The 72,089-nt window shown below is 44.0% G+C and overlaps 9 non-coding genes across 9 annotated transcripts; all 9 read left to right on the top strand.

Annotated features, from left to right (window-relative positions):
* The first annotated feature begins 9,528 nt into the window (after positions 1 to 9,528).
* Positions 9,529 to 9,601, top strand: trnav-aac (transfer RNA valine (anticodon AAC)). Its single transcript has one exon. It is a non-coding gene; the product is annotated as a tRNA-Val (tRNA).
* A 3,348-nt stretch (positions 9,602 to 12,949) lies between these two features.
* Positions 12,950 to 13,022, top strand: trnav-cac (transfer RNA valine (anticodon CAC)). Its single transcript has one exon. It is a non-coding gene; the product is annotated as a tRNA-Val (tRNA).
* A 6,605-nt stretch (positions 13,023 to 19,627) lies between these two features.
* Positions 19,628 to 19,700, top strand: trnav-aac (transfer RNA valine (anticodon AAC)). The gene has a single exon. It is a non-coding gene; the product is annotated as a tRNA-Val (tRNA).
* A 569-nt stretch (positions 19,701 to 20,269) lies between these two features.
* On the top strand, positions 20,270 to 20,343 carry trnav-cac (transfer RNA valine (anticodon CAC)). Its single transcript has one exon. It is a non-coding gene; the product is annotated as a tRNA-Val (tRNA).
* Positions 20,344 to 21,237: 894 nt separating this feature from the next.
* Positions 21,238 to 21,311, top strand: trnav-cac (transfer RNA valine (anticodon CAC)). The gene has a single exon. It is a non-coding gene; the product is annotated as a tRNA-Val (tRNA).
* An 895-nt stretch (positions 21,312 to 22,206) lies between these two features.
* Positions 22,207 to 22,279, top strand: trnav-cac (transfer RNA valine (anticodon CAC)). The gene has a single exon. It is a non-coding gene; the product is annotated as a tRNA-Val (tRNA).
* Positions 22,280 to 23,151: 872 nt separating this feature from the next.
* On the top strand, positions 23,152 to 23,224 carry trnav-aac (transfer RNA valine (anticodon AAC)). The gene has a single exon. It is a non-coding gene; the product is annotated as a tRNA-Val (tRNA).
* Positions 23,225 to 39,072: 15,848 nt separating this feature from the next.
* On the top strand, positions 39,073 to 39,145 carry trnav-cac (transfer RNA valine (anticodon CAC)). The gene has a single exon. It is a non-coding gene; the product is annotated as a tRNA-Val (tRNA).
* A 17,895-nt stretch (positions 39,146 to 57,040) lies between these two features.
* Positions 57,041 to 57,113, top strand: trnav-cac (transfer RNA valine (anticodon CAC)). The gene has a single exon. It is a non-coding gene; the product is annotated as a tRNA-Val (tRNA).
* Positions 57,114 to 72,089: the final 14,976 nt, after the last annotated feature.

Here is a 72,089-nt window from a genome sequence, read left to right on the forward strand (position 1 = left end):
ATTTGGGGGTCGTACCAATGCCCTCTGTTTACATTATGAGGTAAAGGAGGGTGAGAGAGTAGATTACTATGATTTCACCAGTCTGTACCCTTATGTCAACAAGACCAAAATGTACCCGATGGGGCGTCCAACCATTGTTTATCGTGACTTTCTCGAAATCGGACATTACTTTGGTTTGATCAAAGTCACCATGTACCCTCCTCGCGAGCTGTTCTTACCCGTGTTGCCTTACAGGTGTTCGGGAAAATTGATGTTCCCTCTGTGTAGAACGTGTGTGGAAACTGAAAATCAAACTACCTCTTGTCTGCACAGTGATGAAGAGAGAGCGCTGACGGGTGTCTGGTGTAGCATTGAGCTTGACAAGGCGGTGGAGAAAGGTTACAGAGTCGGTAAGGTGTATGAGGTTTGGCATTTTTCTGAAAAACCTGATACTCTTTTTGCTGATTACATTATGACCCATCTGAAAGGGAAACAGGAGGCATCGGGCTATCCCTCATGGTGTGTTGACTCCGCGGCCAAAGAGCAATACGTTCAGCAATATTTTGAAAAGGAAGGGATCCGTCTAGAGCCGGGGAACATAACTGTAAACCCCGCCAAGAGACAAATGTCCAAACTGATTTTAAACAGTCTGTGGGGTAAGTTTGGGGAAAGAAATTACCGTCTAAACACAACCTTGATTAAAACCCCTGAACAGTTTATAGAATTTATGTTTTCCAAACAACATGCAGTATCACACTTTCAATTCTTAAATGACCACGTGGCACAGGTCCAGTGGAGGGCCCCTAAAGATTTCCCCACCAAACAGGGGAACGTTAATGTTTTCATAGCGGTTTTTACCACGGCTTACGCCCGGCTTGAACTGTACAACTTAATGGATCAGTTGCAGGAACGCACACTCTATCATGATTCTGACTCTGTAATCTTTGTCACCAGGCCAGGGGATTGGGTCCCTCCCCTCGGGGACTACCTTGGGGAGTTAACGAGCGAACTAGATCCTCAGGACCACATAGTGGAGTTTGTTTCAGGGGGTCCTAAGACGCATACAGAACGGCTGCGGGTAAGACCTGTATGAAAGTTAAGGGTTTCACTCTGAACCATTGTAACAACAAGCTCATTAACATCAAGTCTCTGACGACCCTGGTAGAAAGTTTTGTAACCGAGAAAGACGCGCCTCCTCGTGAGATTATTACAGCCGGAAATCAGATCTATCGCAATAAAAAGGAGTACACGTTGGAAAATAGATCACTAAACAAACGGTTCAGGGTGGTGTACAATAAAGGAGTGTTGAAGACTGATTATACCACTCTGCCTTATGGATATTAGCGGTGGTTTTGATAACAGACTTCAACACCCTTTCTCCTGTATTATAGCTGGTCCCTCCAATTCGGGGAAGAGCTATCTTATAAGGAACATCATAGAAGATGTGGACGCAACCGTGTCCCAAGCTCTTGACAACATAGTGTGGTGTTACTCTTGCTGGCAACCTCTCTACGATGATTTGGCTTCGAAAAAAAATAATCTGAAATTTGTGCAAGGTCTCCCCGCCTCGTTGTAAGACGATGACTTGTTCCCGCCCGGTCAAACTAACCTAGTGATCCTTGATGACCTGATGGAGCAGGCCGGTGACAACAGTGAAGTGGAAAAAGCTTTCACAAAGTACACTCATCATAGGAATTTAAGTATTCTTTATTTAGTTCAAAATCTATTTTTTCAAGGTAAAAAAAGCCGCACTATTAATTTAAATGCCAATTATATAATTCTTTTTAAAAACCCCAGAGATAAACTACAGGTCACCGTCTTGGCTCGTCAAATGTACCCTAACCAGACCAAGTTCTTTTTGGAGGCATTTGAGGATGCCACCAAAAAACCCTACGGGTACTTGATTGCGGACTTAAAAGCACAAACCCCAGAAGACTTTCGCCTCAGAACAGGTTTGTGCCCGCCCGATTGGCCGGCAGTGTATGTGCTAAAGAAAAGGAAATAAATAAGAATGTCTGTTCGGATTAAAAGAAATCTGCCACTTTTGCAAATGTTATTTGAGGGGAGCCTGCGCCATAGGAAAGCTGTGCTGGCAGGGGCCCCCTCGGATTTGATCGAGACCATGTGTGAAATAGCTTTTAACATCTTACACGGTAATATACCCCTAACCCCTTCTTAACATTCTAAACTCAAAAAACAAAAAGCGGTTATCAAGATCATCGCTAATAAGAAGTATTCTATTAAAAGAAAAAGAAAGAAGATTAATCAAACCAGGGGTTTTATAGGACCGCTGTTGAGCATAGCCGTGCCTTTCCTAACCAGTCTTCTAGCTTCCAGAGTGGGTTAATAATGGAATATGCTCAGAAAATGTTTTTGATCCCTCAGGAGCAGCTTGAGAAACTGAGAAAAAATGTTGTCGGGCAAGAGCCCATTAGACAAACGGCCGAAAACAACCTGGACTCTGAAATGAAAGCTATACAGGCCAGGGCCGATTTAAATCAGTATTCCAAAGCCCAGTTGTATACCAACACGTTACAGCGTTACCTCCGTCTGGTTAGACAGGGTGAAAAAGATCAAAACATTTTAACTTTAACCATGGCCTCTCAAGAAAATGGTTCTGGGGCTGATGCGGGGGGTACGGTTGATAAAGATGTTGCGGTGACCGAACCTGTTGAGAGTTCAGAGGGAGATGTTGTAACGGATGTTTTGAGAAACATGCCGGCCAGAAGCAGGAGACATGCAGAATATATCCTGCGCAAAATGGTTCAGAAACCGCGGGTAACGGCTTGGAATGAACAGGGTGAATTTGTTTTTAAAGGACAACTGATCAAAGGTTCACACATGTTTGATTTGTTGAAGAGTGTCAATAGCACTAATAAGGTACCCGAGAGTCGCCGACCTGTAGGCTGGAATGCTTTCCTACAGGCGATGGCCTGTCTGAACATGCCCCAATCCACAGTTCCTAACCAGGAAACGCGACAAAAAATCCATCTGTGTAAAGAGGTGTAGCCTGATCTGACTCCGATATCTCATTACTCTGACCGTGCTTAGCGACCATCCTCAGGATCTATCCATCGTTGGGAAGCTTATTAATCTCATGTTTTTATTTGTCTCCCCTGTAAATAATGACCCGACAAACAATTTTTTATTTATTTTTTTTTATTTTCAAATGTTGTACATTTATTTATAACATAACCCCTGCTTTGTATAAGAATTGTTTTGAATAAAAACAAAACTAATGATTCAAAGGCTGTTTTCATTATTTTTTCACCTTAACACGCATGACATCTTTTAAAATCCTCACAAGAACACCCCATCTGTATACATGACTGGCTAGGGTCGTAAGTCATTGTGTTATAAGGGGGGTCCACAGTGTACTGACAAACTCTGCCACTTTTTTATCATTTTGGCCTAAATCCTCACTGTACAAGGCCATAATATCGGGGTATGACCTTCCTTTAGATCTATGATATAAGAAAAACACACAGTGCTGACCACAAGTGAAGGTCTGAAGACTTTGTACTTGACGACCGCTGTAAATGGTTTCTTGACAGTTGTTGAGCAGAAAGTTATTGATCTTCCGAGGGAAAGGTCTGAAATCCGGGGGGTTTCCATAGGAATCAAAAAATTCACCACGGTGGTCCTCCCTTAGATAAATAGCCAGCCAATGTTCTCCGGGCATATTTTTAGGGTGTGTGTTGATTATGTACATTGCAGGTAAATTCTTGATCTTAAATTTAGGTAGCTGATCGCAGGCGTAGACTCCTTGAAACAGTTTCCGTGAGCCGGCCAGGGCATTCATGATGTGGTTGAGCTCTCTGGTGTTCATTTTAATAATAATCATACAGAACGTTTCTCCTCCGATTCACCTCAATAATGTTGTCAAACACAGCATACACGACCATATTTACAGTGCGTGGTAGAGGCTGCTTGAAACGCATCTCCAAACGCATATTGCCCGTCTTCATCAGTGAAAAATGTTGTCCACACTCTTCGTCAGGGGTCAGGTTGAAACCGTACAGGGTGTAACCGCTGCAGTATTCCCGGCGATCGATCAGCAGAGTTTGATCCTTGAGATGGCGACCCGTAGCCAGTACTACACTGTAATATTCACGAACCGCATTGCCGTTTTCAAAGTCAGGTTGAAAAGGTCTGGATGGAACCTGCACACCATCGACGTACAACGCTATAAATTCCGCGTTATAATGTTTAAAGTTAAAAAGGTTCTTGTTGTAAACCCCGGTAAATGCATCATTATCCACGAGACCAATAATAACCTGTTTTGGGAGCTGTCCTAGAAACAGATTTTCCTGGTTCATCACCCGTGTCCCTGCAGGGATACTGTGGACTTTCATATAGACTCTTTCGATCGGGTACTCGGCGTTTGCCGTCATTAACGCCTGCGCGTGTCCTAGTTTAACCGCCGGGGAGACGGACACTTTTTTCACAAACAGCGAGGCCGATAATATGGTCAGTTTATATTTTTCCGTATCAGGGGTCATCAGACAAAAAGCATTTTTACTACGGATCATTTTAATTTTAATGTCTACCCCGTTGAGCATGAGTTTTTCTTGGAAAAATATGTCTGCATGGATATGCCCCATTAGCTCAAAGGTCCTCCCTTCTGTTGAAGAGGCCGTTCTTTTTTGCAAACCCTTATTGAGTCCCTCTGGATCCTTGTCGTCCATAGCTTCCGAGATGTCTTTGAAGAAAAGGCCGGGGCTGAACTGTTTGCTTAGGGTCTCCTCACTATAATTAAGTTTACACTCCATCATGGCTCTATAGGGGTAAGTATTGCTGCTTTGACTAATGAGCCGATCTCCCAGGGTCACATCCACCTGTGAAAACATGGTGGCCACCGGGTAATTGATGACCCCAGCGATGGCCGTATTCTCGATTGCATCGCCATCCTAATCAGTCACTTTACAGTTCATTAAAATAAATGTGTTATTCAAATCAATATAATCCTCGCCATTGCCAGCTATAAAAAACTCCAGAGGGGCCGTGTTTGAAATTGCAGATAGAGGGGGAATCTCTACATATATGATCTTATCTATACTCGTTTGAGTGTATGGAACTGTAAACAGATCCAGTTCTGATTTGACGCATACTTCCGATAGACTGTGGAAAAAAGACATGTTTAAAAGATGTATCCTGAGGCTCTATTTTTCTTTCTTTGAGACTTTCTTTTTGCAGGTTTTTTCTTGTGCTGCTTCCTTCTCCGAGTGTTTCCACGATATGTTGGAGAATGAGAGATTCTTCGTTTTTTGTTAGCCACGGATCTTCGTCGCCCTGGTGGACACATGCTGTTTCTTCTTTTACCCCCCCTCCTCGCCATTACCATGAGACCCGAACCCTCCTGATGCTCATGGCTAGCTGCCCGGTTCATAACATTGGTGAACACGTCACTAACAATATTTTTAGCCGCTGATTTCAAGTGGGGTCTGGCTATAGCAAAGCCTCTCTTAAGCAGGGGTACGGCCATTCTAAAGAGACCATGAAAGAGTCCTCCTAGACCGGCGCCATACATTGTGGGGGCTCCTACAAAACCGGGCAAGCCGTTCCATCTTGCATCTTGTAATAATCCACATAGGCGCTAGGATCTACATAACCCCTCGAGGTAGCCATTTTAATAATGTACACACTGTTTCAGGGGTCGAAAATGTAGTTTGACATTAACTTTACCGAAGCGGAAGGGTACGTTGATATTCTGATCCGATTTTACTTCGATCGTGATGTTGTCAAAGTGGGTCATTGAGACTGGTACGTAGTGTGGTTTGTCATAAGTAATTGTGACCATGTCATTGCTTTTACCTTTAATAAGTACATTTCTCAAAAGGGGGACATAACTATCCCAGACCCTCTGGTGGGTTATGATATCCGTATACACATAAAGAGTGTAAAAGCCGCCACACCACTTCTGAGAACCTGCTCTCTGTGTCCGAATAGAACCCTAATATACGCCCCAGTTGGCCGCTGGTTTGAATGCTAATACCTGGTTTTGACACCTTGTACACTCTGTTTTTAATAGGGTTGTAATATAGCTTGATGTTGGGGGTGCCTTCTGAGAACTGTTTATGCATCTCATCTAATATTTTATCCACATTGTCATAATAACCTCCTTGTATCGTGAATGTCCATTGACTCTTTTTAACATCATCAAAAATGGCGAAAGTGGCATCCTTATCTTGTAAAACAGCCCAAGTGTAAGGATACTGTATTTCCGCCAACCCCACTTCCCACGACCCCCTTAGATCTATAGATTTTCCAAATTCCAAATATTTCATTTTTAGGGTATATATCGAGAGAGGCGTTACTGGGTAGAGTCACGTAGAAGCCTCCTGATTCGATCTTGAGTATCGAAAGTAATGCCCCCAACACACCCGCGGGCAAGTTGTTATAAGGATTGAATATCGCAAACCTGTTGTTCCGGGACCCAACTATTGAACTTTTCAGGCCATCCAAGCCATTTCATCAACACATATTTTTTCCGGTTCTGGGTTTTTTCAGCTAATATCTTTTCAACTCTGTATACACTGTCTTTACCCACAATAATTTTTTGTAACTCGGCTTCGTAAAACGTTCCTTCTATATTCTCCCCGTCATAGTCTTTTAACCGGTACACGGGGGGGTCTCTAGCCAACTGTTTGGTAACTGTAAAAGTACTCCTTAGCTTTGAAACGCGAACCACATCACAGATGTTGAACTTATAAGTAGTTTTTCCCTTCTTAATAAATGGTCCGTATAATTTTTTATAGACCTTAAAAGAATTACTTTGATCCACATCTAAAGGCTTCATTTTAATACTGGTGTGATACCCTTGGTTGTAAGTATCGATAAAATCCTGAACTTTATCAAAATACTTGAACGTGTTGACCGCTGTAAAATATCTCCACATTTTGGTCTTTATGGTGCGGTTAAACCTCTCCACTACCGATGCCTTAAGCTCATTACCGGTGGTGAAATGATGTATTTTGTGTCTCTTCAGTAGATTCTGAAATTCTCTGTTGAGAAACTCTTTTCCTTTATCAGTCTGCAGTTTTTTAGGACATCGACCCTGGGACAATATATCCTCAAAGGCCCTTGTCACCGCCCGACCTGTTTTATTATGTAGAATGCGAGCCCAGGCATATTTTGATAACACATCGATACACATCAACATCAATTTGTGACCATTGTTATGTTTTGATAAATTTGACATATCGACTAGATCCATTTGCCATTGTGAGTCTATGTCAGTTGCATATACGCGGTTTCTTTTAAAGTTAATCCTGAGAGGTTTATGTAAGGTATAGGCGTCTTGTTCCCGTAACCATTCTGAAACAACCACATCATTAACCTTCACTCCGGCCTCAGCGAGTCCTCTTTGAAAACCCTTCTTACCCGCCAAACCCCCAATCTTGGCTGGGTTGTAGTATAGTTCCTGCATTTGGGGAGCTTGCCGAGTCATTCTGTCAAATAACCACACAGACCCACACTATGCGCAAAGTTTTTATACAAGGTTTTTTATTCAACTTCAGGAGAGCAGATACCCCTTTTTAGACATTTGAGAAAAGTATAACATACACAACAATTTTTTCTACGGTCCAGACAAAAAGAAATCAGATGATTGGTTACTTGATCTATATCAACAAATATACCTGTTTCTTTATCTTGTAGGCACACACCTCAGTTACATATGTAAATAAAACAACAATATGACCTATTTTAAAAGTAAACAGAGGTGTATTAAACATGCTCAGTAAAAGGTCATACAGATGTTGATGAAATGGCCTAATATCATTCTTGGCCCCCTTGAGCGCTTCATCCCAGTGTTCGTACCCCCCGGTCTTTGTTACAGCAGCCATTAACTTTTCCAGGTTTGAAAGTTGATCCTCATCGATGGTTAAATCTGTAGAGAAAAGGCTCGCGTTGGCTACTTTTCTGTCAAGCACATGGTGTAATAGCGCTCTCAGGTTAGCTGCAGAGTGTTGATGACAGAACCAGTTGCAGAAGCAGTCCAGGGTCTGAGGTCTTGGAGAGTAACCGCAGTCAAAGGGTTCCAGAGTGTATACAAAATCTGGGGAATAGAACCAGGGGTGATCCCGGGTTTGAAGAGGCCTGTAGAGCCTGTCGACGTCCGCAGCTTTCAGGTAAGACATTCTCTTTAATTTTAAACCATGATTGAATTGTTGCGCCTTTTATCCTATCTCTTCACTACGTCACGACACACCGCCCTCTTAGAAGAGAGTAGCCCCTGAGCCGTCAGACCCCCCTCCAAAACCCCACACGTCGTCTGTTTTATCATCGTCGTCGTCATTCAAGGGGGATATATAATCCATAATCCAGCATATTCTCCTTCTAACCAAATCCAGTTGCGAACATTTGGTCAAGATGTCAAAACCATCATTTATACAGTTTATGACCTCTTTCAAGAACGGCCAGTCCACGGCGTCAAACATAATTTCAGTAACCTGTTTTTCTGGATCCTCCACACCCCCTTCAATAGGGTTTGTAATCAGGGTACTGCTAAACAAAACCTTACGATCTGTAGTTAGAGATAGACTCTTCACCACTCTACCGTAGTTCTGCAAGCTTTCCCATTCACACCTTTCAAAACCCTGAGTCGGAGACTCCATTTCGCATTCTCTTGGACCCTCTTGCAAGCCTTCTAGAGTCTTATCCACAAGCCCCAGATCTCTCCAGGCCATCACCTTCAACCAGTCCTCATAAGAGTATTCAATTACCGTCTCAAAAGGTTCCAACGTACCCTCCTTCTCTCCCAAAGCAAAAAGCTCCACTCCAACATAGCTGGGATCCCTTTTAAAGCGGTAACCCCGTCGAGCCCCCCAGAACAACACCCAGGAGCGTTCAATCTTCAAATTGGTGAGTACAGGAACCCTTGCCCGGGATTGTTTCTTGCGGGGTTTCATGTTGATGTCGCTGGACATGTTGAAGAAGCGGGATGTTTCTGATGCTGAGAATTAAAGAGGTATTGCCTAAAAGCAGCGCGGGTTCTTAAATAGAGAGGAGAGTTTCGGGGCGTTGCCTTCAGAGGGGTGGGGGTATTTATGGGTGGCCTTGATGTTCAGGGTTTTATGGGTGTACACTTTCTGACGGATATGATGTAGGAATAATTAAGGAAATAACTCTACCTAAAATCACGCCCCCCAATTATGACGTAGGAATATTAATAAGCTTAGGGCATACGTCATAACAAAATAGGCCGCGCCCAAAAAACCCTACTATCTACTCTTATGTAGTTGAAGGCGCAGTATAGCTCTGATAGTCTGGTGGTGACGGAAGACCACCAGCCGTTTGAACAAGCCATTCAGCATCACCTTGTTGGGCTAAGTGCAGGCACTGTCAGAGCGCAGGGCGTCCTGCCTTTGAAAGAGTTTCCGAAGTGTCCTGATGTGCCCTTTAGCAATGCCAAACAGGTCTGTGAAAATGGCATCCTTTCGCGGCACTTCAGACGCCATCTCACAGTCTAGCCGACCTGAAATGCCTGAGCCCGTTTTACCAGCAGGCTTCAACGGTAACCGTTTGAAGCAAGACGTGGCGGTGTCAGTTTCCGTAGTGTAGCGGTTATCACGTTCGCCTAACACGCGAAAGGTCCCCGGTTCGAAACCGGGCGGAAACAGCCTGCTGTGGGCCGGCCCTTTTCGTCCTGTTTGCCCTCGTGGTTCCCCGGAGGCGGTGGGTAGCTTTTCTTCATTGGAGTGCCCGAAATCGGTGCTCTCAGAGCGTCCGTCCGTCGACAGGTTGAAATTGTAAACGCTGGTGTAGCCACTTTTAATTAAAATCTGATGATGATGATGATGATGATGTTGTTGTTGTTGTTCTTGTTGTCATCGTGGTCGCCGTCATTATTATTGTTAAAGTAAAGCAGTAGTTAGATTTGTTGCTACCGTAAGGTGTAGAAGGCACAATAGCTCTGTGATTGTCTGATGGTGGCACAAGACGAGCAGCAGCTGTTTGAACAAGCCATTGAGCATCACCTTGTTGGGGTAAGTGTAAGTCTTGTCATAGCTCAGGGCATTCTTCCTTTAAAAGAGTTTCCAAAGTGTCCTGATGTGCCCTTGAGCAATGCAATATAGGTCAGTGAAAATAGAAACCTTTATCTCACAGGCAGGCCCACGGGAAACGCCTGTGCGCGTTTTACCAGCCTGCTTCGATGGGAGCCAATCGAAACCCCAGGACAGGTTGGTTTCTGTAGTGTAGTGGCTATCATGTTCGCCTCACACGCGAGAAGTCCCTGGTTCGAAACTGGGCGGAAACAACCCGCGGTGCACGCGTGCCAGTGCCGTGTTACCCGTCCTCATCTCTCTGCCCCATGGCCGGCCGTCGTTTTCTCTTCCTCGGAGTGGCAAGAAATCCTGACCTTGAGAACAAATGATCGCAGAAGGGTAGCTTTGCGAGGCGCTGGAACTGACACTTTTAAAATCGATACATGTCGTTGCTGTTGCAATACGACCGTAGCAGGATCGGTGACATTGCTGTTACTCTTATGTAGTTGAAGGCGCAAAATAGCTCTGATAGTCTGGTGGTGACGGAAGACCACCAGCCGTTTGAACAAGCCATTCAGCATCACCTTGTTGGGCTAAGTGCAGGCACTGTCTGATCGCAGGGCGTCCTGCCTTTGAAAGAGTTTCCGAAGTATCCCGAAATCGGTGCACTCAGAGCGTCCGTCCGTCGACAGGTTGAAATTGTAAACGCTGGTGTAGCCACTTTTAATTAAAATCTGATGATGATGATGATGATGTTGTTGTTGTTCTTGTTGATGTTGTTGTTGTTGTTGTTGTTCTTGTTGTCGTCGTAGTCGCCGTCATTATTAATGTTAAAGTAAAGCAGTAGTTAGATTTGTTGCTACCGTAAGGTGCAGAAGGCACAATAGCTCTGTGATTGTCTGATGGTGGCACAAGACGAGCAGCAGCTGTTTGAACAAGCCATTGAGCATCACCTTGTTGGGGTAAGTGTAAGTCTTGTCATTGCTCAGGGCGTTCTTCCTTTGAAAGAGTTTCCAAAGTGTCCTGATGTGCCCTTGAGCAATGCAAAATAGGTCAGTGAAAATAGAAACCTTTATCTCACAGGCTGGCCCACGGGAAACGCCTGTGTGCGTTTTACCAGCCGGCTTCGATAGGAGTTATTCGAAACACCAGGACGGGTTGGTTTCCGTAGTGTAGTGGCTATCACGTTCGCCTAATGCACAAAAGGTCCCCGGTTTGAAACCGGGCGGAAAGAGCCTGCTGTGGGCCGGCCCTTTTCGTCCTGCTTGCCCTCGTGGTTCCCCAGAGGCGGTAGGTGGCTTTTCTTCATTGGAGTTCCCGAAATTGTTGGACTCAGAGCGTCCGTCCGTCGACAGGTTGAAATTGTAAACGCTGGTGTAGCCACTTTTAATTAAAATCTGATGATGATGTTATTGTTCTTGTTGTTGTTGTTGTTGTTCTTGTTTTTCTTTTTGTCGTCGTGGTCGCCGTCATTATTATTGTTAAAGTAAAGCTACCGTAAGGTGTAGAAGGCACAATAGCTCTGTGATTGTCTGATGGTGGCACAAGACGAGCAGCAGCTGTTTGAACAAGCCATTGAGCATCACCTTGTTGGGGTAAGTGTAAGTCTTGTCATAGCTCAGGGCGTTCTTCCTTTGAAAGAGTTTCCAAAGTGTCCTGATGTGTCCTTGAGCAATGCAAAATAGGTCAGTGAAAATACACTCACCTAAAGGATTATTAGGAACACCATACTAATACTATGTTTGACACCCTTTCGCCTTCAGAACTGACTTAATTCTACGTGGCATTGATTCAACAAGGTGCTGAAAGCATTCTTTAGAAATGTTGGCCCATATTGATAGGATAGCATCTTGCAGTTGATGGAGATTTGTGGGATGCACATCCAGGGCACGAAGCTCCCGTTCCACCACATCCCAAAGATGCTCTATTGGGTTGAGATCTGGTGACTGTGGGGGCCAGTTTAGTACAGTGAACTCATTGTCATGTTCAAGAAACCAATTTGAAATGATTCAACCTTTGTGACATGGTGCATTATCCTGCTGGAAGTAGCCATCAGAGGATGGGTACATGGTGGTCATAAAGGGATGGACATGGTCAGAAACAATGCTCAGGTAGGCCGTGGCATTTAAACGATGCCCAATTGGCACTAAGGAGCCTAAAGTGTGCCAAGAAAACATCCCCCACACCATTACACCACCACCACCAGCCTGCACAGTGGTAACAAGGCATGATGGATCCATGTTCTCATTCTGTTTACGTCAAATTCTGACTCTACCATCTGAATGTCTCAACAGAAATCGAGACTCATCAGACCAGGCAACAACTGTCCAATTTTGGTGAGTTTGTGCAAATTGTAGCCTCTTTTTCCTATTTGTAGTGGAGATGAGTGGTACCCGGTGGGGTCTTCTGCTGTTGTAGCCCATCCGCCTCAAGGTTGTACGTGTTGTGGCTTCACAAATGCTTTGCTGCATACCTCGGTTGTAACGAGTGGTTATTTCAGTCAAAGTTGCTCTTCTATCAGCTTGAATCAGTCGGCCCATTCTCCTCTGACCTCTAGCATCAACAAGGCATTTTCGCCCACAGGACTGCCGCATACTGGATGTTTTTCCCTTTTCACACCATTCTTTGTAAACCCTAGAAATGGTTGTGCGTGAAAATCCCAGTAACTGAGCAGATTGTGAAATACTCAGACCAGCCCGTCTGGCACCAACAACCATGCCACGCTCAAAATTGCTTAAATCACCTTTCTTTCCCATTCAGACTTTCAGTTTGGAGTTCAGGAGATTGTCTTGACCAGGACCACACCCCTAAATGCATTGAAGCAACTGCCATATGATTGGTTGGTTATTGAACAGGTGTTCCTAATAATCCTTTAGGTGAGTGTAGAAACCTTTATCTCACAGGCTGGCCCACGGGAAACGCCTGTGCGCGTTTTACCAGCCGGCTTCGATGGGAGCCATTCGAAACACCAGGACAGGTCGGTTTCCGTAGTGTAGTGGCTATCACGTTCGCCTCACACGCGAAAGGTCCCTGGTTCGAAACCGGGCGGAAACAACCCGCGGTGCATGCGTGCTAGTGCACACAGTGCTGACCACAAGTGAAGGTCTGAAGACTTTGTACTTGACGACCGCTGTAAATGGTTTCTTGACAGTTGTTGAGCAGAAAGTTATTGATCTTCCGAGGGAAAGGTCTGAAATCCGGGGGGTTTGCATAGGAATCAAAAAATTCACCACGATGGTCCTCCCTTAGATAAATAGCCAGCCAATGTTCTCCGGGCATATTTTTAGGGTGTGTGTTGATTATGTACATTGCAGGTAAATTCTTGATCTTAAATTTAGGCAGCTGATCGCAGGCGTTGACTCCTTGAAACAGTTTCCGTGAGCCGGCCAGGGCATTCATGATGTGGTTGAGCTCTCTGGTGTTCATTTTAATAATAATCATACGGAACGTTTCTCCTCTGATTCACCTCAATAATGTTGTCAAACACAGCATACACGACCATATTTACAGTGTGTGGTAGAGGCTGCTTGAAACGCATCTCCAAACGCATATTGCCCGTCTTCATCAGTGAAATATGTTGTCCACACTCTTCGTCAGGGGTCAGGTTGAAACCGTACAGGGTGTAACCGCTGCAGTATTCCCGGCGATCGATCAGCAGAGTTTGATCCTTGAGATGGCGACCCGTAGCCAGTACTAGACTGTAATATTCACGAACCGCATTGCCGTTTTCAAAGTCAGGTTGAAAAGGTCTGGATGGAACCTGCACACCATCGACGTACAATGCTATAAATTCCGCGTTATAATGTTTAAAGTTAAAGGTGTTCTTGTTGTAAACCCCGGTAAATGCATCATTATCCACGAGACCTATAATAACCTGTTTTGGGAGCTGTCCTAGAAACAGATTTTCCTGGTTCATCACCCGTGTCCCTGCGGGGATACTGTGGACTTTCATATAGACTCTTTCGATCGGGTACTTGGCGTTTGCCGTCACTAACGCCAGCGCGTGTCCTAGTTTAACCGCCGGGGAGACGGACACTTATTTCACAAACAGCGAGGCCGATAATATGGTCAGTTTATATTTTTCCGTATCAGGGGTCATCAGACAAAAAGCACTTTTACTACGGATCATTTTAATTTTAATGTCTACCCCGTTGAGCATGAGTTTTTCTTGGAAAAATATGTCTGCATGGATATGCCCCATTAGCTCAAAGGTCCTCCCTTCTGTTGAAGAGGCCGATCTTTTTTGCAAACCCTTATTGAGTCCCTCTGGATCCTTGTCGTCCATAGCTTCCGGGATGTCTTTGAAGAGAAGGCCGGGGCTGAACTGTTTGCTTAGGGTCTCCTCACTATAATTAAGGATACACTCCATCATGACTCTATAGGGGTAAGTATTGCTGCTTTGACTAATGAGCCGATCTCCCAGGGTCACATCCACCTGTGAAAACATGGTGGCCACCGGGTAATTGATTAATTGATGACCCCAGCGTTGGCCGTCTTCTCGATTGCATCGCCATCCTAATCAGTCACTTTACAGTTCATTAAAATAAATGTGTTATTCAAATCAATATAATCCTCGCCATTGCCAGCTATAAAAAACTCCAGAGGGGCCGTGTCTGAAATTGCAGAAAGAGGGGGAATCTCTACATATATGATCTTATCTATACTCGTTTGAGTGTATGGAACTGTAAACAGATCCAGTTCTGATTTGACGCATTCTTCCGATAGACTGTTGACAAAAGACATGTTTAAAAGATGTATCCTGAGGCTCTATTTTTCTTTCTTTGAGACTTTCTTTTTGCAGGTTTTTTCTTGTGCTGCTTCCTTCTCCGAGTGTTTCCACGATATGTTGGAGAATGAGAGATTCTTCGTTTTTTGTTAGCCACGGATCTTCGTCGCCCTGGTGGACACATGCTGTTTCTTCTTTTACCCCCCCTCCTCGCCATTACCATGAGACCCGAACCCTCCTGATGCTCATGGCTAGCTGCCCGGTTCATAACATTGGTGAACACGTCACTAACAATATTTTTAGCCGCTGATTTCAAGTGGGGTCTGGCTATAGCAAAGCCTCTCTTAAGCAGGGGTACGGCCATTCTAAAGAGACCATGAAAGAGTCCTCCTAGACCGGCGCCATACATTGTGGGGGCTCCTACAAAACCGGGCAAGCCGTTCCCGGCTTGCATCTTGTAATAATCCACATAGGCGCTAGGATCTACATAACCCCTCGAGGTAGCCATTTTAATAATGTACAAACTGTTTCAGGGGTCGAAAATGTAGTTTGACAATAACTTTACTGAAGCGGAAGGGTACGTTGATATTCTGATCCGATTTTACTTCGATCGTGATGTTGTCAAATTGGGTCTTTGAGACTGGTACGTAGTGTGGCTTGTCATAAGTTATTGTGACCATGTCATTGCTTTTACCTTTAATAAGTACATTTCTCAAAAGGGGGACATAACTATCCCCGACCCTCTGGTGGGTTATGATATCCGTATACACATAAAGAGTGTAAAAGCCGCCCCACCACTTCTGAGAACCTGCTCTCTGTGTCAGAATAGATCCCAAATATACGCCCCAGTTGGCCGCTGGTTTGAATGCTAATACCTGGTTTTGACACCTTGTACACTCTGTTTTTAATAGGGTTGTAATATAGCTTGATGTTGGGGGTGCCTTCTGAGAACTGTTTATGCATCTCATCTAATATTTTATCCACATTGTCATAATAACCTCCTTGTATCGTGAATGTCCATTGACTCTTTTTAACATCATCAAAAATGGCGAAGGTGGCATCCTTATCTTGTAAAACAGCCCAAGTGTAAGGATACTGTATTTCCGCCAACCCCACTTCCCACGACCCCCTTAGATCTATAGATTTTCCAAATTGTACCGTGTAACTGGATATTTCATTTTTAGGGTATATATCGAGAGAGGCGTTACTGGGTAGAGTCACGTAGAAGCCTCCTGATTCCATCTTGAGTATCGAAAGTAATGCCCACAACACACCCGCGGGCAAGTTGTTATAAGGATTGAATATCGCAAACCTGTTGTTCCGGGACCCAACTATTGAACTTTTCAGGCCATCCAAGCCATTTCATCAACACATATTTTTTCCGGTTCTGGGTTTTTTCAGCTAATATCTTTTCAACTCTGTATACACTGTCTTTACCCACAATAATTTTTTGTAACTCGGCTTCGTAAAACGTTCCTTCTATATCCTCCCCGTCATAGTCTTTTAACCGGTACACGGGTGGGTCTCTAGCCAACTGTTCGGTAACTGTAAAATATTCGTCAGAAAATGTTTCTTCATAACCTTTGGCAAAAGTACTCCTTAGCTTTGAAACGCGAACCACATCACCGATGTTGAACTTATAAGTAGTTTTTCCCTTCTTAATAAATGGTCCGTATAATTTTTTATAGACCTTAAAAGAATTACTTTGATCAACATCTTTAGGCTTCATTTTAATACTGGTGTGATACCCTTGGTTGTAAGCATCGATAAAATCCTGAACTTTATCAAAATACTTGAACGTGTTGACCGCTGTAAAATATCTCCACATTTTGGTCTTTATGGTGCGGTTAAACCTCTCCACTACCGATGCCCTAAGCTCATTACCGGTGGTGAAATGATGTATTTTGTGTCTCTTCAGTAGATTCTGAAATTCTCTGTTGAGAAACTCTTTTCCTTTATCAGTCTGCAGTTTTTTAGGACATCGACCCTGGGACAATATATCCTCAAAGGCCCTTGTCACCGCCCGACCTGTTTTATTATGTAGAATGCGAGCCCAGGCATATTTTGATAACACATCGATACACATCAACATCAATTTGTGACCATTGTTATGTTTTGATAAATTTGACATATCGACTAGATCCATTTGCCATTGTGAGTCTATGTCAGTTGCATATACGCGGTTTCTTTTAAAGTTAATCCTGAGAGGTTTATGTAAGGTATAGGCGTCTTGTTCCCGTAACCATTCTGAAACAACCACATCATTAACCTTCACTCCGGCCTCAGCGAGTCCTCTTTGAAAACCCTTCTTACCCGCCAAACCCCCAATCTTGGCTGGGTTGTAGTATAGTTCCTGCATTTGGGGAGCTTGCCGAGTCATTCTGCCAAATAACCACACAGACCCACACTATGCGCAAAGTTTTTATACAAGGTTTTTTATTCAACTTCAGGAGAGCAGATACCCCTTTTTAGACATTTGAGAAAAGTATAACATACACAACAATTTTTTCTACGGTCCAGACAAAAAGAAATCAGATGATTGGTTACTTGATCTATATCAACAAATATACCTGTTTCTTTATCTTGTAGGCACACACCTCAGTTACATATGTAAATAAAACAACAATATGACCTATTTTAAAAGTAAACAGAGGTGTATTAAACATGCTCAGTAAAAGGTCATACAGATGTTGATGAAATGGCCTAATATCATTCTTGGCCCCCTTGAGCGCTTCATCCCAGTGTTCGTACCCCCCGGTCTTTGTTACAGCAGCCATTCACTTTTCCAGGTTTGAAAGTTGATCCTCATCGATGGTTAAATCTGTAGAGAAAAGGCTCGCGTTGGCTACTTTTCTGTCAAGCACATGGTGTAATAGCGCTCTCAGGTTAGCTGCAGAGTGTTGATGACAGAACCAGTTGCAGAAGCAGTCCAGAACATTCCCCATGTTCAAAGTCCCTTAGTTCAGGTCAGAGTCTGAATCAGTGGCGTAGATGTCGAATTCTTCGTCGCTGCCCCCAGCTTTAACTTCTTTACGGAAGAAATAAGCTTTTAGCTTGCCAGCGGTTTTTCTACTCGGCTCATCCAGGTCATTGAGCAGCTGCCCAAGTTTCTCTATTATAAACGGCTCCTTTTTCAGCTCCAGCAAAATCTCATCTATGATTTTCTGGACTTGTCCCACAGTGACATGTATGTGGGAGTAAGAGAGCGCCTTGATTAGTGCCGGTTTCAGCCACGGTTTGTTCAGTCTTCTGTAAAACACATTGAAATAGAACAGGAAATAGTAACGGTCTGGTTCAAACAAACAACTGTGTCTCAACTGACTGGGGTGATTCACTTCACACCCCCGACAGACTTCTTTCAGAGCTCGGTCGATGAGAGCACTCAGAATATACACCAGGGTGCTTTTAACCACTCTGCTTACTTGGTCACATACCCCGGGCATAAATCCTGCGTCTTCATCACGCCCCCGGGACAGTCCGATGCTCATTGGGTCGCCTGGTGGTTTGTGGGGTGTTTCTCCATCCATTGGACTGACCCCCTCCTGAGACGCACAGACGGTAGACAGTTCGGCAAAATCGAGGCCCTCCATGAGCTCCAGAGGCTGGGGATCCCCGAGACTCATTTGGACATCCATCGCACCGCATGTTGTTTCGTCCTGAGGGACCGGGGTCTGAGGTCTTGGAGAGTAACCACAGTCAAAGGGTTCCAGAGTGTATACAAAATCTGGGGAATAGAACCAGGGGTGATCCCGGGTTTGAAGAGGCCTGTAGAGCCTGTCGACGTCCGCAGCTTTCGGGTAAGACATTCTCTTTAATTTTAAACCATGAATGAATTGTTGCACCTTTTATCCTATCTCTTCACTACGTCACGACACACCGCCCTCTTAGAAGAGAGTAGCCCCTGAGCCGTCAGACCCCCCTCCAAAACCCCACACGTCGTCTGTCGTAGTTCTGCAAGCTTTCCCATTCACACCTTTCAAAACCCTGAGTCGGAGACTCCATTTCGCATTCTCTTGGACCCTCTTGCAAGCCTTCTAGAGTCTTATCCACAAGCCCCAGATCTCTCCAGGCCATCACCTTCAACCAGTCCTCATAAGAGTATTCAATTACCGTCTCAAAAGGTTCCAACGTACCCTCCTTCTCTCCCAAAGCAAGAAGCTCCACTCCAACATAGCTGGGATCCCTTTTAAAGCGGTAACCCCGTCGAGCCCCCCAGAACAACACCCAGGAGCGTTCAATCTTCAAATTGGTGAGTACAGGAACCCTTGCCCGGGATTGTTTCTTGCGGGGTTTCATGTTGATGTCGCTGGACATGTTGAAGAAGCGGGATGTTTCAGAAGCTGAGAATTGAAGAGGTATTGCCTAAAAGAAGCGCGGGTTCTTAAATAGAGAGGAGAGTTTCGGGGCGTTGCCTTCAGAGGGGTGGGGGTATTTATGGGTGGCCTTGTTGTTCAGGGTTTTATGGGTGTACACTTTCTGACGGATATGACGTAGGAATAATTAAGGAAATAACTCTACCTAAAATCACGCCCCCCAATTATGACGTAGGAATATTAATAAGCTTAGGGCATACGTCATAACAAAATAGGCCGCGCCCAAAAAACCCTACTATCTACTCTTATGTAGTTGAAGGCGCAGTATAGCTCTCATAGTCTGGTGGTGACGGAAGACCACCAGCCGTTTGAACAAGCCATTCAGCATCACCTTGTTGGGTTAAGTGCAGGCACTGTCAGAGCGCAGGGCGTCCTGCCTTTGAAAGAGTTTCCGAAGTGTCCTGATGTGCCCTTTAGCAATGCCAAACAGGTCTGTGAAAATGGCATCATTTCGCGGCACTTCAGACGCCATCTCACAGTCTAGCCGACCTGAAACGCCTGAGCCCGTTTTACCAGCAGGCTCCTACGGTAACCGTTTGAAGCAAGAGGTGGCGTTGTCAGTTTCCGTAGTGTAGCGGTTATCACATTCGCCTAACGCGCGAAAGGTCCCCGGTTCGAAACCGGGCGGAAACAGCCTGCTTTGGGCCGGCCCTTTTCGTCCTGCTTGCCCTCGTGGTTCCCCGCAGGCGGTGGGTGGCTTTTCTTCATTGGAGTGCCCGAAATCGGTGCTCTCAGAGCATCCGTCCGTCGACAGGTTGAAATTGTAAACGCTGGTGTAGCCACTTTTAATTAAAATCTGATGATGATGATGATGATGTTGTTGTTGTTGTTGTTCTTGTTGTTCTTGTTGTCGTCGTAGTCGCCGTCATTATTATTGTTAAAGTAAAGCAGTAGTTAGATTTGTTGCTACCGTAAGGTGTAGAAGGCACAATAGCTCTGATAGTCTGGTGGTGAAGGAAGACCACCAGCCGTTTGAACAAGCCATTCAGCATCACCTTGTTGGGCTAAGTGCAGGCACTGTCAGAGCGCAGGGCGTCCTGCCTTTGAAAGAGTTTCCAAAGTGTCCTGATGTGCCCTTTAGCAATGCAAAATAGGTCAGTGAAAATAGAAACCTTTATCTCACAGGCTGGCCCACGGGAAACGCCTGTGCGCGTTTTATCAGCCTGGTTCGATGGAAGCCATTCGAAACACCAGGACGAGTTGTTTTCCGTAGTGTAGTGGCTATCACGTTTGCCTCACACGCGAAAGGTCCCCGGTTCGAAACCGGGCGGAAACAACCCGCGGTGCACGCGTGCCAGTGCCATGTTACCCGTCGCCTTCTCTCTGCCCCAAGGCCGGCCGTCGTTTTCTCTTCCTCGGAGTGGCAAGAAATCCTGACCTTAAAAACAAACGATCGCAGAAGGGTAGCTTTGCGAGGCGCTGGAACTCACACTTTTAAAATCGATACATGTTGTAGCTGTTACAATACGACCGTAGCAGGATCAGCGACATTGCTGTTACTCTTATGTAGTCGAAGGCGCAGTATAGCTCTGATAGTCTGGTGGTGACGGAAGACCTCCAGCCGTTTGAACAAGCCATTCAGCATCACCTTGTTGGGCTAAGTGCAGGCACTGTCAGAGCGCAGGGCGACCTGCCTTTGATAGAGTTTCCTAAGTGTCCCGAAATCGGTGCACTCAGAGCGTCCGTCCGTCGACAGGTTGAAATTGTAAACGCTGGTGTAGCCACTTTTAATTAAAATATGATGATGATGATGATGATGTTGTTGTTCTTGTTCTTGTTCTTGTTGTTGTTGTTGTTCTTGTTTTTCTTGTTGTCGTCGTGGTCGCCGTCATTATTATTGTTAAAGTAAAGCAGTAGTTAGATTTGTAGCTACCGTAAGGTGTAGAAGGCACAATAGCTCTGTGATTGTCTGATGGTGGCACAAGACGAGCAGCAGCTGTTTGAACAAGCCATTGAGCATCACCTTGTTGGGGTAAGTGCAGGCACTGTCAGAGCGCAGGGCGTCCTGCCTTTGAAAGAGTTTCCAAAGTGTCCTGATGTGCCCTTTAGCAATGCAAAATAGGTCAGTGAAAATAGAAACCTTTATCTCACAGGCTGGCCCACGGGAAACGCCTGTGCGCGTTTTATCAGCCTGCTTCGATGGAAGCCATTCGAAACACCAGGACGGGTCGTTTTCCGTAGTGTAGTGGCTATCACGTTTGCCTCACACGCGAAAGGTCCCCGGTTCGAAACCGGGCGGAAACAACCCGCGGTGCACGCGTGCCAGTGCCATGTTACCCGTCGCCTTCTCTCTGCCCCAAGGCCGGCCGTCGTTTTCTCTTCCTTGGAGTGGCAAGAAATCCTGACCTTTAAAACAAACGATCGCAGAAGGGTAGCTTTGCGAGGCGCTGGAACTCACACTTTTAAAATCGATACATGTTGTAGCTGTTACAATACGACCGTAGCAGGATCAGCGACATTGCTGTTACTCTTATGTAGTCGAAGGCGCAGTATAGCTCTGATAGTCTGGTGGTGACGGAAGACCTCCAGCCGTTTGAACAAGCCATTCAGCATCACCTTGTTGGGCTAAGTGCAGGCACTGTCAGAGCGCAGGGCGACCTGCCTTTGATAGAGTTTCCTAAGTGTCCCGAAATCGGTGCACTCAGAGCGTCCGTCCGTCGACAGGTTGAAATTGTAAACGCTGGTGTAGCCACTTTTAATTAAAATATGATGATGATGATGATGATGTTGTTGTTCTTGTTCTTGTTCTTGTTGTTGTTGTTGTTCTTGTTTTTCTTGTTGTCGTCGTGGTCGCCGTCATTATTATTGTTAAAGTAAAGCAGTAGTTAGATTTGTAGCTACCGTAAGGTGTAGAAGGCACAATAGCTCTGTGATTGTCTGATGGTGGCACAAGACGAGCAGCAGCTGTTTGAACAAGCCATTGAGCATCACCTTGTTGGGGTAAGTGTAAGTCTTGTCATAGCTCAGGGCGTTCTTCCTTTGAAAGAGTTTCCAAAGTGTCCTGATGTGCCCTTGAGCAATGCAAAATAGGTCAGTGAAAATAGAAACCTTTATCTCACAGGCTGGCCCACGGGAAACCCCTGTGCGCGTTTTACCAGCCGGCTTCGATGGGAGCCATTTGAAACACCAGGACGGGTCGGTTTCCGTAGTGTAGTGGCTATCACGTGCGCCTCACACGCGAAAGGTCCCTGGTTCGAAACCGGGCGGAAACAACCCGCGGTGCACGCGTGCCAGTGCCGTGTTACCCGTCGCCATCTCTCTGCTCCAAGGCCGGCCGTCGTTTTCTCTTCCTCGGAGTGGCAAGAAATCCTGACCTTGAGAACAAACGATCGCAGAAGGGTAGCTTTGTGAGGCACTGGAACTGACACTTTTAAAATCGATACATGTTGTTGCTGTTACAATACGACCGTAGCAGGATCGGCGACATTGCTGTTACTCTTATCTAGTTGAAGGCGCAGTATAGCTCTGATAGTCTGGTGGTGACGGAAGACCACCAGCCGTTTGAACAAGCCATTCAGCATCACCTTGTTGGGCTAAACGCAGGCACTGTCAGAGCGCAGGTCGTCCTGCCTTTGAAAGAGTTTCCGAAGTGTCCCGAAATCGGTGCACTCAGAGCGTCCGTCCGTCGACAGGTTGAAATTGTAAACGCTGGTGTAGCCACTTTTAATTAAAATCTGATGATGATGATGTTGTTGTTGTTATTCTTGTTGTCGTCGTAGTCGCCGTCATTATTAATGTTAAAGTAAAGCAGTAGTTAGATTTGTTGCTACCGTAAGGTGTAGAAGGCACAATAGCTCTGATAGTCTGGTGGTGAAGGAAGACCACCAGACGTTTGAACAAGCCATTCAGCATCACCTTGTTGGGCTAAGTGCAGGCACTGTCAGAGCGCAGGGCGTCCTGCCTTTAAAAGAGTTTCCGAAGTGTCCTGATGTGCCCTTTAGCAATGCCAAACAGGTTAGTGAAAATGGCATCCTTTCGCCGCACTTCAGACGACATCTCACAGCCTAGCCGACCTGAAACACCTGAGCCCGTTTTACCAGCAGGCTTTAACGGTAACCATTTGAAGCAAGAGGCAGCGGTGTCAGTTTCCGTAGTGTAGCGGTTATCACGTTCGCCTAACGCGCGAAAGGTCCCCGGTTCGAAACCGGGCGGAAACAGCCTACTGTGGGCTGGCCCTTTTCGTCATGCTTGCCCTCGTGGTTCCCCGGAGGCGGTGGGTGTCTTTTCTTCATTGGAGTGCCCGCAATCGATGCACTCAGAGCGTCCGTCCGTCGACAGGTTGAAATTGTAAACGCTGGTGTAGCCACTTTTAATTAAAATCTGATGATGATGATGATGATGATGTTGTTGTTGTTGTTCTTGTTGTTGTTGTTCTTGTTGTCATCGTGGTCGCCGTCATTATTATTGTTAAAGTAAAGCAGTAGTTAGATTTGTTGCTACCGTAAGGTGTAGAAGACAACAGTTGGTATGGCGTGTGATATCAAAACATTCAGAATACTTTTAACCTATATAATTTATAAGCTTTGTAAAATAAACCCAAATATCTCTTTTGCGGGGATAAACGCTGTTCTGAGTAGTTTGTGACTTGTTTAATACCAAACAAAGCATCGCTATTAAAAAAAAAAAAAAATCACTGTAAAAGCGCTAGTTATTTTAGATCTTTATAGTTATTTTCTAGGCTCAGGTTGTTTTTTAGTGCTTATAAAGGCCTGAAATATTCTTAGTGGTTGTTGACTATAGGTCTTGATGCTTAAAAATGTTTTTTTGAGAGACCAAAAGGTTCTAATAAAAGTTTAGAGTAGAGAGGAGAGAGATCGTCTCCATCTTGGTTTCTATTTGAAATTTGATGCAGTGTCATTTTATTGGTTGGTTTTGATATGTTAATTGGTAACAGGGCGGCACAAAGGCCAGACCAGAACAATGCCTTACAAGCAGATCCGGCATGTGGCCATCAGTATAAGTATGAAGGTCTGGTCTTCAGCTCGACAGACTCATACTTACCTTTCGATTTAAGACTAAAGATCAACAATGTCCGGAAACAACATCAGCGATTCGATTTAAACGAGTTTTTAGGCAAGTCTTCAGATTATTTTCATTGACTCAGAGCGTGTTGTGTGCATGTATTGTAAATAAGGCTATAACATCTGTTTTAAGTTCTGTAAAATTATTTTTCAGCCAGTCAACAGGAGTTCATTTCCAACGCTGAGGAGATCATCTGGAACAACGACGGTAAGAATTTTGTGTTTGCGCTCATGGGTTCTTATGCATGGGTGTGTGTGGTTTTGAAGCGGCTCATTAGAGTTATGAAAACGTTTTAATATATATTAATGCCGGTCTCTTTAATTACACAGAAACTATCGAAAGGCCTGTGATTAATGTCTCCGAGGATCGACCAAGAGAAGTGGTTATCCCTAGACAGGCTGTCTGCCGACCGGGTAAGAACTAAACCCCTGTTTGTTTGTATAACGATTCTGTAAGATGTTTGAGTCCAGTTTTGTTAATTTAAAAAAATTATCCTGTCTAACAGTATTAAGAAATGTGGTTCGAGACAACGAAAGGCCTTCCACATCGAGGGCTTGTTTCGTTTTACCTTCGAGAACCGTAACCTTTCAAGAATCTGAAAGGCCGTCAGCCCCGGTATCTGATAGCTGTGAGTATATATCTGCAGCCTGTTAGAGGTTAAAGCTTTTTATAAAGCGGTGTGGTTAAAGGTTAAACATGTCTCTTACCTTCACAGCGGTGCAAAAAGCTAAACCAGCCGAAAAACATAAGAAACGATTATTCTGTGGAGGTAAGTAAGATCTTTCAAACTTTAATGTTTTTAAAAGGGCTTTGTTTGCCCGTTGAGGGCTAATATTTAAGCGATGGGTGACCGTTTCCTGTAGGGCGGGGGGTTCTGGGAAAGATCTTTAGAAGTCCGGACAGGTCTAGGCTTGTTTCTGGGGAACGTGTTTAGAAATGACCGATTGCCGTACCGTCTGGTTAGGAAGTAAAGCCGTCCGAAAGGGTTTAGTAAGTTGTTTGGCTTATCTCCCGCTATTATACTTCTGTTTTAAAGTGGTTGTAGGAAAAGGCTTGAAGGTGTTCATTGTATTTAATATTTAAACAGATCGTGAAAACGTTTGTGAAACAGGAAGTCCCGGGATCAGGAAGCGTTTACACTTGGAAGGTTCGTTTAAAAATGAAATGTTGTTGTGTGTGTGTGTGTTTTATTAACAATATTACAGTTTTTAAAGAAACATTTAAGAAACAGTTTATTTACAGCGGCTTCTCTGTTTTACATTTATTATCAAGTCCTAATAAATATATTGTCTGTAAATAATAAGGCGTTGTAGTGAATGTCTAAGGCTATTTTCAAAGGTCTAAAAAAGCTAAAGGTTTTGAATGTCCTGGACATGTTGTTTTAAGTTTGATTTCTGTCGCCGTTTAAAGATGTAAATGTAATGTATATTTTTATTCTTCCCAAGACTCTTGGGATAGTCATTCTGTGAATGAGCTATTGATGACAATTACCCCGTCTAAGTGGGATCAAACATCTTCCCCGGTGAGATCACCGAGAGGATCCCCCACGGTGGTCTTGGAGACCCCCCAACATCTACTCAGGCCACAGCCTTCTGGGGGTAATTCAACACCCCAGATTCAGCCCGCCGCATTGTCGGGCGGAACAAATACAGGCATCCAACAACCTCAGGGGTCGCCGTCAGTCAGGGCTGACACACCACCCAACGACGGCCTGGTTTCAACATCGTCCCCCCAGACCCGTTTCTTGGCTACAGAAACGCGGAACAGTACCCCGCGCTTGGCCAGGGTGTCACCGCAAAGGCCTTCTTGGTCTCCGTCCATGAGTATACACTCGCTCCTTGCCTCCTTCGACCGAGATTTACCGGAGCGACCATCCTTTGAAGCTGAGCCAGGCCACCAGCCCCCGGAGCTTCTTCCTGAAGGTCGGCATGAGTTGCTACATACTTTGTTACAAAATCAAAGACTTGTGTTAGTGGGGCAAAACCTGGTGATAGAGAGCCAAAACACCCTTATTAATACCCTTACTAACGAATTGTACCGTATTTAATGTTTTAATAGACACAAAACGCCTTACTATTGTGGGTTGTTGGAAAAATAAAAAATAAATTAAAAAATGTCCTGACTTGGTAAAAGAACTCACAAACTAAAGGATTATGAACAAGCTAGGGCCCCAAAAAGACCTTCCCGAGAGAACATCCCCGGCCCTGTTGTGAACTCCTCTGATGTCCCAATGAACCTGGAACTATTACAAATGATAAATGATTTAAATAACCCCCAATTACCACCGATAGAATGTGAATTAACAGAATTACCGGTGAACCCCGACCTGTTACAGATGGTCAATGATCTAAATAACCACCTCCCACCGGTAGCGCTTATAGAGGTTCACCCCCTAGTTCACCCCGATTTGTTTGAAATGGTGGAGGCTTTGGAGGAGCTACCCCGACCAAATTCTGCCCCTATTATAAATGATTTGAAACAATTAGAACACAGGATGGCGGCAGAAGCAGCCATCACTATAGAGGAGGGTCTTGACATTAACCGGTTGGATATCTTTGAAGGACTTTTACAGGCTTTAAATGAGCCTCCTCAAAAAGGGGGTTTTGTAGATGTCAGCAGTGGGGGTGTTTGGAATTTGGAGGGTTCTGAGACTGATAAGGCTGTGGAGGACATGCTCTGTGAGAATGTAGGGGGTGAAGGCTTTGTTCAAAATGATGATGTGTCCAAGAGTACCAGTGATCCCGTGATTATAGATAGACCGGCCTATAACAATTTTGAAATGATTCAGCGTTTTAATTTTGCAGAACTTTTAAATTGTGACAATTATGCAGAAATATTTGTCAACATATACGAGGCCTTGCAGAAAATGCTTGAACAGGTTGCTGAAAGGGTCAGACCTCGAGATGTTGTACAGTTAGAACTCAGAGGGGATGATTTGTTTAGCAACCTATCTGTAATGCTGAGTGGAGATAATTTAGACATCTGGCTAAAATCGAAGCGTTATTGCAAAGTAACGCAGCCATCATAGCTGATGAAAGTCTGTCTCTGGTAATGAATGTGGTTCGTAACCCTGAGGGTGGGGTGCTTAGAAGACTGTCGAAATGCTTGAAGAACGACATAATTAGGACCAAGCTCAGGCAATTAGTGGTGAGTTCCAGTGGGGACAATAAGCTCTGTTTTGCTTACAGTTTAATAAAATTACTCACCCCCGACATGCCTGAACCCCAAGCTCTGCAAGAGGCTTTAATGCTTCATCAGAGGGCCGGCTTAAACTCTCAACAGATGGTTGCCTTTTCAGACATCACCAAGTTTGAGGAGTTGTTGTCTTTAAAAATTGTTGTGTGGTACCGTTGTGAGGTAAAGGAAGTATTTGTGAAATTTCAGACACATCCTGAAACCCATACACAGACACTGTTTCTCTTCCTAAGTGATAGTCATTACTTTGGAATAAAGAGTTTGACGGCTTTTTTGGGTTGTTCGTATGTTTGTCATTGTTGTTATAAGGCCTTCAATGATAAGCTTAAGCACCGCTGTGACGGTTACTGTAACGTCTGATTCAATCCCCAATGTTGTAAGGGTTTGGCCCCTACCATCCGATGAAAAGATTGCTTAAGGATTTGTCTCTCTGCGTTCTGTTTTTCCGAGCATAAGGTACAGAGGGCCGCTGCTGAGGGGGTTAAAAAACTGAGTTATTGTGATCAAACTAAATATTGCCCGCAGTGTTGCCTCCAGTACCGTTTTCATGAGGTTAAACCACACAAATGTCTGGAGCCGAGATGCAGGATCTGTAATGCTGATTTAACCCCGGGGTCCGAACACCAGTGCTTTATTCAGCCGGTTAAAAAGGAGCCGCCGCACAACCGGTATGTCTTTTTTGCTTTTGAATGCCGGCAAGAAAACGGGGTCCACGTTGCTAATTATATACACTGTATTGACATGTTGGATCGTGAGTGGTCAGCTAGCGGTGAGAGTTGTGTCAGGGAAATCATTACGCGGTATCGCGGTCCAAAATACCTCAATTACACATTTATTGCCCACAATGCTAAGGGTTATGATTCTTACATTTTGATGAAGTATCTGGTGGAAAATGGGGTGACCCCAAAAATAATAGCTCAGGGTAGCAAGATCATGTGTTTCACCGACGAAGCTTTCAACTAACGTTACATAGACTCGTTAAATTTCCTCCCCATTAAATTGAGCGCTTTGCCTAAGGCTCTGGGTTTTGAGGCTCAGAAGAAAGGTTGGTTCTGCCATTTTTTTAATACTAAGGACACTCAAAATTATCGAGGGTCCTACCCGCCCGCCTCTTATTATGGGGTTGATACTATGATGTCTCATGAGAGGGACGAATTCTTTAAATGGTACAATACCGAGAAGAGATGGCCGCTTATTGTAAAAATGATGTGGTGATCCTTAAAGAAGCCTGTGTGCGTTTCTGCGCCGAGGTTATCAACACATCAGGTCTCGACCCTTTGCAAAGTGTGACCATAGCGTCTCTCTGCATGAAAATGTATCGGTCCAATTTCTTGCAGAAAAACACTATAGTGGTCACCACTTCTGACAACTATCGTGCTAGACAAAAGAACTTTTCGACTGTCTCCATACAGTGGCTGGAATACCTGAGTGCCCGGGATAACATCTTCATCAGACATGCTTTAAATCAAGGGAAAGTCAAAATGGGGCCTTACTACTTAGACGGTTTTAGCGACGTGGCCGGGCGGCGTACCGCTTATGAGTTTGCTGGTTGTATTTACCATGGCTGTCCTCAGTGCTTCGACCCAAACACCTTTAACCCCGTAACACAAAAACTCTGCGGTGATATGTACTATGATTTCCAGGAACGAATTGAAACTTTAAAAAACACCTATGGTTTGAACGTGCTGGTGATTTGGGAACACGAGTGGACGACCCTGAAGCAACAGGATGCGGGGGTACAACGGTTTATGGAAACCTTGGACTTTCCTGAACGTCTAGAGCCCCGGGATGCGTTATTTGGGGGTCGTACCAACGCCCTCTGTTTACATTATGAGGTAAAGGAGGGTGAGAGAGTAGATTACTATGATTTCACCAGTCTGTACCCTTATGTCAACAAGACCAAAATGTACCCGGTGGGGCGTCCAACCATTGTTTATCGTGACTTTCTCAAAATCGGACATTTCTTTGGTTTGATCAAAGTCACCATGTACCCTCCTCGTGAGCTGTTCTTACCCGTGTTGCCTTACAGGTGTTCGGGAAAATTGATGTTCCCTCTGTGTAGAACGTGTGTGGAAACTGAAAATCAAACTACCTCTTGTCTGCACAGTGATGAAGAGAGAGCGCTGACGGGTGTCTGGTGTAGCATTGAGCTTGACAAGGCGGTGGAGAAAGGTTACAGAGTCGGTAAGGTGTATGAGGTTTGGCATTTTTCTGAAAAACCTGATACTCTTTTTGCTGATTACATTATGACCCATCTGAAAGGGAAACAGGAGGCATCGGGCTATCCCTCATGGTGTGTTGACTCCGCGGCCAAAGAGCGATACGTTCATCAATATTTTGAAAAGGAAGAGATCCGTCTAGAGCCGGGGAACATAACTGTAAACCCCGCCAAGAGACAAATGTCCAAACTGATTTTAAACAGTCTGTGAGGTAAGTTTGGGGAAAGAAATTACCGTCTAAACACAACCATGATTAAAACCCCTGAACAGTTTATAGAATTTATGTTTTCCAAACAACATGCAGTATCACACTTTCAATTCTTAAATGACCACGTGGCACAGGTCCAGTGGAGGGCCCCTAAAGATTTCCCCACCAAACAGGGGAACGTTAATGTTTTCATAGCGGTTTTTACCACGGCTTACGCCCGGCTTGAACTGTACAACTTAATGGATCAGTTGCAGGAACGCACGCTCTATCATGATACTGACTCTGTAATCTTTGTCACCAGGCCAGGGGATTGGGTCCCTCCCCTCGGGGACTACCTTGGGGAGTTAACGAGCGAACTAGATCCTCAGGACCACATAGTGGAGTTTGTTTCAGGGGGTCCTAAGACTTACGCATACAGAACGGCTGCGGGTAAGACCTGTATGAAAGTTAAGGGTTTCACTCTGAAACATTGTAACAACAAGCTCATTAACATCAAGTCTCTGACGACCCTGGTAGAAAGTTTTGTAACCGAGAAAGACGCGCCTCCTCGTGAGATTATTACAGCCGGAAATCAGATCTATCGCAATAAAAAGGGGTACACGTTGGAAAATAGATCACTAAACAAACGGTTCAGGGTGGTGTACAATAAAAGAGTCTTGAAGACTGATTATACCACTCTGCCTTATGGATATTAGCGGTGGTTTTGATAACAGACTTCAACACCCTTTCTCCTGTATTATAGCCGGTCCCTCCAATTCGGGGAAGAGCTATCTTATAAAGAACATCATAGAAGATGTGGACGCAACCGTGTCCCAAGCTCTTGACAACATAGTGTGGTGTTACTCTTGCTGGCAACCTCTCTACGATGATTTGGCTTCGAAAAAAAATAATCTGAAATTTGTGCAAGGTCTCCCCGCCTCGTTGTGTGACGATGACTTGTTCCCGCCCGGTCAAACTAATCTAGTGATCCTTGATGACCTGATGGAGCAGGCCGGTGACAACAGTGAAGTGGAAAAAGCTTTCACAAAGTACACTCATCATAGGAATTTAAGTATTATTTATTTAGTTCAAAATCTATTTTTTCAAGGTAAAAAAAGCCGCACTATTAATTTAAATGCCAATTATATAATTCTTTTTAAAAACCCCAGAGATAAACTACAGGTCACCGTCTTGGCTCGTCAAATGTACCCTAACCAGACCAAGTTCTTTTTGGAGGCATTTGAGGATGCCACCAAAAAACCCTACGGGTACTTGATTGCGGACTTAAAAACACAAACCCCAGAAGACTTTCGCCTCAGAACAGGTTTGTGCCCGCCCGATTGGCCGGCAGTGTATGTGCTAAAGAAAAGGAAATAAATAAATGTCTGTTCGGATTAAAAGAAATCTGCCGCTTTTGCAAATGTTATTTGAGGGGAGCCCGCGCCATAGGAAAGCTGTGCTGGCAGGGCCCCCCTCGGATTTGATCGAGACCCTGTGTGAAATAGCTTTTAACATCTTACGCGGTAATATACCCCTAACCCCTTCTCAACATTCTAAACTCAAAAAACAAAAAGCGGTTATCAAGATCATCGCTAATAAGAAGTATTCTATTAAAAGAAAAAGAAAGAAGATTAATCAAACCGGGGGTTTTATAGGACCGCTGTTGAGCATAGCCGTGCCTTTCCTAACCAGTCTTCTAGCTTCCAGAGTGGGTTAATAATGGAATATGCTCAGAAAATGTTTTTGATCCCTCAGGAGCAGCTTGAGAAACTGAGAAAAAATGTTGTCGGGCCAGAGCCCATTAGACAAACGGCCGAAAACAACCTGGACTCTGAAATGAAAGCTATACAGGCCAGGGCCGATTTAAATCAGTATTCCAAAGCCCAGTTGTATACCAACACGTTACAGCGCTACCTCCGTCTGGTTAGACAGGGTGAAAAAGATCAAAACATTTTAACTTTAACGGTGACCGAACCTGTTGAGAGTTCAGAGGGAGATGTTGTAACGGATGTTTTGAGAAACATGCCGGCCAGAAGCAAAAGACATGCAGAATATATCCTGCACAAAATGGTTCAGAAACCGCGGGTAACGGCTTGGAATGAACAGGGTGAATTTGTTTTTAAAGGACAACTGATCAAAGGTTCACACATGTTTGATTTGTTGAAGAGTGTCACTAGCACTAATAAGGTACCCGATAGTCGCCGACCTGTAGGCTGGAATGCTTTCCTATAGGCGATGGCCTGTCTGAACATGCCCCAATCCACAGTTCCTAACCAGGAAACGCGACAAAAAATCCGTCTGTGTAAAGAGGTGGAGCCTGATCTGACTCCGATATCTCATTACTCTGACCGTGCTGAGCGACCATCCTCAGGATCTATCCATCGTTGGGAAGCTTATTAATCTCATGTTTTTATTTGTCTCCCCTGTAAATAATGACCCGACAAACAATTTTTTATTTTATTTTTTTTATTTTCAAATGTTGTACATTTATTTATAACATAACCCCTGCTTTGTATAAGAATTGTGTTGAATAAAAACAAAACTAATGATTAAAAGGCTGTTTTCATTATTTTTTCACCTTAACACGCATGACATCTATTAAAATCCTCACAAGAACACCCCATCTGTATACATGGCTGGCTAGGGTCGTAAGTCATTGTGTTATAAGGGGGGGTCCACAGTGTCCTGACAAACTCTGCCACTTTTTTATCATTTTGGCCTAAATCCTCACTGTACAAGGCCATAATATCGGGGTATGACCTTCCTTTAGATCTATGATATAAGAAAAACACACAGTGTTGACCACAAGTGAAGGTCTGAAGACTTTGTACTTGACGACAGCTGTAAATGCTTTCTTGACAGTTGTTGAGCAGAAAGTTATTGATCTTCCGAGGGAAAGGTCTGAAATCTGGGGGGTTTCCATAGGAATCAAAAAATTCACCACGTTGGTCCTCCCTTAGATAAATAACCAGCCAATGTTCTCCGGGCATATTTTTAGGGTGTGTGTTGATTATGTACATTGCAGGTAAATTCTTGATCTTAAATTTAGGCAGCTGATCGCAGGCGTAGACTCCTTGAAACAGTTTCCGTGAGCCGGCCAGGGCATTCATGATGTGGTTGAGCTCTCTGGTGTTCATTTTAATAATAATCATACAGAACGTTTCTCCTCTGATGCACCTCAATAATGTTGTCAAACACAGCATACACGACCATATTTACAGTGCGTGGTAGAGGCTGCTTGAAACGCATCTCCAAACGCATATTGCCCGTCTTCATCAGTGAAAAATGTTGTCCACACTCTTCGTCAGGGGTCAGGTTGAAACCGTACAGGGTGTAACCGCTGCAGTATTCCCGGCGATCGATCAGCAGAGTTTGATCCTTGAGATGGCGACCCTTAGCCAGTACTAGACTGTAATATTCACGAACCGCATTGCCGTTTTCAAAGTCAGGTTGAAAAGGTCTGGATGGAACCTGCACACCATCGACGTACAATACTATAAATTCCACGTTATAATGTTTAAAGTTAAAGGGGTTCTTGTTGTAAACCCCGGTAAATGCATCATTATCCACGAGACCTATAATAACCTGTTTTGGGAGCTGTCCTAGAAACAGATTTTCCTGGTTCATCACCCGTGTCCCTGCGGGGATACTGTGGACTTTCATATAGACTCTTTCGATCGGGTACTTAACGCCTGCGCGTGTCCTAGTTTAACCGCCGGGGAGACGGACACTTTTTTCACAAACAGCGAGGCCGATAATATGCTCAGTTTATATTTTTCAGTATCAGGGGTCATCAGACAAAAAGCACTTTTACTACGGATCATTTTAATTTTTATGTCTACCCCGTTGAGCATGAGTTTTTCTTGGAAAAATATGTCTGCATGGATATGCCCCATTAGCTCAAAGGTCCTCCCTTCTGTTGAAGAGGCCGTTCTTTTTTGCAAACCCTTATTGAGTCCCTCTGGATCCTTGTCGTCCATAGCTTCCGGGATGTCTTTGAAGAAAAGGCCGGGGCTGTACTGTTTGCTTAGGGTCTCCTCACTATAATTAAGTTTACACTCCATCATGGCTCTATAGGGGTAAGTATTGCTGCTTTGACTAATGAGCCGATCTCCCAGGGTCACATCCACCTGTGAAAACATGGTGGCCACCGGGTAATTGATGACCCCAGCGTTGGTCGTCTTCTCGATTGCATCGCCATCCTAATCAGTCACTTTTCAGTTCATTAAAATAAATGTGTTATTCAAATCAATATAATCCTCGCCATTGCCAGCTATAAAAAACTCCAGAGGGGCCGTGTCTGAAATTGCAGAAAGAGGGGGAATCTCTACATATATGATCTTATCTATACTCGTTTGAGTGTATGGAACTGTAAACAGATCCAGTTCTGATTTGACGCATTCTTCCGATAGACTGTGGACAAAAGACATGTTTAAAAGATGTATCCTGAGGCTCTATTTTTCTTTCTTTGAGACTTTCTTTTTGCAGGTTTTTTCTTGTGCTGCTTCCTTCTCCGAGTGTTTCCACAATATGTTGGAGAATGAGAGATTCTTCGTTTTTTGTTAGCCACAGATCATCGTCGCCCTGGTGGACACATGCTGTTTCTTCTTTTACCCCCCCTCCTCGCCATTACCATGAGACCCGAACCCTCCTGATGCTCATGGCTAGCTGCTCGGTACATAACATTGGTGAACACGTCACTAACAATATTTTTAGCCGCTGATTTCAAGTGGGGTCTGGCTATAGCAAAGCCTCTCTTAAGCAGGGGTACGGCCATTCTAAAGAGACCACGAAAGAGTCCTCCTAGACCGGCGCCATACATTGTGGGGGCTCCTACAAAACCGGGCAAGCCGTTCCATCTTGCATCTTGTAATAATCCACATAGGCGCTAGGATCTACATAACCCCTCGAGGTAGCCATTTTAATAATGTACACACTGTTTCAGGGGTCGAAAATGTAGTTTGACATTAACTTTACCGAAGCGGAAGGGTACGTTGATATTCTGATCCGATTTTACTTCGATCGTGATGTTGTCAAAGTGGGTCTTTGAGACTGGTACGTAGTGTGGCTTGTCATAAGTAATTGTGACCATGTCATTGCTTTTACCTTTAATAAGTACATTTCTCAAAAGGGGGACATAACTATCCCCGACCCTCTGGTGGGTTATGATATCCGTATACACATAAAGAGTGTAAAAGCCGCCCCACCACTTCTGAGAACCTGCTCTCTGTGTCAGAATAGAACCCTAATATACGCCCCAGTTGGCCGCTGGTTTGAATGCTAATACCTGGTTTTGACACCTTGTACACTCTGTTTTTAATAGGGTTGTAATATAGCTTGATGTTGGGGGTGCCTTCTGAGAACTGTTTATGAATCTCATCTAATATTTTATCCACATTGTCATAATAACCTCCTTGTATCGTGAATATCCATTGATTTTAACATCATCAAAAATGGCGAAGGTGGCATCCTTATCTTGTAAAACAGCCCAAGTGTAAGGATACTGTATTTCCGCCAACCCCACTTCCCACGACCCCCTTAGATCTATAGATTTTCCAAATTGTACCGTGTAACTGGATATTTCATTTTTAGGGTATATATCGAGAGAGGCGTTACTGGGTAGAGTCACGTAGAAGCCTCCTGATTCCATCTTGAGTACCGAAAGTAATGCCCCCATCACACCCGCGGGCATGTTGTTATAAGGATTGAATATCGCAAACCTGTTGTTCCGGGACCCAACTATTGAACTTTTCAGGCCATCCAAGCCATTTCACCAACACATATTTTTTCCGGTTCTGGGTTTTTTCAGCTAATATCTTTTCAACTCTGTATACACTGTCTTTACCCACAATCATTTTTTGTAACTCGGCTTCGTAAAACGTTCCTTCTATATCCTCCCCGTCATAGTCTTTTAACCGGTACATGGGGGGGTCTCTAGCCAACTGTTCGGTAACTGTAAAATATTCGTCAGAAAATGTTTGTTCATAACCTTTGGCAAAAGTACTCCTTAGCTTTGAAACGCGAACCACATCACCGATGTTGAACTTATAAGTAGTTTTTCCCTTCTTAATAAATGGTCCGTATAATTCTTTATAGACCTTAAAAGAATTACTTTGATCAACATCTATCGGCTTCATTTTAATACTGGTGTGATACCCTTGGTTGTTAGCATCAATAAAATCCTGAACTTTATCAAAATACTTGAACGTGTTGACCGCTGTAAAATATCTCCAGATTTTGGTCTTCATGGTGCGGTTAAACCTCTCCACTACCGATGCCTTAAGCTCATTACCGGTGGTGAAATGATGTATTTTGTGTCTCTTCAGTAGATTCTGAAATTCTCTGTTGAGAAACTCTTTTCCTTTATCAGTCTGCAGTTTTTTAGGACATCGACCCTGGGACAATATATCCTCAAAGGCCCTTGTCACCGCCCGACCTGTTTTTTTATGTAGAATGCGAGCCCAGGCATATTTTGATAACACATCGATACACATCAACATCAATTTGTGACCATTGTTATGTTTTGATAAATTTGACATATCGACTAGATCCATTTGCCATTGTGAGTCTATGTCAGTTGCATATACGCGGTTTCTTTTAAAGTTAATCCTGAGAGGTTTATGAAAGGTATAGGCGTCTTGTTCCCGTAACCATTCTGAAACAACCACATCATTAACCTTCACTCCGGCCTCAGCGAGTCCTCTTTGAAAACCCTTCTTACCCGCCAAACCCCCGATCTTGGCTGGGTTGTAGTATAGTTCCTGCATTTGGGGAGCTTGCCGAGTCATTCTGTCAAATAACCAAACAGACCCACACTATGCGCAAATACCCCTTTTTAGACATTTGAGAAAAGTATTACATACACAACAATTTTTTCTACGGTCCAGACAAAAAGAAATCAGATGATTGGTTACTTGATCTATATCAACAAATATACCTGTTTCTTTATCTTGTAGGCACACACCTCAGTTACATATGTAAATAAAACAACAATATGACCTATTTTAAAAGTAAACAGAGGTGTATTAAACATGCTCAGTAAAAGGTCATACAGATGTTGATGAAATGGCCTAATATCATTCTTGGCCCCCTTGAGCGCTTCATCCCAGTGTTCGTATCCCCCGGTCTTTGTTACAGCAGCCATTCACTTTTCCAGGTTTGAAAGTTGATCCTCATCGATGGTTAAATCTGTAGAGAAAAGGCTCGCGTTGGCTACTTTTCTGTCAAGCACATGGTGTAATAGCGCTCTCAGGTTAGCTGCAGAGTGTTGATGACAGAACCAGTTGCAGAAGCAGTCCAGAACATTCCCCATGTTCAAAGTCCCTTAGTTCAGGTCAGAGTCTTAATCAGTGTCGTAGATGTCGAATTCTTCGTCGCTGCCCCCAGCTTTAACTTCTTTACGGAAGAAATAAGCTTTTAGCTTGCCAGCGGTTTTTCTACTCGGCTCATCCAGGTCATTGAGCAGCTGCCCAAGTTTCTCTATTATAAACGGCTCCTTTTTCAGCTCCAGCAAAATCTCATCTATGATTTTCTGGACTTGTCCCGCAGTGACATGTATGTGGGAGTAAGACAGTGACTTGATTAGTGCCGGTTTCAGCCACGGTTTGTTCAGTCTTCTGTAAAACACGTTGAAATAGAACAGGAAATAGTAACGGTCTGGTTCAAACAAACAACTGTGTCTCAACTGACTGGGGTGATTCACTTCACACCCCCGACAGACTTCTTTCAGAGCTCGGTCGATGAGAGCACTCAGAATATACACCAGGGTGCTTTTAACGACTCTGCTTACTTGGTCACATACCCCGGGCATAAATCCTGCGTCTTCATCACGCCCCCGGGACAGTCCGATGCTCATTGGGTCGCCTGGTGGTTTGTGGGGTGTTTCTCCATCCATTGGACTGACCCCCTCCTGAGACGCACAGAAGGTAGACAGTTCGGCAAAATCGAGGCCCTCCATGAGCTCCAGAGGCTGGGGATCCCCGAGACTCATTTGGTCATCCATCGCACCTCATGTTGTTTCGTCCTGAGGGACCGGGGTTTGAGGTCTTGGAGGGTAACCACAGTCAGAGGGTTCCGGAGTGTATACAAAATCTGGGGAATAGAACCAGGGGTGATCCCGGGTTTGAAGAGGCCTGTAGAGCCTGTCGACGTCCGCAGCTTTCGGGTAAGACATTCTCTTTAATTTTAAACCATGAATGAATTATTGCGCCTTTTATCCTATCTCTTCACTACGTCACGACACACCGCCCTCTTAGAAGAGAGTAGCCCCTGAGCCGTCAGACGGCGTCAAACATAATTTCAGTAACCTGTTTTTCTGGATCCTCCACACCCCCTTCAATAGGGTTTGTAATCAGGGTACTGCTAAACAAAACCTTACGATCTGTAGTTAGAGATAGACTCTTCACCACTCTACCGTAGTTCTGCAAGCTTTCCCATTCACCACCTTTCAAAACCCTGAGTCGGAGACTCCATTTCGCATTCTCTTGGACCCTCTTGCAAGCCTTCTAGAGTCTTATCCCCAAGCCCCAGATCTCTCCAGGCCATCACCTTCAACCAGTCCTCATAAGAGTATTCAATTACCGTCTCAAAAGGTTCCAACGTACCCTCCTTCTCTCCCAAAGCAAAAATCTCCACTCCAACATAACTGGGATCCCTTTTAAAGCGGTAACCCCGTCGAGCCCCCCAGAACAACACCCAGGAGCGTTCAATCTTCAAATTGGTGAGTACAGGAACCCTTGCCCGGGATTGTTTCTTGCGGGGTTTCATGTTGATGTCGCTGGACATGTTGAAGAAGCGGGATGTTTCAGAAGCTGAGAATTAAAGAGGTATTGCCTAAAAGCAGCGCGGGTTCTTAAATAGAGAGGAGAGTTTCGGGGCGTTGCCTTCAGAGGGGTGGGGGTATTTATGGGTGGCCTTGTTGTTCAGGGTTTTATGGGTGTACACTTTCTGACGGATATGACGTAGGAATAATTAAGGAAATAACTCTACCTAAAATCACGCCCCCCAATTATGACGTAGGAATATTAATAAGCTTAGGGCATACGTCATAACAAAATAGGCCGCGCCCAAAAAACCCTACTATCTACTCTTATGTAGTTGAAGGCGCAGTATAGCTCTGATAGTCTGGTGGTGACGGAAGACCACCAGCCGTTTGAACAAGCCATTCAGCATCACCTTGTTGGGCTAAGTGCAGGCACTGTCAGAGCGCAGGGCGTCCTGCCTTTGAAAGAGTTTCCAAAGTGTCCTGATGTGCCCTTGAGCAATGCAAAATAGGTCAGTGAAAATAGAAACCTTTATCTCACAGGGTGGCCCACGGGAAACGCCTGTGCGCGTTTTACCAGCCTGCTTCGATGGGAGCCATTTGAAACACCAGGACGCGTTGGTTTCCGTAGTGTAGTGGCTATCACGTTCGCCTCACACGCGATAGGTCCCCGGTTCGAAACCGGGCGGAAACAACCCGCGGTGCGCGCTTGCCAGTGCTTTGTTACCCGTCCTCATCTCTCTGCCCCATGGCCGGCCTAAGTTTTCTATTCCTCGGAGTGGCAAGAAATCATAACCTTGAGAACAAACGATCACAGAAGGGTAGCTTTGCGAGGCGCTGGAACCGACACTTTTAAAATCGATACATGTTGTTGCTGTTACAATACGACCGTAGCAGGATCGGCGACATTGCTGTTACTATTATGTAGTTGAAGGCGCAGTATAGCTCTGATAGTCTGGTGGTGACGGAAGACCACCAGCCGTTTGAACAAGCCATTCAGCATCACCTTGTTGGGCTAAGTGCAGGCACTGTCAGAGCGCAGGGCGTCCTGCCTTTGAAAGAGTTTCCGTAGTGTCCTGATGTGCCCTTTAGCAATGCCAAACAGGTCTGTGAAAATGGCATCCTTTCGCGGCAATTCAGACGCCATCTCACAGCCTAGCCGACCTGAAACGCCTGAGCCCGTTTTACCAGCAGGCTTCAACGGTAACCGTTTGAAGCAAGAGGCGGCGGTGTCAGTTTCCGTAGTGTAGCGGTTATCACGTTCGCCTAACGCCGAAAGGTCCCCGGGTTCGAAACCGGGCGGAAACAGCCTGCTGTGGGCTGGCCCTTTTCGTCCTGCTTGCCCTCGTGGTTCCCCGGAGGCGGTGGGTGGCTTTTCTTCATTGGAGTGCCCGAAATCGGTGCTTTCAGAGCGTCCGTCCGTCGACAGGTTGAAATTGTAAACGCTGGTGTAGCCACTTTTAATTAAAATCTGATGATGTTGTTGTTGTTGTTCTTGTTGTTGTTCTTGTTGTCATCGTGGTCGCCGTCATTATTATTGTTAAAGTAAAGCAGTAGTTAGATTTGTTGCTACCGTAAGGTGTAGAAGACAATAGTAGGTATGGCGTGTGATATCAAAACATTCAGAATTCTTTTAACCTATATAAAATATAAGCATTGTAAAATAAACCCAAATATCTCTTTTGCGGGGATAAACGCTGTTCTGAGTAGTTTGTGACTTGTTTAATACCAAACAAAGCATCGCTATAAAAAAAAAAAAGAATCACTGTAAAAGCGCTTGTTATTTTAGATCTTTATAGTTATTTTCTTGGCTCAGGTTGTTTTTTAGCGCTTATAAAGGCCTGAAATATTCTTAGTGGTTGTTGACTATAGGTCTTGATGCTTAAAAATGTTTTTTTGAGAGACCAAAAGGTTCTAATAAAAGTTTAGAGTAGAGAGGAGAGAGATCGTCTCCATCTTGGTTTCTATTTGAAATTTGATGCAGTGTCATTTTATTGGTTGGTTTTGATATGTTAATTGGTAACAGGGCGGCACAAAGGCCAGACCAGAACAATGCCTTACAAGCAGATCCGGCATGTGGCCATCAGTATAAGTATGAAGGTCTGGTCTTCAGCTCGACAGACTCATACTGACCTTTCGATTTAAGACTAAAGATCAACAATGTCCGGAAACAACATCAGCGACTTCGATTTAAACGAGTTTTTAGGCAAGTCTTCAGATTATTTTCATTGACTCAGAGCGTGCTGTGTGCATGTATTGTAAATAAGGCTATAACATCTGTTTTAAGTTCTGTAAAATTATTTTTCAGCCAGTCAACAGGAGTTAATTCCCAACGCTGAGGAGATCATCTGGAACAACGACGGTAAGATTTTTGTGTTTAAGCTCATGGGTTCTTATGTATGGGTGTGTGTGGTTTTGAAGCGGCTCATTAGAGTTATGAAAACGTTTTAATATATATTAATGCCGGTCTCTTTAATTACACAGAAACTATCGAAAGGCCTGTAATTAATGTCTCCGAGGATCGACCAAGAGAAGTGGTTGTCCCTAGACAGGCTGTCTGCCGACCGGGTAAGAACTAAACCCCTGTTTGTTTGTATAACGTTTCTGTAAGATGTTTGAGTCCAGTTTTGTTAATTTTAAAAAATTATCCTGTCTAACAGTATTAAGAAACGTGGTTCGAGACAACGAAAGGCCTTCCACATCGAGGGCTTGTTTCGTTTTACCTTCGAGAACCGTAACCTTTCAAGAATCTGAAAGGCCGTCAGCCCCGGTATCTGATAGCTGTGAGTATATATCTGCAGCCTGTAAGAGGTTAAAGCTTTTTATAAAGCGGTGTGGTTAAAGGTTAAACATGTCTCTTACCTTCACAGCGGTGCAAAAAGCTAAACCAGCCGAAAAACATAAGAAACGATTATTCTGTGGAGGTAAGTAAGATCTTTCAAACTTTAATGTTTTTAAAAGAGCTTTGTTTGCCCGTTGAGGGCTAATATTTAAGCGATGGGTGACCGTTTCCTGTAGGGCGGGGGGTTCTGGGAAAGATCTTTAGAAGTCCGGACAGGTCTAGGCTTGTTTCTGGGGAACGTGTTTAGAAATGACCGATTGCTGTACCGTCTGGTTAGGAAGTAAAGCCGTCCGAAAGGGTTTAGTAAGTTGTTTGGCTTATATCCCGCTATTATACTTCTGTTTTAAAGTGGTTGTAGGAAAAGGCTTGAAGGTGTTCATTGTATTTAATATTTAAACAGATCGTGAAAACGTTTGTGAAACAGGAAGTCCCGGGATCAGGAAGCGTTTACACTTGGAAGGTTCGTTTAAAAATGAAATGTTGTTGTGTGTGTGTGTGTTTTATTAACAATATTACAGTTTTTAAAGAAACATTTAAGAAACAGTTTATTTACAGCGGCTTCTCTGTTTTACATTTATTATCAAGTCCTAATTAATATATTGTCTGTAAATAATAAGGCGTTGTAGTGAATGTCTAAGGCTATTTTCAAAGGTCTAAAAAAGCTAAAGGTTTTGAATGTCCTGGACATGTTGTTTTAAGTTTGATTTCTGTCGCCGTTTAAAGATGTAAATGTAATGTATATTTTTATTCTTCCCAAGACTCTTGGGATAGTCATTCTGTGAATGAGCTATTGAGGACAATTACCCCGTCTAAGTGGGATCAAACATCTTCCCCGGTGAGATCACCGAGAGGATCCCCCACGGTGGTCTTGGAGACCTCCCAACATCTTCTCAGGCCACAGCCTTCTGGGAGTAATTCAACACCCCAGATTCAGCCCGCCGCATTGTCGGGCGGAACAAATACAGGCATCCAACAACCTCAGGGGTCGCCGTCAGTCAGGGCTGACACACCACCCAACGACGGCCTGGTTTCAACATCGTCCCCCCAGACCCGTTTCTTGGCTACAGAAACGCGGAACAGTACCCCGCGCTTGGCCAGGGTGTCACCGCAAAGGCCTTCTTGGTCTCCGTCCATGAGTATACGCTCGCTCCCTGCCTCCTTCGACCGAGATTTACCGGAGCGACCATCCTTTGAAGCTGAGCCAGGCCACCAGCCCCCGGAGCTACATCCTGAAGGTCGGCATGAGTTGCTACATACTTTGTTACAAAATCAAAGACTTGTGTTAGTGGGGCAAAACCTGGTGATAGAGAGCCAAAACATCCTTATTAATACCCTTACTAACGAATTGTACCGTATTTAATGTTTTAATAGACACAAAACGCCTTACTATTGTGGGTTGTTGGAAAAATAAAAAATAAATTAAAAAATGTCCTGACTTGGTAAAAGAACTCACAAACTAAAGGATTATGAACAAGCTAGGGCCCCAAAAAGACCTTCCCGAGAGAACATCCCCGGCCCTGTTGTGAACTCCTCTGATGTCCCAATGAACCTGGAACTATTACAAATGATAAATGATATAAATAACCCCCAATTACCACCGATAGAATGTGAATTAACAGACTTACCGGTGAACCCCGACCTGTTACAGATGGTCAATGATCTAAATAACCACCTCCCACCGGTAGCGCTTATAGAGGTTCACCCCCTAGTTCACCCCGATTTGTTTGAAATGGTGGAGGCTTTGGAGGAGCTACCCCGACCAAATTCTGCCCCTATTATAAATGATTTGAGACAATTAGAACACAGGATGGCGGCAGAAGCAGCCATCACTATAGAGGAGGGTCTTGACATTAACCGGTTGGATATCTTTGAAGGACTTTTACAGGCTTTAAATGAGCCTCCTCAAAAAGGGGGTTTTGTAGATGTCAGCAGTGGGGGTGTTCGGAATGTGGAGGGTTCTGAGACTGATAAGGCTGTGGAGGACATGCTCTGTGAGAATGTAGGGGGTGAAGGCTTTGTTCAAAATGATGATGTGTCCAAGAGTACCAGTGATCCCGTGATTATAGATAGACCGGCCTATAACAATTTTGAAATGATTCAGCGTTTTAATTTTGCAGAACTTTTAAATTGTGACAATTATGCAGAAATATTTGTCAACATACACGAGGCCTTGCAGAAAATGCTTGAACAGGTTGCTGAAAGGGTCAGACCTCGAGATGTTGTACAGTTAGAACTCAGAGGGGATGATTTGTTTAGTAACCTATCTGTAATGCTGAGTGGAGATAATTTAGACGTCTGGCTAAAATCGAAGCGTTATTGCAAAGTAACGCAGCCATCATAGCTGATGAAAGTCTGTCTCTGGTAATGAATGTGGTTCGTAACCCTGAGGGTGGGGCGCTTAGAAGACTGTCGAAATGCTTGAAGAACGACATAATTAGGACCAAGCTCAGGCAATTAGTGGTGAGTTCCAGTGGGGACAATAAGCTCTGTTTTGCTTACAGTTTAATAAAACTACTCACCCCCGACATGCCTGAACCCCAAGCTCTGCAAGAAGCTTTAATGCTTCATCAGAGGGCCGGCTTAAACTCTCAACAGATGGTTGCCTTTTCAGACATCACCAAGTTTGAGGAGTTGTTGTCTTTAAAAATTGTTGTGTGGTACCGTTGTGAGGTAAAGGAAGTATTTGTGAAATTTCAGACACATCCTGAAACCCATACACAGACACTGTTTCTCTTCCTAAGTGATAGTCATTGCTTTGGAATAAAGAGTTTGACGGCTTTTTTGGGTTGTTCGTATGTTTGTCATTGGTGTTATAAGGCCTTCAATGATAAGCTTAAGCACCGATGTGACGGTTACTGTAACGTCTGTTTCAATCCGCAATGTCGTAAGGGTTTGGCCCCTACCATCCGATGTAAAGATTGCTTAAGGATTTGTCTCTCAGCGTTCTGTTTTTCCGAGCATAAGGTACAGAGGGCCGCTGCTGAGGGGCTTAAAAAACGGAGTTATTGTGATCAAACTAAATATTGCCCGCAGTGTTGCCTCCAGTACCGTTTTCATGAGGTTAAACCACACAAATGTCTGGAGCCGAGATGCAGGATCTGTAATGCTGATTTAACCCCGGGGTCCGAACACCAGTGCTTTATTCAGCCGGTTAAAAAGGAGCCGCCGCACAACCGGTATGTCTTTTTTGCTTTTGAATGCCGGCAAGAAAACGGGGTCCACGTTGCTAATTATATACTCTGTATTGACATGTTGGATCGTGAGTGGTCAGCTAGCGGTGAGAGTTGTGTCAGGGATTTCTTTACGCGGTATCGCGGTCCAAAATACCTCAATTACACATTTATTGCCCACAATGCTAAGGGTTATGATTCTTACATTTTGATGAAGTATCTGGTGGAAAATGGGGTGACCCCAAAAATAATAGCTCAGGGTAGCAAGATCATGTGTTTCACCGACGAAGCTTTCAACTAACGTTACATAGACTCGTTAAATTTCATCCCCATGAAATTGAGCGCTTTGCCTAAGGCTCTGGGTTTTGAGGCTCAGAAGAAAGGTTGGTTCTGCCATTTTTTTAATACTATGGACACTCAAAATTATCGAGGGTCCTACCTGCCCGCCACTTATTATGGGGTTGATACTATGATGTCTCATGAGAGGGAGGAATTCTTTAAATGGTACAATACGGTTAAGGGAGGTGTTTTTGATGACCGAGAAGAGATGGCCGCTTATTGTAAAAATGATGTGGTGATCCTTAAAGAAGCCTTTGTGCGTTTCCGCGCCGAGGTTATCAACACATCGGGTCTCGACCCTTTGCAAAGTGTGACCATAGCGTCTCTCTGCATGAAAATGTATCGGTCCAATTTCTTGCAGAAAAACACTATAGCGGTCACCACTTCTGACAACTATCGTGCTAGACAAAGGAACTTTTCGACTGTCTCCATACAGTGGCTGGAATACCTGAGTGCCCGGGATAACATCTTCATCAGACATGCTTTAAATCAAGGGGAAGTCAAAATGGGGCCTTACTACTTAGACGGTTTTAGCGACGTGTCCGGGCGGCGTACCGCTTATGAGTTTGCAGGTTGTATTTACCATGGCTGTCCTCAGTGCTTCGACCCAAACACCTTTAACCCCGTAACACAAAAACTCTGCAGTGATATGTACTATGATTTCCAGGAACGAATTGAAACTTTAAAAAACACCTATGGTTTGAACGTGCTGGTGATTTGGGAACACGAGTGGACGACCCTGAAGCAACAGGATGCGGGGGTACAACGGTTTATGGAAACCTTGGACTTTCCTGAACGTCTTGAGCCCCGGGATGCGTTATTTGGGGGTCGTACCAACGCCCTCTGTTTACATTATGAGGTAAAGGAGGGTGAGAGAGTAGATTACTATGATTTCACCAGTCTGTACCCTTATGTCAACAAGACCAAAATGTACCCGGTGGGGCGTCCAACCATTGTTTATCGTGACTTTCTCGAAATCGGACATTACTTTGGTTTGATCAAAGTCACCATGTACCCTCCTCGCGAGCTGTTCTTACCCGTGTTGCCTTACAGGTGTTCGGGAAAATTGATGTTCCCTCTGTGTAGAACGTGTGTGGAAACTGAAAATCAAACTACCTCTTGTCTGCACAGTGATGAAGAGAGAGCGCTGACGGGTGTCTGGTGTAGCATTGAGCTTGACAAGGCGGTGGAGAAAGGTTACAGAGTCGGTAAGGTGTATGAGGTTTGGCATTTTTCTGAAAAATCTGATACTCTTTTTGCTGATTACATTATGACCCATCTGAAAGGGAAACAGGAGGCATCGGGCTATCCCTCATGGTGTGTTGACTCCGCGGCCAAAGAGCGATACGTTCAGCAATATTTTGAAAAGGAAGGGATCCTTCTAGAGCCGGGGAACATAACTGTAAACCCCGCCAAGAGACAAATGTCCAAACTGATTTTAAACAGTCTGTGGGGTAAGTTTGGGGAAAGAAATTACCGTCTAAACACAACCTTGATTAAAACCCCTGAACAGTTTATAGAATTTATGTTTTCCAAACAACATGCAGTATCACACTTTCAATTCTTAAATGACCACGTGGCACAGGTCCAGTGGAGGGCCCCTAAAGATTTCCCCACCAAACAGGGGAACGTTAATGTTTTCATAGCGGTTTTTACCACGGCTTACGCCCGGCTTGAACTGCACAACTTAATGGATCAGTTGCAGGAACGCACGCTCTATCATGATACTGACTCTGTAATCTTTGTCACCAGGCCAGGGGATTGGGTCCCTCCCCTCGGGGACTACCTTGGGGAGTTAACGAGCGAACTAGATCCTCAGGACCACATAGTGGAGTTTGTTTCAGGGGGTCCTAAGACTTACGCATACAGAACGGCTGCGGGTAAGACCTGTATGAAAGTTAAGGGTTTCACTCTGAACCATTGTAACAACAAGCTCATTAACATCAAGTCTCTGACGACCCTGGTAGAAAGTTTTGTAACGAGAAAGACGCGCCTCCTCGTGAGATTATTACAGCCGGAAATCAGATCTATCGCAATAAAAAGGGGTACACGTTGGAAAATAGATCACTAAACAAACGGTTCAGAGTGGTGTATAATAAAAGAGTGTTGAAGACTGATTATACCACTCTGCCTTATGGATATTAGCGGTGGTTTTGATAACAGACTTCAACACCCTTTCTCCTGTATTATAGCCGGTCCCTCCAATTCGGGGAAGAGCTATCTTATAAAGAACATCATAGAAGATGTGGACGCAACCGTGTCCCAAGCTCTTGACAACATAGTGTGGTGTTACTCTTGCTGGCAACCTCTCTACGATGATTTGGCTTCGAAAAAAAATAATCTGAAATTTGTGCAAGGTCTCCCCGCCTCGTTGTGTGGCGATGACTTGTTCCCGCCCGGTCAAACTAACCTAGTGATCCTTGATGACCTGATGGAGCAGGCCGGTGACAACAGTGAAGTGGAAAAAGCTTTCACAAAGTACACTCATCATAGGAATTAAAGTATTATTTATTTAGTTCAAAATCTATTTTTTCAAGGTAAAAAAAGCCGCACTATTAATTTATATGCCAATTATATAATTCTTTTTAAAAACCCCAGAGATAAACTACAGGTCACCGTCTTGGCTCGTCAAATGTACCCTAACCAGACCAAGTTCTTTTTGGAGGCATTTGAGGATGCCACCAAAAAACCCTACGGGTACTTGATTGCGAAATTAAATGCACAAACCCCAGAAGACTTTCGCCTAAGAACAGGTTTGTGCCCGCACGATTGGCCGGCAGTCTATGTGCTAAAGAAAAGGAAATAAATAAGAATGTCTGTTCGGATTAAAAGAAATTTGCCGCTTTTGCAAATGTTATTTGAGAGGAGCCCGCGCCATAGGAAAGCTGTGCTGGCAGGGGCCCCCTCGGATTTGATCGAGACCCTGTGTGAAATAGCTTTTAACATCTTACGCAGTAATATACCCCTAACCCCTTCTCAACATTCTAAACTCAAAAAACAAAAAGCGGTTATCAAGATCATCGCTAATAAGAAGTATTCTATTAAAAGAAAAAGAAAGAAGATTAATCAAACCGGGGGTTTTATAGGACCGCTGTTGAGCATAGCCGTGCCTTTCCTAACCAGTCTTCTAGCTTCCAGAGTGGGTTAATAATGGAATATGCTCAGAGAATGTTTTTGATCCCTCAGGAGCAGCTTGAGAAACTGAGAAAAAATGTTGTCGGGCCAGAGCCCATTAGACAAACGGCCGAAAACAACCTGGACTCTGAAATGAAAGCTATACAGGCCAGGGCCGATTTAAATCAGTATTCCAAAGCCCCAGTTGTATACCAACACGTTACAGCGCTACCTCCGTCTGGTTAGATAGGGTGAAAAAGATCAAAACATTTTAACTTTAACCATGGCCTCTCAAGAAAATGGTTCTGGGGCTGATGCGGGGGGAACGGTTGATAAAGATGTTGCGGTGACCGAACCTGTAGAGAGTTCAGAGGGAGATGTTGTAACGGATGTTTTGAGAAACATGCCGGCCAGAAGCAAAAGACATGCACAATATATCCTGCACAAAATGGTTCAGAAACTGCGGGTAACGGCTTGGAATGAACAGGGTGAATTTGTTTTTAAAGGACAACTGATCAAAGGTTCACACATGTTTGATTTGTTGAAGAGTGTCACTAGCACTAATAAGGTACCCGATAGTCGCCGACCTGTAGGCTGGAATGCTTTCCTACAGGCGATGGCCTGTCTGAACATGCCCCAATCAACAGTTCCTAACCAGGAAACACGACAAAAAATCCGTCTGTGTAAAGAGGTGGAGCCTGATCTGACTCCGATATCTCATTACTCTGACCGTGCTGAGCGACCATCCTCAGGATCTATCCATCGTTGGGAAGCTTATTAATCTCATGTTTTTATTTGTCTCCCCTGTAAATAATGACCCGACAAACAATTTTTTATTTTTATTTTTTATTTTTCAAATGTTGTACATTTATTTATACCATAACCCCTGCTTTGTATAAGAATTGTGTTGAATAAAAACAAAACTAATGATTCAAAGGCTGTTTTCATTATTTTTTCACCTTAACACGCATGACATCTTTTAAAATCCTCACAAGAACACCCCATCTGTATACACGGCTGGCTAGGGTCGTAAGTCATTGTGTTATAAGGGGGGGTCCACAGTGTCCTGACAAACTCTGCCACTTTTTTATCATTTTGGCCTTAATCCTCACTGTACAAGGCCATAATATCGGGGTATGACCTTCCTTTAGATCTATGATATAAGAAAAACACACAGTGTTGACCACAAGTGAAGGTCTGAAGACTTTGTACTTGACGACCGCTGTAAATGGTTTCTTGACAGTTGTTGAGCAGAAAGTTATTGATCTTCCGAGGGAAAGGTCTGAAATCCGAGGGGTTTGCATAGGAATCAAAAAATTCACCACGGTGGTCCTCCCTTAGATAAATAGCCAGCCAATGTTCTCCGGGCATATTTTTAGGGTGTGTGTTGATTATGTACATTGCAGGTAAATTCTTGATCTTAAATTTAGGCAGCTGATCGCAGGTGTAGACTCCTTGAAACAGTTTCCGTGAGCTGGCCAGGGCATTCATGATGTGGTTGAGCTCTCTGGTGTTCATTTTAATAATAATCATACATAACGTTTCTCCTCTGATTCACCTCAATAATGTTGTCAAACACTGCATACACGACCATATTTACAGTGCGTGGTAGAGGCTGCTTGAAACGCATCTCCAAACGCATATTGCCCGTCTTCATCAGTGAAAAATGTTGTCCACACTCTTCGTCAGGGGTCAGGTTGAAACCGTACAGGGTGTAACCGCTGCAGTATTCCCGGCGATCGATCAGCAGAGTTTGATCCTTGAGATGGCGACCCGTAGCCAGTACTAGACTGTCATATTCACGAACCGCATTGCCGTTTTCAAAGTCAGGTTGAAAAGGTCTGGATGGAACCTGCACACCATCGACGTACAACGCTATAAATTCCGCGTTATAATGTTTAAAGTTAAAGGGGTTCTTGTTGTAAACCCCGGTAAATGCATCATTATCTTCGAGACCTATAATAACCTGTTTTGGGAGCTGTCCTAGAAACAGATTTTCCTGGTTCATCACCCGTGTCCCTGCGGGGATACTGTGGACTTTCATATAGACTCTTTCGATCGGGTACTTGGCGTTTGCCGTCATTAACGCCTGCGCGTGTCCTAGTTTAACCGCCGGGGAGACGGACACTTTTTTCACAAACAGCGAGGCCGATAATATGGTCAGTTTATATTTTTCAGTATCAGGGGTCATCAGACAAAAATCACTTTTACTACGGATCATTTTAATTTTAATGTCTACCCCGTTGAGCATGAGTTTTTCTTGGAAAAATATGTCTGCATGGATATGCCCCATTAGCTCAAAGGTCCTCCCTTCTGTTGAAGAGGCCGTTCTTTTTTGCAAACCCTTATTGAGTCCCTCTGGATCCTTGTCGTCCATAGCTTCCGGGATGTCTTTGAAGAAAAGGCCGGGGCTGAACTGTTTGCTTAGGGTCTCCTCACTATAATTAAGTATACACTCCATCATGGCTCTATAGGGGTAAGTATTGCTGCTTTGACTAATGAGCCGATCTCCCAGGGTCACATCCACCTGTGAAAACATGGTGGCCACCGGGTAATTGATGACCCCAGCGTTGGTCGTCTTCTCGATTGCATCGCCATCCTCATCAGTCACTTTACAGTTCATTAAAATAAATGTGTTATTCAAATCAATATAATCCTCGCCATTGCCAGCTATAAAAAACTCCAGAGGGGCCGTGTCTGAAATTGCAGAAAGAGGGGGAATCTCTACATATATGCTCTTATCTATACTCGTTTGAGTGTGTGGAACTGTAAACAGATCCAGTTCTGATTTGACGCATTCTTCCGATAGACTGTGGACAAAAGACATGTTTAAAAGATGTATCCTGAGGCTCTATTTTTCTTTCTTTGAGACTTTCTTTTTGCAGGTTTTTTCTTGTGCTGCTTCCTTCTCCGAGTGTTTCCACGATATGTTGGAGAATGAGAGATTCTTCGTTTTTTGTTAGCCATGGATCTTTGTCGCCCCCTGGTGGACACATGCTGTTTCTTCTTTTACCCCCCCTCCTCGCCATTACCATGAGACCCGAACCCTCCTGATGCTCATGGCTAGCTGCCCGGTTCATAACATTGGTGAACACGTCACTAACAATATTTTTAGCCAATGATTTCAAGTGGGGTCTGGCTATAGCAAAGCCTCTCTTAAGCAGGGGTATGGCCATTCTAAAGAGACCACGAAAGAGTCCTCCTAGACCGGCGCCATACATTGTGGGGGCTCCTACAATACCGGGCAAGCCGTTCCATCTTGCATCTTGTAATAATCCACATAGGCGCTAGGATCTACATAACCCCTCGAGGTAGCCATTTTAATAATGTACAAACTGTTTCAGGGGTCGAAAATGTAGTTTGACATTAACTTTACCGAAGCGGAAGGGTACGTTGATATTCTGATCCGATTTTACTTCGATCGTGATGTTGTCAAAGTGGGTCTTTGAGACTGGTACGTAGTGTGGTTTGTCATAAGTAATTGTGACCATGTCATTGCTTTTACCTTTAATAAGTACATTTCTCAAAAGGGGGACATAACTATCCCAGACCCTCTGGTGGGTTATGATATCCGTATACACATAAAGAGTGTAAAAGCCGCCCCACCACTTCTGAGAACCTGCTCTCTGTGTTAGAATAGAACCCAAATATACGCCCCAGTTGGCCGCTGGTTTGAATGCTAATACCTGGTTTTGACACCTTGTACACTCTGTTTTTAATAGGGTTGTAATATAGCTTGATGTTGGGGGTGCCTTCTGAGAACTGTTTATGCATCTCATCTAATATTTTATCCACATTGTCATAATAACCTCCTTGTATCGTGAATGTCCATTGACTCTTTTTAACATCATCAAAAATGGCGAAGGTGGCATCCTTATCTTGTAAAACAGCCCAAGTGTAAGGATACTGTATTTCCGCCAACCCCACTTCCCACGACCCCCTTAGATCTATAGATTTTCCAAATTGTACCGTGTAACTGGATATTTCATTTTTAGGATATATATCGAGAGAGGCATTACTGGGTAGAGTCACGTAGAAGCCTCCTGATTCCATCTTGAGAATCGAAAGTAATGCCCCCAACACACCCGCGGGCATGTTGTTATAAGGATTGAATATCGCAAACCTGTTGTTCCGGGACCCAACTATTGAACTTTTCAGGCCATCCAAGCCATTTCATCAACACATATTTTTTCCGGTTCTGGGTTTTTTCAGCTAATATCTTTTCAACTCTGTATACACTGTCTTTACCCACAATAATATTTTGTAACTCGGCTTCATAAAACGTTCCTTCTATATCCTCCCTGTCATAGTCTTTTAACCGGTACACGGGGGGGTCTCTAGCCAACTGTTCGGTAACTGTAAAATATTCGTCAGAAAATGTTTGTTCATAACCTTTGGCAAAAGTACTCCTTAGCTTTGAAACGCGAACCACATCACCGATGTTGAACTAATAAGTAGTTTTTCCCTTCTTAATAAATGGTCGGTATAATTTTTTATAGACCTTAAAAGAATTACTTTGATCAACATCTAAAGGCTTCATTTTAATACTGGTGTGATACCCTTGGTTGTAAGCATCGATAAAATCCTGAACTTTATCAAAATACTTGAACGTGTGGACCGCTGTAAAATATCTCCACATTTTGGTCTTTATGGTGCGGTTAAACCTCTCCACTACCGATGCCCTAAGCTCATTACCGGTGGTGAAATGATGTATTTTGTGTCTCTTCAGTAGATTCTGAAATTCTCTGTTGAGAAACTCTTTTCCTTTATCAGTCTGCAGTTTTTTAGGACATCGACCCTGGGACAATATATCCTCAAAGGCCCTTGTCACCGCCCGACCTGTTTTATTATGTAGAATGCGAGCCCAGGCATATTTTGATAACACATCGATACACATCAACATCAATTTGTGACCATTGTTATGTTTTGATAAATTTGACATATCGACTAGATCCATTTGCCATTGTGAATCTATGTCAGTTGCATATACGCGGTTTCTTTAAAAGTTAATCCTGAGAGGTTTATGTAAGGTATAGGCGTCTTGTTCCCGTAACCATTCTGAAACAACCACATCATTAACCTTCACTCCGGCCTCAGCGAGTCCTCTTTGAAAACCCTTCTTACCCGCCAAACCCCCAATCTTGGCTGGGTTGTAGTATAGTTCCTGCATTTGGGGAGCTTGCCGAGTCATTCTGTCAAATAACCACACAGACCCACACTATGCGCAAAGTTTTTATACAAGGTTTTTTATTCAACTTCAGGAGAGCAGATACCCCTTTTTAGACATTTGAGAAAAGTATAACATACACAACAATTTTTTCTACGGTCCAGACAAAAAGAAATCAGATGATTGGTTACTTGATCTATATCAACAAATATACCTGTTTCTTTATCTTGTAGGCACACACCTCAGTTACATATGTAAATAAAACAACAATATGACCTATTTTAAAAGTAAACAGAGGTGTATTAAACATGCTCAGTAAAAGGTCATACAGATGTTGATGAAATGGCCTAACATCATTCTTGGCCCCCTTGAGCCCTTCATCCCAGTGTTCGTACCCCCCGGTCTTTGTTACAGCAGCCATTCACTTTTCCAGGTTTGAAAGTTGATCCTCATCGATGGTTAAATCTGTAGAGAAAAGGCTCGCGTTGGCTACTTTTCTGTCAAGCACATGGTGTAATAGCGCTCTCAGGTTAGCTGCAGAGTGTTGATGACAGAACCAGTTGCAGAAGCAGTCCAGAACATTCCCCATGTTCAAAGTCCCTTAGTTCAGGTCAGAGTCTGAATCAGTGGCGTAGATGTCGAATTCTTCGTCGCTACCCCCAGCTTTAACTTCTTTACGGAAGAAATAAGCTTTTAGCTTGCCAGCGGTTTTTCTACTCGGCTCATCCAGGTCATTGAGCAGCTGCCCAAGTTTCTCTATTATAAACGGCTCCTTTTTCAGCTCCAGCAAAATCTCATCTATGATTTTCTGGACTTGTCCCACAGTGACATGTATGTGGGAGTAAGAGAGCGCCTTGATTAGTGCCGGTTTCAGCCACGGTTTGTTCAGTCTTCTGTAAAACACGTTGAAATAGAACAGGAAATAGTAACGGTCTGGTTCAAACAAACAACTGTGTCTCAACTGACTGGGGTGATTCACTTCACACCCCCGACAGACTTCTTTCAGAGCTCGGTCGATGAGAGCACTCAGAATATACACCAGGGTGCTTTTAACCACTCTGCTTACTTGGTCACATACCCCGGGCATAAATCCTGCGTCTTCATCACGCCCCCGGGACAGTCCGATGCTCATTGGGTCGCCTGGTGGTTTGTGGGGTGTTTCTCCATCCATTGGACTGACCCCCTCCTGAGACGCACAGACGGTAGACAGTTCGGCAAAATCGAGGCCCTCCATGAGCTCCAGAGGCTGGGGATCCCCGAGACTCATTTGGACATCCATCGCACCGCATGTTGTTTCGTCCTGAGGGACCGGGGTCTGAGGTCTTGGAGAGTAACCACAGTCAAAGGGTTCCAGAGTGTATACAAAATCTGGGGAATAGAACCAGGGGTGATCCCGGGTTTGAAGAGGCCTGTAGAGCCTGTCGACGTCCGCAGCTTTCGGGTAAGACATTCTCTTTAATTTTAAACCATGAATGAATTGTTGCACCTTTTATCCTATCTCTTCACTACGTCACGACACACCGCCCTCTTAGAAGAGAGTAGCCCCTGAGCCGTCAGACCCCCCTCCAAAACCCCACACGTCGTCTGTTTTATCATCGTCGTCGTCATTCAAGGGGGATATATAATCCATAATCCAGCATATTCTCCTTCTAACCAAATCCAGTTGCGAACATTTGGTCAAGATGTCAAAACCATCATTTATACAGTTTATGACCTCTTTCAAGAACGGCCAGTCCACGGCGTCAAACATAATTTCCGTAACCTGTTTTTCTGGATCCTCCACACCCCCTTCAATAGGGTTTGTAATCAGGGTACTGCTAAACAAAACCTTACGATCTGTAGTTTGAGATAGACTCTTCACCACTCTACCGTAGTTCTGCAAGCTTTCCCATTCACACCTTTCAAAACCCTGAGTCGGAGACTCCATTTCGCATTCTCTTGGACCCTCTTGCAAGCCTTCTAGAGTCTTATCCACAAGCCCCAGATCTCTCCAGGCCATCACCTTCAACCAGTCCTCATAAGAGTATTCAATTACCGTCTCAAAAGGTTCCAACGTACCCTCCTTCTCTCCCAAAGCAAGAAGCTCCACTCCAACATAGCTGGGATCCCTTTTAAAGCGCAGGGCGACCTGCCTTTGAAAGAGTTTCCAAAGTGTCCTGATGTGCCCTTTAGCAATGCCAAACAGGTCTGTGAAAATGGCATCCTTTCGCGGCACTTCAGACGCCATCTCACAGTCTAGCCGACCTGAAATGCCTGAGCCCGTTTTACCAGCCGGCTTCGATAGGAGTTATTCGAAACACCAGGACGGGTTGATTTCCGTAGTGTAGTGGCTATCACGTTTGCCTCACACGCGAAAGGTCCCCGGTTCGAAACCGGGTGGAAACAACCCGCGGTGCACGTGTGCCAGTGCCGTGTTACCCGTCCCCCATCTCTCTGCCCCAAGGGTGGCTGTCGTTTTCTCTTCCTCGGAGTGGCAAGAAATCCTGACCTTGAGAACAAACGATCGCAGAAGGGTAGCTTTGCGAGGCGCTGGAACTGACACTTTTAAAATCGATACATGTTGTTGCTGTTACAATACGACCGTAGCAGGATCGGCGACATTGCTGTTACTCTTATGTAGTTGAAGGCGCAGTATAACTCTGATAGTCTGGTGGTGACGGAAGACCACCAGCCGTTTGAACAAGCCATTCAGCATCACCTTGTTGGGCTAAGTGCAGGCACTGTCTGATCGCAGGGCGTCCTGCCTTTGAAAGAGTTTCCGAAGTATCCCGAAATCGGTGCACTCAGAGCGTCCGTCCGTCGACAGGATGAAATTGTAAACGCTGGTGTAGCCACTTTTAATTAAAATCTGATGATGATGATGATGATGATGTTGTTGTTCTTGTTGATGTTGTTGTTCTTGTTGTTGTTCTTGTTGTCGTCGTGGTCCCCGTCATTATTATTGTTAAAGTAAAGCAGTAGTTAGATTTGTTGCTACCGTAAGGTGTAGAAGGCACAATAGCTCTGATAGTCTGGTGGTGAAGGAAGACCACCAGCCGTTTGAACATGCCATTCAGCATCACCTTGTTGGGCTAAGTGCAGGCACTGTCAGAGCGCAGGGCGTCCTGCCTTTGAAAGAGTTTCCAAAATGTCCTGATGTGCCCTTGAGCAATGCAAAATAGGTCAGTGAAAATAGAAACCTTTATCTCACAGGCTGGCCCACGGGAAACGCTTGTGCGCGTTTTACCAGCCTGCTTCGATGGGAGCCATTTGAAACGCCAGGACGGGTCGGTTTTACCAGCAGTCTCCAACGGTAACCGTTCTAAGCAAGAGGTGACGGTGTCAGTTTCCGAAGTGTAGCGGTTATCACGTTCTCCTAACGCGCGAAAGGTCCCCGGTTTGAAACCGGGCGGAAAGAGCCTGCTGTGGGCCTGCCCTTTTCGTCCTGCTTGCCCTCGTGGTTCCCCGGAGGCGGTAGGTGGCTTTTCTTCATTGGAGTTTCCGAAATTGGTGGACTCAGAGCGTCCGTCCGTCGACAGGTTGAAATTGTAAACGCTGGTGTAGCCACTTTTAATTAAAATCTGATGATGATGTTATTGTTCTTGTTGTTGTTGTTGTTGTTCTTGTTTTTCTTTTTGTCGTCGAGGTCGCCGTCATTATTATTGTTAAAGTAAAGCTACCGTAAGGTGTAGAAGGCACAATAGCTCTGTGATTGTCTGATGGTGGCACAAGATGAGCAGCAGCTGTTTGAACAAGCCAGTGAGCATCACCTTGTTGGGGTAAGTCTAAGTCTTGTCATAGCTCAGGGCGTTCTTCCTTTGAAAGAGTTTCCAAAGTGTCCTGATGTGTCCTTGAGCAATGCAAAATAGGTCAGTGAAAATAGAAACCTTTATCTCACAGGCTGGCCCACGGGAAACGCCTGTGCGCGTTTTACCAGCCGGCTTCGATGGGAGCCATTCGAAACACCAGGACAGGTCGGTTTCCGTAGTGTAGTGGCTATCACGTTCGCCTCACACGCGACAGGTCCCTGGTTCGAAACCGGGCGGAAACAACCCGCGGTGCACGCGTGCTAGTGCTTTATTATCTGTCCCTGTAACGCGGCCGGCCATCGTTTTCTCTTCCTCGGAGTGTCAAGAAATCCTGACCTTGAGAACAAACGATCACAGAAGGGTAGCTTTGCGAGGCGCTGGAACTGACAGTTTTAAAATCGATACATGTTGTTGCTGTTACAATACGACCGTAGCAGGATCGGCGACATTGCTGTTACTCTTATGAGTAGATAGTAGGGTTTTATGGGCGCGGCCTATTTTGTTATGACGTATGCCCTAAGCTTATTAATATTCCTACGTCATAATTGGGGGGCGTGATTTTAGGTAGAGTTATTTCCTTAATTATTCCTACGTCATATCCGTCAGAAAGTGTACACCCATAAAACCCTGAACAACAAGGCCGCCCATAACCTGTTGTTCTTGTTGTTCTTGTTGGTCAACTGTAGAGTGTGAATGGGTCGGCTCTTCCTGTAGTGTTTGGGGGTCTTTTTAAAATATACATGTAATGGTTTAGTAAATCTAAACCGTTATAAGATCAACAAGTTCTATTGTCTGTAATGGTCCCAGGTCTTAACAATGCCAGTTTTGAATAGTGCGTTTATCATATTCACACTGTCTCTGTGTGTCTCTCTCTCTCTCTCGCCCAATCATTTTATAAGATCAACAAGTTCTGTTGTCTGTTATGATCCCAGGTCCTAACAATGCCTGTTTTGCATAGGGTACTTATGTTATCCACACTGTATCTGGCTCTGTCTCTCCCCTCAAATTTAATTAAAAATAAAATTAAAAAAGAGGGTGTGTGTGTGGGTGTTTGTGTGTATAGGTTAATTGTTTTAAAAAAAAAAAAAAAAAAAGCTGTGGTTATATTTTATCTCTCACATAATGTGTTCAGTCGTTTTACTTAAATACATTCTAGGGTCTTAAAGCTCATAAGAGTTAGACTTAAGATAAGGATATGCTTTTAAGGTATTTTAGCAGTCTCAATCCCTGATGATAAGGAATCGTTTAAAAAATAAAAACAACTGATCACTCAATGCTAAATAGATCACAACACTCAAGGCTAAATCACTCACACCATGGGTGGCGGGGGTGGGCTCAGACAACAGTACGTATGGCATGTGGTATCAAAACATTCAGAATACTTTTAACCTATATAATTTATAAGCTTTGTAAAATAAACCCAAATATCTCTTTTGCGGGGATAAACGCTGTTCTGAGTAGTTTGTGACTTGTATAATACAAAACAAAGCATCGCTATTAAAAAAAAAAAAAAATCACTGTAAAAGCGCTAGTTATTTTAGATCTTTATAGTTATTTTCTTCGCTCAGGTTGTTTTTTAGCGCTTATAAAGGCCTGAAATATTCTTAGTGGTTTGTTGACTATAGGTCATGATGCTTAAAAATATTTTTTTGAGAGACCTAAAGGTTCTAATAAAAGTTTAGAGTAGAGAGGAAGAGATCGTCTCCATCTTGGTTTCTATTTGAAATTTGATGCAGTGTCATTTTATTGGTTGGTTTTGATATGTTAATTGGTAACAGGGCGGCACAAAGGCCAGACCAGAACAATGCCTTACAAGCAGATCCGGCATGTGGCCATCAGTATAAGTATGAAGGTCTGGTCTTCAGCTCGACAGACTCATACTGACCTTTCGATTTAAGACTAAAGATCAACAATGTCCGGAAACAACATCAGCGACTTCGATTTAAACGAGTTTTTAGGCAAGTCTTCAGATTCTTTTCATTGACTCAGAGCGTGTTGTGTGCATGTATTGTAAATAAGGCTATAACATCTGTTTTAAGTTCTGTAAAATTATTTTTCAGCCAGTCAACAGGAGTTAATTCCCAACGCTGAGGAGATCATCTGGAACAACGACGGTAAGATTTTTGTGTTTAAGCTCATGGGTTCTTATGTATGGGTGTGTGTGGTTTTGAAGCGGCTCATTAGAGTTATGAAAACGTTTTAATATATATTAATGCCGGTCTCTTTAATTACACAGAAACTATCGAAAGGCCTGTGATTAATGTCTCGACCAAGAGAAGTAGTTGTCCCTAGACAGGCTGTCTGCCGACCGGGTAAGAACTAAACCCCTGTTTGTTTGTATAACGTTTCTGTAAGATGTTTGAGTCCAGTTTTGTTAATTTTAAAAAAATTATCCTGTCTAACAGTATTAAGAAACGTGGTTCGAGACAACGAAAGGCCTTCCACATCGAGGGCTTGTTTCGTTTTACCTTCGAGAACCGTAACCTTTCAAGAATCTGAAAGGCCGTCAGCCCCGGTATCTGATAGCTGTGAGTATATGTCTGCAGCCTGTAAGAGGTAAAAGCTTTTTATAAAGCGGTGTGGTTAAAGGTTAAACATGTCTCTTACCTTCACAGCGGTGCAAAAAGCTAAACCAGCCGAAAAACATAAGAAACGATTATTCTGTGGAGGTAAGTAAGATCTTTCAAACTTTAATGTTTTTAAAAGGGCTTTGTTTGCCCGTTGAGGGCTAATATTTAAGCGATGGGTGACCGTTTCCTGTAGGGCGGGGGGTTCTGGGAAAGATCTTTAGAAGTCCGGACAGGTCTATGCTTGTTTCTGGGGAACGTGTTTAGAAATGACCGATTGCCGTACCGTCTGGTTAGGAAGTAAAGCCGTCCGAAAGGGTTTAGTAAGTTGTTTGGCTTATCTCCCGCTATTATACTTCTGTTTTAAAGTGGTTGTAGGAAAAGGCTTGAAGGTGTTCATTGTATTTAATATTTAAACAGATTGTGAAAACGTTTGTGAAACAGGAAGTCCCGGGATCAGGAAGCGTTTACACTTGGAAGGTTCGTTTAAAAATGAAATGTTGTTGTGTGTGTGTGTGTTTTATTAACAATATTACAGTTTTTAAAGAAACATTTAAGAAACAGTTTATTTACAGCGGCTTCTCTGTTTTACATTTATTATCAAGTCCTAATAAATATATTGTCTGTAAATAATAAGGCGTTGTAGTGAATGTCTAAGGCTATTTTCAAAGGTCTAAAAAAGCTAAAGGTTTTGAATGTCCTGGACATGTTGTTTTAAGTTTGATTTCTGTCGCCGTTTAAAGATGTAAATGTAATGTATATTTTTATTCTTCCCAAGACTCTTGGGATAGTCATTCTGTGGATGAGCTATTGAGGACAATTACCCCGTCTAAGTGGGATCAAACATCTTCCCCGGTGAGATCACCGAGAGGATCCCCCACGGTGGTCTTGGAGACCCCCCAACATCTACTCAGGCCACAGCCTTCTGGGGGTAATTCAACACCCCAGATTTAGCCCGCCGCATTGTCGGGCGGAACAAATACAGGCATCCAACAACCTCAGGGGTCGCCGTCAGTCAGGGCTGACACACCACCCAACGACGGCCTGGTTTCAACATCGTCCCCCCAGACCCGTTTCTTGGCTACAGAAACGCGGAACAGTACCCCGCGCTTGGCCAGGGTGTTACCGCAAAGGCCTTCTTGGTCTCCGTCCATGAGTATACGCTCGCTCCCTGCCTCCTTCGACCGAGATTTACCGGAGCGACCATCCTTTGAAGCTGAGCCAGGCCACCAGCCCCCGGAGCTACTTCCTGAAGGTCGGCATGAGTTGCTACATACTTTGTTACAAAATCAAAGACTTGTGTTAGTGGGGCAAAACCTGGTGATAGAGAGCCAAAACACCCTTATTAATACCCTTACTAACGAATTGTACCGTATTTAATGTTTTAATTGACACAAAACGCCTTACTATTGTGGGTTGTTGGAAAAATAAAAAATAAATTAAAAAATGTCCTGACTTGGTAAAAGAACTCACAAACTAAAGGATTATGAACAAGCTAGGGCCCCAAAAAGACCTTCCCGAGAGAACATCCCCGGCCCTGTTGTGAACTCCTCTGATGTCCCAATGAACCTGGAACTATTACAAATGATAAATGATTTAAATAACCCCCAATTACCACTGATAGAATGTGAATTAACAGACTTACCGGTGAACCCCGACCTGTTACAGATGGTCAATGATCTAAATAACCACCTCCCACCGGTAGCGCTTATAGAGGTTCACCCCCTAGTTCACCCCGATTTGTTTGAAATGGTGGAGGCTTTGGAGGAGCTACCCCGACCAAATTCTGCCCCTATTATAAATGATTTGAGACAATTAGAACACAGGATGGCGGCAGAAGCAGCCATCACTATAGAGGAGGGTCTTGACATTAACCGGTTGGATATCTTTGAAGGACTTTTACAGGCTTTAAATGAGCCTCCTCAAAAAGGGGGTTTTGTAGATGTCAGCAGTGGGGGTGTTCGGAATGTGGAGGGTTCTGAGACTGATAAGGCTGTGGAGGACATGCTCTGTGAGAATGTAGGGGGTGAAGGCTTTGTTCAAAATGATGATGTGTCCAAGAGTACCAGTGATCCCGTGATTATAGATAGACCGGCCTATAACAATTTTGAAATGATTCAGCGTTTTAATTTTGCAGAACTTTTAAATTGTGACAATTATGCAGAAATATTTGTCAACATACACGAGGCCTTGCAGAAAATGCTTGAACAGGTTGCTGAAAGGGTCAGACCTCGAGATGTTGTACAGTTAGAACTCAGAGGGGATGATTTGTTTAGCAACCTATCTGTAATGCTGAGTGGAGATAATTTAGATGTCTGGCTAAAATCGAAGCGTTATTGCAAAGTAACGCAGCCATCTTAGCTGATGAAAGTCTGTCTCTGGTAATGAATGTGGTTCGTAACCCTGAGGGTGGGGCGCTTAGAAGACTGTCGAAATGCTTGAAGAACGACATAATTAGGACCAAGCTCAGGCAATTAGTGGTGAGTTCCAGTGGGGACAATAAGCTCTGTTTTGCTTACAGTTTAATTAAACTACTCACCCCCGACATGCCTGAACCCCAAGCTCTGCAAGAGGCTTTAATGCTTCATCAGAGGGCCGGCTTAAACTCTCAACAGATGGTTGCCTTTTCAGACATCACCAAGTTTGAGGAGTTGTTGTCTTTAAAAATTGTTTTGTGGTACCGTTGTGAGGTAAAGGAAGTATTTGTGAAATTTCAGATACATCCTGAAACCCATACACAGACACTGTTTCTCTTCCTAAGTGATAGTCATTACTTTGGAATAAAGAGTTTGACGGCTTTTTTGGGTTGTTCGTATGTTTGTCATTGGTGTTATAAGGCCTTCAATGATAAGCTTAAGCACCGCTGTGACGGTTACTGTAACGTCTGTTTCAATCCGCAATGTCGTAAGGGTTTGGCCCCTACCATCCGATGTAAAGATTGCTTAAGGATTTGTCTCTCAGCGTTCTGTTTTTCCGAGCATAAGGTACAGAGGGCCGCTGCTGAGGGGCTTAAAAAACGGAGTTATTGTGATCAAACTAAATATTGCCCGCAGTGTTGCCTCCAGTACCGTTTTCATGAGGTTAAACCACACAAATGTCTGGAGCCGAGATGCAGGATCTGTAATGCTGATTTAACCCCGGGGTCCGAACACCAGTGCTTTATTCAGCCGGTTAAAAAGGAGCCGCCGCACAACCGGTATGTCTTTTTTGCTTTTGAATGCCGGCAAGAAAACGGGGTCCACGTTGCTAATTATATACACTGTATTGACATGTTGGATCGTGAGTGGTCAGCTAGCGGTGAGAGTTGTGTCAGGGATTTCTTTACGCGGTATCGCGGTCCAAAATACCTCAATTACACATTTATTGCCCACAATGCTAAGGGTTATGATTCTTACATTTTGATGAAGTATCTGGTGGAAAATGGGGTGACCCCAAAAATAATAGCTCAGGGTAGCAAGATCATGTGTTTCACCGACGAAGCTTTCAACTAACGTTACATAGACTCGTTAAATTTCCTCCCCATGAAATTGAGCGCTTTGCCTAAGGCTCTGGGTTTTGAGGCTCAGAAGAAAGGTTGGTTCTGCCATTTTTTTAATACTAAGGACACTCAAAATTATCGAGGGTCCTACCCGCCCGCCTCTTATTATGGGGTTGATACTATGATGTCTCATGAGAGGGAGGAATTCTTTAAATGGTACAATACGGTTAAGGGAGGTGTTTTTGATTTCCGAGAAGAGATGGCCGCTTATTGTAAAAATGATGTGGTGATCCTTAAAGAATCCTGTGTGCGTTTCCGCGCCGAGGTTATCAACACATCGGGTCTCGACCCTTTGCAAAGTGTGACCATAGCGTCTCTCTGCATGAAAATGTATCGGTCCAATTTCTTGCAGAAAAACACTATAGCGGTCACCACTTCTGACAACTATCGTGCTAGACAAAAGAACTTTTCGACTGTCTCCATACAGTGGCTGGAATACCTGAGTGCCCGGGATAACATCTTCATCAGACATGCTTTAAATCAAGGGGAAGTCAAAATGGGGCCTTATGACTTAGACGGTTTTAGCGACGTGTCCGGGCGGCGTACCGCTTATGAGTTTGCAGGTTGTATTTACCATGGCTGTCCTCAGTGCTTCGACCCAAACACCTTTAACCCCGTAACACAAAAACTCTGCGGTGATATGTACTATGATTTCCAGGAACGAATTGAAACTTTAAAAAACACCTATGGTTTGAACGTGCTGGTGATTTGGAAACACGAGTGGACGACCCTGAAGCAACAGGAAGCGGGGGTACAACGGTTTATGGAAACCTTGGACTTTCCTGAACGTCTAGAGCCCCGGGATGCGTTATTTGGGGGTCGTACCAACGCCCTCTGTTTACATTATGAGGTAAAGGAGGGTGAGAGAGTAGATTACTATGATTTCACCAGTCTGTACCCTTATGTCAACAAGACCAAAATGTACCCGGTGGGGTGTCCAACCATTGTTTATCGTGACTTTCTCGAAATCGGACATTACTTTGGTTTGATCAAAGTCACCATGTACCCTCCTCGCGAGCTGTTCTTACCCGTGTTGCCTTACAGGTGTTCGGGAAAATTGATGTTCCCTCTGTGTAGAACGTGTGTGGAAACTGAAAATCAAACTACCTCTTGTCTGCACAGTGATGAAGAGAGAGCGCTGACGGGTGTCTGGTGTAGCATTGAGCTTGACAAGGCGGTGGAGAAAGGTTACAGTTGGTAAGGTGAATGAGGTTTGGCATTTTTCTGAAAAATCTGATACTCTTTTTGCTGATTACATTATGACCCATCTGAAAGGGAAACAGGAGGCATCGGGCTATCCCTCATGGTGTGTTGACTCCGCGGCCAAAGAGCGATACGTTCAGCAATATTTTGAAAAGGAAGGGATCCGTCTAGAGCCGGGGAACATAACTGTAAACCCCGCCAAGAGACAAATGTCCAAACTGATTTTAAACAGTCTGTGGGGTAAGTTTGGGGAAAGAAATTACCGTCTAAACACAACCTTGATTAAAACCCCTGAACTGTTCATAGAATTTATGTTTTCCAAACAACATGCAGTATCACACTTTCAATTCTTAAATGACCACGTGGCACAGGTCCAGTGGAGGGCCCCTAAAGATTTCCCCACCAAACAGGGGAACGTTAATGTTTTCATAGCGGTTTTTACCACGGCTTACGCTCGGCTTGAACTGAACAACTTAATGGATCAGTTGCAGGAACGCACGCTCTATCATGATACTGACTCTGTAATCTTTGTCACCAGGCCAGGGGATTGGGTCCCTCCCCTCGGGGACTACCTTGGGGAGTTAACGAGCGAACTAGATCCTCAGGACCACATAGTGGAGTTTGTCTCAGGGGGTCCTAAGACTTACGCATACAGAACGGCTGCGGGTAAGACCTGTATGAAAGTTAAGGGTTTCACTCTGAACCATTGTAACAACAAGCTCATTAACATCAAGTCTCTGACGACCCTGGTAGAAAGTTATGTAACGAGAAAGACGCGCCTCCTCGTGAGATTATTACAGCCGGAAATCAGATCTATCGCAATAAAAAGGGGTACACGTTGGAAAATAGATCACTAAACAAACGGTTCAGAGTGGTGTACAATAAAAGAGTGTTGAAGACTGATTATACCACTCTGCCTTATGGATATTAGCGGTGGTTTTGATAACAGACTTCAACACCCTTTCTCCTGTATTATAGCCGGTCCCTCCAATTCGGGGCAGAGCTATCTTATAAAGAACATCATAGAAGATGTGGACGCAACCGTGTCCCAAGCTCTTGACAACATAGTGTGGTGTTACTCTTGCTGGCAACCTCTCTACGATGATTTGGCTTCGAAAAAAAATAATCTGAAATTTGTGCAAGGTCTCCCCGCCTCGTTGTGTGGTGATGACTTGTTCCCGCCCGGTCAAACTAACCTAGTGATCCTTGATGACCTGATGGAGCAGGCCGGTGACAACAGTGAAGTGGAAAAAGCTTTCACAAAGTACACTCATCATAGGAATTAAAGTATTATTTATTTAGTTCAAAATCTATTTTTTCAAGGTAAAAAAAGCCGCACTATTAATTTATATGCCAATTATATAATTCTTTTTAAAAACCCCAGAGATAAACTACAGGTCACCGTCTTGGCTCGTCAAATGTACCCTAACCAGACCAAGTTCTCTTTGGAGGCATTTGAGGATGCCACCAAAAAACCCTACGGGTACTTGATTGCGGACTTAAAAGCACAAACCCCAGAAGACTTTCGCCTCAGAACAGGTTTGTGCCCGCCCGATTGGCCGGCAGTGTATGTGCTAAAGAAAAGGAAATAAATAAGAATGTCTGTTCGGATTGAAAGAAATCTGCCGCTTTTGCAAATGTTATTTGAGAGGAGCCCGCGCCATAGGAAAGCTGTGCTGGCAGGGGCCCCCTCGGATTTGATCGAGACCCTGTGTGAAATAGCTTTTAACATCTTACGCGGTAATATACCCCTAACCCCTTCTCAACATTCTAAACTCAAAAAACAAAAAGCGGTTATCAAGATCATCGCTAATAAGAAGTATTCTATTAAAAGAAAAAGAAAGAAGATTAATCAAACCGGGGGTTTTATAGGACCGCTGTTGAGCATAGCCGTGCCTTTCCTAACCAGTCTTCTAGCTTCCAGAGTGGGTTAATAATGGAATATGCTCAGAAAATGTTTTTGATCCCTCAGGAGCAGCTTGAGAAACTGAGAAAAAATGTTGTCGGGCCAGAGCCCATTAGACAAACGGCCAAAAACAACCTGGACTCTGAAATGAAAGCTATACAGGCCAGGGCCGATTTAAATCAGTATTCCAAAGCCCAGTTGTATACCAACACGTTACAGCGCTACCTCCGTCTGGTTAGACAGGGTGAAAAAGATCAAAACATTTTAACTTTAACCATGGCCTCTCAAGAAAATGGTTCTGGGGCTGATGCGGGGGGTACGGTTGATAAAGATGTTGCGGTGACCGAACCTGTTGAGAGTTCAGAGGGAGATGTTGTAACGGATGTTTTGAGAAACATGCCGGCCAGAAGCAAAAGACATGCAGAATATATCCTGCACAAAATGGTTCAGAAACCGCGGGTAACGGCTTGGAATGAACAGGGTGAATTTGTTTTTAAAGGACAACTGATCAAAGGTTCACACATGTTTGATTTGTTGAAGAGTGTCACTAGCACTAATAAGGTACCCGATAGTCGCCGACCTGTAGGCTGGAATGCTTTCCTACAGGCGATGGCCTGTCTGAACATGCCCCAATCAACAGTTCCTAACCAGGAAACGCGACAAAAAATCCGTCTGTGTAAAGAGGTGGAGCCTGATCTGACTCCGATATCTCATTACTCTGACCGTGCTGAGCGACCATCCTCAGGATCTATCCATCGTTGGGAAGCTTATTAATCTCATGTTTTTATTTGTCTCCCCTGTAAATAATGACCCGACAAACATTTTTTTATTTTTATTTTTTATTTTTCAAATGTTGTACATTTATTTATACCATAACCCCTGCTTTGTATAAGAATTGTGTTGAATAAAAACAAAACTAATGATTCAAAGGCTGTTTTCATTATTTTTTCACCTTAACACGCATGACATCTTTTAAAATCCTCACAAGAACACCCCATCTGTATACACGGCTGGCTAGGGTCGTAAGTCATTGTGTTATAAGGGGGGATCCACAGTGTCCTGACAAACTCTGCCACTTTTTTATCATTTTGGCCTAAATCCTCACTGTACAAGGCCATAATATCGGGGTATGACCTTCCTTTAGATCTATGATATAAGAAAAACACACAGTGTTGACCACAAGTGAAGGTCTGAAGACTTTGTACTTGACGACCGCTGTAAATGGTTTCTTGACAGTTGTTGAGCAGAAAGTTATTGATCTTCCGAGGGAAAGGTCTGAAATCCGGGGGGTTTGCATAGGAATCAAAAAATTCACCACGGTGGTCCTCCCTTAGATAAATAGCCAGCCAATGTTCTCCGGGCATATTTTTAGGGTGTGTGTTGATTATGTACATTGCAGGTAAATTCTTGACCTTAAATTTAGTCAGCTGATCGCAGGTGTAGACTCCTTGAAACAGTTTCCGTGAGCTGGCCAGGGCATTCATGATGTGGTTGAGCTCTCTGGTGTTCATTTTAATAATAATCATACATAACGTTTCTCCTCTGATTCACCTCAATAATGTTGTCAAACACTGCATACACGACCATATTAACAGTGCGTGGTAGAGGCTGCTTGAAACGCATCTCCAAACGCATATTGCCCGTCTTCATCAGTGAAAAATGTTGCCCACACTCTTCGTCAGGGGTCAGGTTGAAACCGTACAGGGTGTAACCGCTGCAGTATTCCCGGCGATCGATCAGCAGAGTTTGATCCTTGAGATGGCGACCCGTAGCCAGTACTAGACTGTCATATTCACGAACCGCATTGCCGATTTCAAAGTCAGGTTGAAAAGGTCTGGATGGAACCTGCACACCATCGACGTACAACGCTATAAATTCCGCGTTATAATGTTTAAAGTTAAAGGGGTTCTTGTTGTAAACCCCGGTAAATGCATCATTATCTTCGAGACCTATAATAACCTGTTTTGGGAGCTGTCCTAGAAACAGATTTTCCTGGTTCATCACCCGTGTCCCTGCGGGGATACTGTGGACTTTCATATAGACTCTTTCAATCGGGTACTTGGCGTTTGCCGTCATTAACGCCTGCGCGTGTCCTAGTTTAACCGCCGGGGAGACGGACACTTTTTTCACAAACAGCGAGGCCGATAATATGGTCAGTTTATATTTTTCAGTATCAGGGGTCATCAGACAAAAAGCACTTTTACTACGGATCATTTTAATTTTAATGTCTACCCCGTTGAGCATGAGTTTTTCTTGGAAAAATATGTCTGCATGGATATGCCCCATTAGCTCAAAGGTCCTCCCTTCTGTTGAAAAGGCCATTCTTTTTTGCAAACCCTTATTGAGTCCCTCTGGATCCTTGTCGTCCATAGCTTCCGGGATGTCTTTGAAGAAAAGGCCGGGGCTGAACTGTTTGCTTAGGGTCTCCTCACTATAATTAAGTATACACTCCATCATGGCTCTATAGGGGTAAGTATTGCTGCTTTGACTAATGAGCCGATCTCCCAGGGTCACATCCACCTGTGAAAACATGGTGGCCACCGGGTAATTGATGACCCCAGCGTTGGTCGTCTTCTCGATTGCATCGCCATTCTCATCAGTCACTTTACAGTTCATTAAAATAAATGTGTTATTCAAATCAATATAATCCTCGCCATTGCCAGCTATAAAAAACTCCAGAGGGGCCGTGTCTGAAATTGCAGAAAGAGGGGGAATCTCTACATATATGCTCTTATCTATACTCGTTTGAGTGTATGGAACTGTAAACAGATCCAGTTCTGATTTGACGCATTCTTCCGATAGACTGTGGACAAAAGACATGTTTAAAAGATGTATCCTGAGGCTCTATTTTTCTTTCTTTGAGACTTTCTTTTTGCAGGTTTTTTCTTGTGCTGTTTCCTTCTCCGAGTGTTTCCACGATATGTTGGAGAATGAGAGATTCTTCGTTTTTTGTTAGCCACGGATCTTTGTCGCGCCCTGGTGGACACATGCTGTTTCTTCTTTTACCCCCCCTCCTCGCCATTACCATGAGACCCGAACCCTCCTGATGCTCATGGCTAGCTGCCCGGTTCATAACATTGGTGAACACGTCACTAACAATATTTTTAGCCGCTGATTTCAAGTGGGGTCTGGCTATAGCAAAGCCTCTCTTAAGCAGGGGTATGGCCATTCTAAAGAGACCACGAAAGAGTCCTCCTCGACCGGCGCCATACATTGTGGGGGCTCCTACAATACCGGGCAAGCCGTTCCATCTTGCATCTTGTAATAATCCACATAGGCGCTAGGATCTACATAACCCCTCGAGGTAGCCATTTTAATAATGTACACACTGTTTCAGGGGTCGAAAATGTAGTTTGACATTAACTTTACCGAAGCGGAAGGGTACGTTGATATTCTGATCCGATTTTACTTCGATCGTGATGTTGTCAAAGTGGGTCTTTGAGACTGGTACGTAGTGTGGTTTGTCATAAGTAATTGTGACCATGTCATTGCTTTTACCTTTAATAAGTACATTTCTCAAAAGGGGGACATAACTATCCCCAACCCTCTGGTGGGTTATGATATCCGTATACACATAAAGAGTGTAAAAGCCGCCCCACCACTTCTGAGAACCTGCTCTCTGTGTCAGAATAGAACCCAAATATACGCCCCAGTTGGCCGCTGGTTTGAATGCTAATACCTGGTTTTGACACCTTGTACACTCTGTTTTTAATAGGGTTGTAATATAGCTTGATGTTGGGGGTGCCTTTTGTGAACTGTTTATGCATCTCATCTAATATTTTATCCACATTGTCATAATAACCTCCTTGTATCGTGAATGTCCATTGACTCTTTTTAACATCATCAAAAATGGCGAAGGTGGCATTCGTATCTTGTAAAACAGCCCAAGTGTAAGGATACTGTATTTCCGCCAACCCCACTTCCCACGACCCCCTTAGATCTATAGATTTTCCAAATTGTACCGTGTAACTGGATATTTCATTTTTAGGATATATATCGAGAGAGGCATTACTGGGTAGAGTCACGTAGAAGCCTCCTGATTCCATCTTGAGAATCGAAAGTAATGCCCCCAACACACCCGCGGGCATGTTGTTATAAGGATTGAATATCGCAAACCTGTTGTTCCGGGACCCAACTATTGAACTTTTCAGGCCATCCAAGCCATTTCATCAACACATATTTTTTCCGGTTCTGGGTTTTTTCAGCTAATATCTTTTCAACTCTGTATACACTGTCTTTACCCACAATAATTTTTTGTAACTCGGCTTCGTAAAACGTTCCTTCTATATCCTCCCTGTCATAGTCTTTTAACCGGTACACGGGGGGGTCTCTAGCCAACTGTTCGGTAACTGTAAAATATTCGTCAGAAAATGTTTGTTCATAACCTTTGGCAAAAGTACTCCTTAGCTTTGAAACGCGAACCACATCACCGATGTTGAACTAATAAGTAGTTTTTCCCTTCTTAATAAATGGTCCGTATAATTTTTTATAGACCTTAAAAGAATTACTTTGATCAACATCTAAAGGCTTCATTTTAATACTGGTGTGATACCCTTGGTTGTAAGCATCGATAAAATCCTGAACTTTATCAAAATACTTGAACGTGTTGACCGCTGTAAAATATCTCCACATTTTGGTCTTTATGGTGCGGTTAAACCTCTCCACTACCGATGCCCTAAGCTCATTACCGGTGGTGAAATGATGTATTTTGTGTCTCTTCAGTAGATTCTGAAATTCTCTGTTGAGAAACTCTTTTCCTTTATCAGTCTGCAGTTTTTTAGGACATCGACCCTGGGACAATATATCCTCAAAGGCCCTTGTCACCGCCCAACCTGTTTTATTATGTAGAATGCGAGCCCAGGCATATTTTGATAACACATCGATACACATCAACATCAATTTGTGACCATTGTTATGTTTTGATAAATTTGACATATCGACTAGATCCATTTGCCATTGTGAATCTATGTCAGTTGCATATACGCGGTTTCTGTTAAAGTTAATCCTGAGAGGTTTATGTAAGGTATAGGCGTCTTGTTCCCGTAACCATTCTGAAACAACCACATCATTAACCTTCACTCCGGCCTCAGCGAGTCCTCTTTGAAAACCCTTCTTACCCGCCAAACCCCCAATCTTGGCTGGGTTGTAGTATAGTTCCTGCATTTGGGGAGCTTGCCGAGTCATTCTGTCAAATAACCACACAGACCCACACTATGCGCAAAGTTTTTATACAAGGTTTTTTATTCAACTTCAGGAGAGCAGATACCCCTTTTTAGACATTTGAGAAAAGTATAACATACACAACAATTTTTTCTACGGTCCAGACAAAAAGAAATCAGATGATTGGTTACTTGATCTATATCAACAAATATACCTGTTTCTTTATCTTGTAGGCACACACCTCAGTTACATATGTAAATAAAACAACAATATGACCTATTTTAAAAGTAAACAGAGGTGTATTAAACATGCTCAGTAAAAGGTCATACAGATGTTGATGAAATGGCCTAATATCATTCTTGGCCCCCTTGAGCCCTTCATCCAAGTGTTCGTACCCCCCGGTCTTTGTTACAGCAGCCATTAACTTTTCCAGGTTTGAAAGTTGATCCTCATCGATGGTTAAATCTGTAGAGATAAGGCTCGCGTTGCCTACTTTTCTGTCAAGCACATGGTGTAATAGCGCTCTCAGGTTAGCTGCAGAGTGTTGATGACAGAACCAGTTGCAGAAGCAGTCCAGAACATTCCCCATGTTCAAAGTCCCTTAGTTCAGGTCAGAGTCTGAATCAGTGGCGTAGATGTCGAATTCTTCGTCGCTGCCCCCAGCTTTAACTTCTTTACGGAAGAAATAAGCTTTTAGCTTGCCAGCGGTTTTTCTACTCGGCTCATCCAGGTCATTGAGCAGCTGCCCAAGTTTCTCAATTATAAACGGCTCCTTTTTCAGCTCCAGCAAAATCTCATCTATGATTTTCTGGACTTGTCCCACAGTGACATGTATGTGGGAGTA

Source organism: Amia ocellicauda, assembly GCF_036373705.1.
Source record: "Amia ocellicauda isolate fAmiCal2 chromosome 11 unlocalized genomic scaffold, fAmiCal2.hap1 SUPER_11_unloc_1, whole genome shotgun sequence".
Lineage (NCBI taxonomy): Eukaryota > Metazoa > Chordata > Actinopteri > Amiiformes > Amiidae > Amia > Amia ocellicauda.